The sequence below is a fragment of the Dermacentor albipictus genome, chromosome 1 (assembly GCF_038994185.2).
Source record: "Dermacentor albipictus isolate Rhodes 1998 colony chromosome 1, USDA_Dalb.pri_finalv2, whole genome shotgun sequence".
Taxonomy (NCBI): Eukaryota; Metazoa; Arthropoda; class Arachnida; order Ixodida; family Ixodidae; genus Dermacentor; species Dermacentor albipictus.
The window spans coordinates 134,643,039-134,715,127 of NC_091821.1; the positions used below are offsets into that span (position 1 = coordinate 134,643,039).

At 48.3% G+C, this 72,089-nt stretch overlaps 1 protein-coding gene across 1 annotated transcript; it reads left to right on the forward strand.

The window, feature by feature from the left end:
• Window positions 1-3,071: 3,071 nt before the first annotated feature.
• Window positions 3,072-50,818, forward strand: LOC135896059 (uncharacterized). Its single transcript, XM_070533478.1, has 4 exons — window positions 3,072-3,181; window positions 46,454-46,627; window positions 48,107-48,275; window positions 48,770-50,818. The coding sequence occupies exons 2-4, from the start codon at window positions 46,454-46,456 to the stop codon at window positions 49,258-49,260; spliced, it is 834 nt and encodes a 277-aa protein (XP_070389579.1). The 5' UTR covers window positions 3,072-3,181; the 3' UTR covers window positions 49,261-50,818.
• The last annotated feature ends 21,271 nt before the right edge of the window (window positions 50,819-72,089 follow it).

Consider the following 72,089-nt stretch of genomic DNA (forward strand, 5'->3'; position numbering starts at 1 on the left):
CCCTCCTCATTACATGTCCTGCCCATGCCCATTTCTTTTTCTTGATTTCAACTAAGATGTCATTAACTCGCGTTTGTTCCCTCACCCAATCTGCTCTTTTCTTATCCCTTAACGTTACAACTATCATTCTTCTTTCCATAGCTCGTTGCGTCGTCCTTAATTTGAGTAGAACCCTTTTCGTAAGCCTCCAGGTTTCTGCCCCGTAGGTGAGTACTGGTAAGACACAGCTACTATACACTTTCATCTTGAGGGATAATGGCAACCTGCTGTTCATGATCTCAGAATGCCTGCCAAACGCACCCCAGCCCATTCTTATTCTTCTGATTATTTCTGGCTCATGATCCGGATCTCCCGTCACTACCTGCCCTAAGTAGATGTATTCCCTTACTACTTCCAGTGCCTCGCTGCCTATTGTAAATTGCTGTTCTCTTCCGAGACTGTTAAACATTACTTTAGTTTTCTGCAGATTAATTTTTAAACCCACTCTTCTGCTTTGCCTCTCCAGGTCAGTGAGCATGCATTGCAATTGGTCCCCTGAGTTACTAAGCAAGGCAATATCATCAGCGAATCGCAAGTTACTAAGGTATTCTCCATTAACTTTTATCCCCAATTCTTCCCAATCCAGGTCTCTGAATACCTCCTGTAAACACGCGGTGAATAGCATTGGAGAGATCGTATCTCCCTGTCTGACGCCTTTCTTTATTGGGATTTTGTTGCTTTCTTTATGGAGGACTATGGCGGCTGTGGAGCCGCTATAGATATCTTTCAGTATTTTTACATACGGCTTGTCTACACCCTGATTCCGTAATGCCTCCATGACTGCTGAGGTTTCGACAGAATCAAACGCTTTCTCGTAATCAATGAAAGCTATATATAAGGGTTGGTTATATTCCGCACATTTCTCTATCACCTGATTGATAGTGTGAATATGATCTATTGTTGAGTAGCCTTTACGGAATCCTGCCTGGTCCTTTGCTTGACAGAAGTCTAAGGTGTTCCTGATTCTATTTGCGATTACCTTAGTGAATAGTTTGTAGGCAACGGACAGTAAGCTGATCGGTCTATAATTTTTCAAGTCTTTGGCGTCCCCTTTCTTATGGATTAGGATAATGTTAGCGTTCTTCCAAGATTCCGGTACGCTCGAGGTCATGAGGCATTGCGTATACAGGGTGGCCAGTTTCTCTAGAACAATCTGCCCACCATCCTTCAACAAATCTGCTGTTACCTGATCCTCCCCAGCTGCCTTCCCCCTTTGCATATCTCCTAAGGCTTTCTTTACTTCTTCCGGCGTTACCTTTGGGATTTCGAATTCCTCTAGACTGTTTTCTCTTCCATTATCGTCGTGGGTGCCACTGGTACTGTATAAATCTCTATAGAACTCCTCAGCCACTTGAACTATCTCATCCATATTAGTTATTATATTGCCGGCTTTGTCTCTTAACGCATACATCTGATTCTTGCCAATTCCTAGTTTCTTCTTCACTGTTTTTAGGCTTCCTCCGTTCCTGAGAGCATGTTCAATTCTATCCATATTATACTTCCTGATGTCAGCTGTCTTACGCTTGTTGATTAACTTCGAAAGTTCTGCCAGTTCTATTCTAGCTGTAGGGTTAGAGGCTTTCATACATTGGCGTTTCTTGATCAGATCTTTCGTCTCCTGTGATAGTTTACTGGTATCCTGCCTAATGGAGTTGCCACCGACTTCCATTGCACACTCCTTAATGATGCCCAAGAGATTGTCGTTAATTGCTTCAACACTAACTTCCTCTTCCTGAGTTAAAGCCGAGCACCTGTTCTGTAGCTTGATCTGGAATTCCTCTATTTTCCCTCTTACCGCTAACTCATTGATCGGCTTCTTATGTACCAGTTTCTTCCGTTCCCTTCCCAGGTCTAGGCTAATTCGAGTTCTTACCATCCTGTGGTCACTGCAGCGCACCTTGCCGAGCACGTCCACATCTTGTATGATGCCAGGGTTAGCGCAGAGTATGAAGTCTATTTCATTTGTAGACTCGCCGTTCGGGCTCCTCCACGTCCACTTTCGGCTATCAAAAATCATCAAAAATACCGTATCATCAAAAATACCGTATCCATAAAATAGAACGCACACAAAAATTCGCAGTCAGGTTTGTGTATTCAGATTACAAAAGGCAATCTGTCTCAGGTCAGGTGGCAAGGGCAAACCTAATATCCCTTTCACAAAGAACAATAATTTCTCGACTAAAATTTATTTACCAGCTATACCATGGTCATTTCCAGATAACACATTCTCATTACTTGCATGATCCTCCTAGACGCCCAGCCAGACTAAATCATTCTAAGACAATCCGTCTTCCCCCATGTCGTGTTGACGTTCACAAACACTCCTTATTTCCGTCGGCCACTTCCCAGTGGAACGAGTTAACTAATGATATTGTACGTTGCAATGACATCGACTCTTTTCTGAACCTCATTCAGCGTATTGACTTTTCACCATGATTTTTTTTTCTTTTTTTGACTGTGTACTCGAATTTACCATTTCATTTCTGTACCCCTGCTGCACGGGCCGTGAAGGGCCTGCAGCATATTAAAAAAAAAAAGATAACCTCCAACACTGAACATGGATAAGATTATGCCACTTAAACTCCAGCGTGATTATATTTAAATGCAAGTTAGATTCAGCCGCTAGTAGTTCACGCGGACGGACCTCGCAAGCGGGGACTCCCGCCGAACTGCTTTGCATCAAACCAAAAGCGCAACGCGCTTTTGTGTCACACTATCTCAGAGGCCAAACAATGACACTAGTTTGTTTACATAAAAACCCCTAGGTGGCAGCACACAAAACTTATGACGATGGTGCGAGGAGGGACTTTGCCTCCGAGATCGGACGCGTGAATATTTAGTCCTTTAAGTTATTTCAATTTTCTTGCTTATTTAACTAATATTTGAAGCAATCGTCTAACATAATCTCTAAAATTGAACATCTGAGTAAGATTAGTCACTTAAACTCCAGTTGGGTGATAGTTACATGCAAGTTAGATTCGGGCGCTTTAAAGTTCACGCGGACAGACCTCGCAAGCGGGGACTCCCGCCGAACCGCTTTGCATCGCGCGTTCTACGTTCACTGCATTCGTATTGCTTCGTGCCGGCTGTGGAGGCTGCCGATCGTTCTCTCAGGCGAGGAGCGCCTTTTATTCAGGATACGGTAAGTTGACGTTGTGTATCTATATTGTTTGTTATCTACTATTAACATCATAGTGTAACGGTCATGCATTTTCTCCGCGGTTGCCGAACTTGTTTAAATGTGAAAGTATCTAAATGATAATGTGCCGACGTGTACCGGTATTGTTGTTACCTTTTAATGAAGCACAATTGCACACTTCATTATATATTTTTGAAACTTCATTTTAGCAGCCCGAGTGACAGGAAAGTAGAACTTAACTGTCAATGCTTCAAACATTTGTTAGAATCTAGCTACTGTAGAACTTATTCATTGCCTAACGCTCTCACCACGCGAGCGTTAATTTAGTTCAGTTGGTTCAACATCCGCTAAGTTCACTAAACGATCGCCATGTGAACGTTTAGTGATCTAAGCGTTAGTGCACAACTGCGATGACGTTCAGACTAACGGTTTAGACTTCAGCGATGTATAGCGAGCCCCCGCTTCCTTCAGTGATTCAGTGAACATTTCTTGCAGTCTTTTTTTTTTTCTGCCGAGAGGTTTCGATGCTGACCGTTAGCTCGATCCGCTCCACTTTGCCTCACACTTTTGATCTAGCGACCGGCATGACGACAAATATTATACAATATGTCTGGTATGTTGTTGTGTGTATATACACCATGGTGGCGAGAGAGAGCGAAAACATTTGGTTTTGACCCCTTGTCCGGGTCTTTTCGGTGTTGGGCTTTCGGCTCTTCATTGAGTTCAGGGCTTAAAAGTCTTCAGTTTCAGTGAAGGAGCCCCCCTGATAGGGCGGCGGCCACTACAGTGCGCGCACGCTCACACACACACACACACACACACACACACACACACACACACATCATATATATATATATATATATATATATATATATATATATATATATATATATATATATATATATATATATATATATATATATATATATATATAGCTCTACTGGTAATAAAATAACTTCCAGCGCTTGTCGAATGGGTGCCGCAGTGCTATACAGTTGACCAGCCAAGAAGTAGCCGAGCCCCGCCTTAATACATGGAAGGGGGGCGGGACCACCCTCCACCCCCAACGCCTGACATTAATCCGTGATTGAGTTTGGTCCACTTGTTCTGGTACGGTGAGGCCAAGGGCAGTAATAAGCTCCGTGTGGTGGCGAGCAAGGCGAATAAACGAAGACCAAGTATAAAAAGAAAAGCGACTGAGACCAACTCTAAACTTGAACTTAAAAGCACTTCTGTGGCTTTTGTACGTCATTGAACTACATCTTCGTAAATAATTCTTTTTTGTGTTGCTAATTACGTCTGTTTGGAGCCCCTTTTTTGCATAAGCTCGCAGGGGACGAAAATAAATTTAACAGACGGTCGCTGTTTATTAGCACTGCTGACCACAAAGTATACGTTTGGAACTGGCGTAATTTTTCTATTCTCTTGAGCTGCGCATCCTTTCACGTACAAACTCTTGAACTGTTGTCATTGCACCGGCCGAAGTTCTTGCCTGGCGATTCGCGTACTTTTACGTTTTATGTTGCCCCCGCGTTGCACATTTTTACTGGCGGTGAAGATGCGTACTCCGGTTTCGTGAAAAAAATATATACAGGATACGGTCTCCTTCAACTGCGAGCACAGTTGCACCACAACATATGCTCGAAAGTATAGGCCGCGCTTGTATATTTTTACGCACGTTAGGAATGTGCAACGCGAAAATCCGCCGGTTGTCTTGGACTTGCAACAGTTTTTTTTTTCTTCTATGGCTCCATCTTAAGCTTTCGTCTGCTTCCTCTGACGAAATATCAGTTTGCATTTATTAGAAACTAGTCAAAGAAGGGATTTCAGTGTTATGGGCCCCGCCCTGAAAAATTTCAGGCAGAGGGCGTGACTATGCGCGCCAGAACTAAGCACCTCCCCCAAGACCTGCCCGTACTCCACGCCGAACTCCCTTGTGTCACATGACCGCCGTCTCGACGCGCCGCACTAGCCACGTTGATTTCCGACGGTGCACGTTCACGTTTGACTGAGAGCGGGACACTCCGAACCGCGTCTGACACTCTTCGCAAGGGCCGGAGCCAGTAGCCGCGCTTTACTTATCGCCCAGTGGTTTTGCACAGCCGAGGTAAGAAGTTGCTGCATATGCTACCCCCGCACCTTTTCGCAGCGAATGAAAATTTGCGACCACAATTCGAGTGCCCGTCACTTATTATTGGGCGTTGTTTTTTTTTTCCCCGTTCGGATTTCTGTGCGCGCAATTTTGCCACTTTTAGCGGTTCACAGCTGCACGAACTTGTTTCCATCGTTAAGTTATAATTAAACATGGAGACAGGCTGTCTCCATGTTTTTATTTTCTCATTTTGTTTGTATTTCTCATTTTCACGTATGTTGCTCTAAATTGAGCTGGTGTTCTGCGAACGCATTGTGATTACTATTTGTGTGTGTGTGTGTGAGCCATTGTTAAATGTTCATGAACGTCCCCTTAACTGCTTCTTTTTTTATTTTAAGTGTTTTTCTTTTTATCATACGTGGGAGTAGAGGAGTAGCCCGCGCTTCTTAGGAGGCGATGGCTACACCTCCAAGAGGCGCCAACATCTTGCATACGTTTAATTAAAAAGAATCATGAAGCTAAATGTTTAAACAAGTTAACGCTTTATTTTTTCGCGTACCGAAGTATTATGCCGAGTGGCAATAACCGTTCCCAGCGTTTGGTTCGTTCGTTAATTCGAGTTTTATGGCGCAAAAGCGACTAAGGCCATGCTGCGCCAGTCACAGGACAGTACAAGATCCAATGTTAAGGCAGCAATAGCTGCGTTACCTCAAAGTCGGTGTAAATACCCAGTTTCATCTAAAAACTTGGAACAAGTTATAGTGAATGACACTAGCGGCTCATCGGCGAATATTAAGGCAGGGTGTAAAGGTATGTGCAAGTGATACAAATTGTTGAACTGTTTCCACCTGTGTGCTTCTGTATGTGGACATGACATAGTGATGTGGTTTACTGTAAGCGATTCATGGCATTTCTCGCAAGTTTGTGGGTTTTCTTTTCGAAATAGAAAATTGTGTGTTCAATTCGAAGTCCACATAACATCACCTCATAGAACCTTTTTCGGTGACTGCATGATTTCCACTCGCCAAGCAAGGGTTCAGTGATACATAACTTGTTATTTATGCACGAGTTCCATTCTTGTTGTCATTTTGATGCTAGGGCCTTACTAATCACTCGGATACTGTCTTTATATGGAAGTGTTATATGAGTTATACTTTTGTACGGTGCAGTGGATGCGTTTCTATCTGCTGTTTCATTCCCTGGTATCCCAACATGGCTTGGGACCCAGCAGAATCGTATGGTACCTCCGTATTTCTTATTAAAGATCATGTTTAAGATATCGCCAAGCAGGGGCTCAGACGCGGAGTTCAAGTTTAGAGCTCTCAGGGCACTTAATGAATCGGTATAAATAATAGCATTCTTTTGCTTGTTGGTAGTAATTTTCTTAACTGTCATCCATATTGCATAAACTTTAGCGGTGAAGACTGAAGAAAAATTATTTATCAGAATGCTATTTTCCCGATTTTTCGTTACGATCCCGACACCTACGTATTCTTGTGTTTTAGAGCCGTCAGTGTAAAATTCCGCGTATTTATATTTTTCTTGAACAGCTCGGAACTCTTGTATTACGTGTTCTTGTGGAATGTCTTTTTTCTTCAGATGTGCTAGTGTCCAGTTACATAGCTGTGTAAAATTGCACCACGGGGGCAATTTGGTGACCTTTCAGCAACCTGCAGGACTTCATGAGGAACATCATAAGTCTGACAGTATTCTTCGTGTCGTAAAATAAGTGGCCGAATCATGTTTGGTTTATTTGTGTAGTGTACTCGTGATGTGCACTGTGTTACGATGTTGTAGCACGTATGTTGTGGCGATGACCGAATTCTGAGTACACAGCAAAGTGTAAGTAGTGCTCTGCGGTGCTGTAGGGAAGGCTCACTGCAGTCAACGTATAAACTTTGGACAGGCGATGTTCTGTAGGCACCGCTCTCCAGTCGTAGGCCGAGATTATGAACTGGATGCTGTCGCTTGATGTATGACTGCCTAGCTGCCGCATAAACTACGCTACCGCAGTCGAGGATGCTACATACAAGGAACCGGTATACACGTAGTAGACATGTTCGATCAGTTCACCAGTGCCGAATATATAGAATGCTTGTGATGCATTTATTGCCTGATACTATGATGTGAGTGTGCTGTGTTAGTCCACACTCGTTAGACCGATCATATAAAGTAACAGTGTCAGCTGATTACAAAAGTGAGCGCCTATCATAATTTAAAGGTACTGTTGCGGCTCAAGGTGGCGTTTGGGCCAGGAATACATCAAGTCCACTGACGTGTACGTCCAGTAGCAGAAGTGGAGGAAAAGGGGTTTATTTTACATTATTTACACTGGCTCTAGATACGGAAGCCCACTGTATGTAGAAGCATATTAAATGTCAGTTCACTGTTCACATCAGGACACGTCAGCACCTTCTCTCACTGCACGAAAGGTCTTCGCTTTTAATACCGTCGTCCGATGAGTGAGATCGCAGCCGATCAAAATCGTCGAATCGGTCCAAATATCTCGCTCATGATATCGCATCGTTCCGCCGAACTCTGCCTCCGATATTGCTAAATATCCCCCCCCTCCCCCTATATTTAGCAAGCACGTAGCAATCTGGGAATCGGAGGTCGAAGTCGTTCCCACGGTAGCACTCCACGTTGGCCCTTTTCATCATTAGTTCAGGTGGTCAGGTGCGGGACGGGAGGAGGGGGTCTTTTGTGGACCGGTCAACCGTCGGTGTCAACGCTGCGTTGACCTCTGGATAGGCACTAATGAATGGTTGGGGTTGCCTCGTGGTAAACGTCCAAGTAACCCCCTTGGCCTTGTTGAGACGTGGCAGTACAAACTTTTTGAATGAATTTTGCGAGATGATATTCCCATTGCTATTTGTATGAAGCCGTTTCTTTTACTAAGCTACACTATAATGCTCTATCTTGTGTAATTACTTGCATTTTTTAATATTATTATCTTATTTCTGAGAAATGTATTAATCTCTGATTGAATAGTCTATTAGCATTTCTAGTGCTCATTAGTGTATGGGGCTTCCTTCAGGGCCAACATTTTTTTGCTTTCACTTGGACACGCAGTATACCTATCTCTGTGCACGCAATTTGTACCCATTCTTATAACTAATAGGATGTTAGTGTGTGTAATTATTTGAATTTCTTTCTTATTTTTCCCTGTCTATAGCTTGTAAGATAAACCGGTTGCTTTTTTATATGTCGCTTCCATGTAGAGATTTCTAGGACCTGTCACGCTGTGGAAAAGCAGCTTTTTAATGAGAACACTAGAGTGGATCTAAGGTAGCATCAAATGGCAAGGAAAGGGGTGGGGGTGTTAATTGGCTAATCGACACAAGTAGAAAAACGAAAGGCATGCTCAATTTCACCAGAGTACGAGATTTGTGTGCAGACAAGTTTATTAGCACTCTTGAAGATACATAAGGGTTAGGTATACGACTAAAAAGGAAAAACAAAGAAAGAACATAGAGAATGTCAGATACGGTTGCGAAAGATGATCAATCACACGGCAGTTGGGCAGGTTACACGGTGGCGACTTGGTTGGAAAGAATGTCTCATTCTGAGGCTGCACCTCGAATGAAGCGACACAGAATGCGTGTGTGCAGGCAACAAACGCGGAATAGGACCGACCGATGGAAAATAGAGTCGAGCGGACGAAAAGCATGTTATTTCCATCCTGGCTAAGCCCCGCGAGCCATCTTTCTCATTTCTAAGCGCAACTAGTGTTCTTGGACCGTAGACTTTCTCGTGGCTGCGCCTAGCCATTTTGCGACCATGGCAGCTGCAGCGTTACTGTGGACAGGTACGGATTTTATTTCACATAATCTGTGCGACTTCCTACACGGGACCTCGCCTTTCTCTGAAACGGCTCGAGGCAGACGTGCATGCGCAAGAGAACAAATGACAAACACGAACGCTCCCTGGATGCTCGTATTCACAAAAATCTCTTACAGTACACAAATTCCACCAATCCCGATGCTGAACCTTTTATTAGCTAAGGCGGCCAGCCAATGACGAAAAGCGCTTACGAACGCTCAGCTTTATGAATTCGCTCTCGGTTTACTCGCGTACATTCGAAAGAAAGCGCTGCAAACCAACGTGCTAAAAACAAGGGGCCGAATTCACAGATATTTTCTTTGGTAAGTGTGCTTCGTCACCGGCTAGCCGCCTTCGCTAATGATATGCCCAACATCAGGACTGGCCCAAATTCTAGTCCAAGAGTCCAAGCCGAATTCATAAGCCTTTTTGTCTGTAAGTGCTGTTGTCCATTGGTCGACCGCCTTCGAAAATATGTCCGTCATCACCACTTGCTGGCGTTTGCTCTTATGAACAGTTCTAACGTAAAACTTATTGTTTACGGGTCTGTATTCACAATTGTTCGTAGGCACCAGCCAATCATTCATGGCATCGAATCTGCTATTAGCGAATGCGCTTGGCTGGCGAAAAACTATCCTTACGAACGAAAATTTTCGTGATCTTGGTCCCACTAGTTTTGCAGGTCCACGTGACAGCTCATATCAAGGGATTGACCATAACGCTTAAAGGTGCAGAGGCTCTTTTTTACGAAATGTGGAGCATTATGAAGGGTTGCCTTAGAAATTGCAATTTCATTTTTGCGAGCCATTTGGAAATAGAAGTCGGCACCCTCAGTTGGCACTGAATAACGTCACACTATCAGACTGACCACTTGGGCGTAAACTCATCCATATTAGAAATATTAGGAGTATGTATACTGCATAGTGAGTTGACGGCAGGATGCCAAACAGCACTGGAATTGAGCCGAAAAACAGAGCTTTTCTTTTCGGCCGCCCCGGAACTTTTTGAGGAAGCGTTCCGAACGTAGGCCCGTATTCACAAAGGGCTCCTACGCCAAGAATTGTTCGTAAGAGGAGATTTCAGCCAATCCTGATGCTGGACATGTTATTAGCGAAAGCGGCCAACCTGCAGCAGAGTACTTACGAACGAAGAACTTTGTGAATTCGGCCTCATGGGGCCCGTAGTGACAAAAACGTTCTTGAGCTAAATGTGATCGTTAGACGCCAGACAATCACGACGTTGGACATATTATTAGCGAAAGTGGACAGAAAATGGCAAACAGCACTTACTAGCGAAACGTTTTGTGGTTTCTGCCCTGTTTTATGCTATACAGGTTCAACCCAGAGTCATCGTTGCTCAAATCCTACGAGCGCGCATACCTCTACGCAGTAAACGCTGATTACGTCCATTAATTTGGCGCAGCGCTCGGAGCGTTAATTGCCTCGAAAACAGTCACAGTGATTTCAGTGATTAATCCCCATCCTTCACGGTTGGCCGTGCTCGGACTGTTTGATCGCAATCTTTCCTACGTCTATGATTCCGATATCGTTTGAGTTGATCTAGAGTTGCGTCACGCCGGCCATGCGCCATCTGGTCGGCTTCAATTCATGATGGGCTCCACGGAGGAAGGAAAAGACTAGGTGTGTCAGCGTAACGTGACAATCGTGAACCATAGTCATGAAAAAATTAGAGCATAAATAGGCCCTCACGTGGGCAAGCGGTAGATTCAGTCGGCTCGTTTTCGTCATACAGGGTGATTCAGCTAACGTTAGCCAGAGTTTGCCGATGCACTCTGCGACAACGCGACCAAGTACATGTTTCTCACTTTTGTATCTAATCTGTCACGCTGTTTTTTTTTTGTATATTGCTTAATTAGATAAAAAGTAATAGAAAATAATAATAGAAGCTAATAGAAAGTTGTTGAGCGCTTTACAAAACACCCGTTTAGCGAGTTTCTAACTTTCTATCTATTAAGTATTAGTGTTTTCCAGCTTACTGCAGATGTCCGCGAAATAAAAAAAAATACCACGTGACATAACCGCTTGCGCGCCATGATTGCAGCGCTCCCAAACTGTCCGGTACAAACGAACCTAGCATCTAGCAGGGTGTGCTTCCGACAGGGCAGTGACGTAGGCGTTGGCTGTGTGATTTACGCCAGTGATGTGCTTCGCTGGCGGTGGCTCATGGTAGCGATAAGCAGACGCAGCGGCACCATACCCGGCTAAATGCTATGTTCGTTAGTGCGCGGAACGTTTTGGAGCAGTGCAATCGCGACGCGCAAGCGGGCTTGTCACGTCGTGTTTTCTTGTATTTCGCGGGCATCCGCAGTACGCTGAAAAACACTAATACTTTATATGTAGAAAGACAGGAACGGTTTATTCAGACGTCTTGCAAACCGCTTTGCAACTTTGTAATTGGAATTTTTTTCCTAGCTTCGTTGCGTCAGAAGTTGGTTAATTAAAGTTGAATAATTATTTAGCTAAGCAAAATAGGAAAGAATAGCTTTGCAGACTACATACAAAAATGAGAAACATGCATTTGATCCAGTTGTCTTAGAATGCATCTGCATATTTTTAAACTCTCGCTAAAGTTAGCTGAAACACCCTGTATGTGGGCACATAGTAGGCGTGGCAAAGCGGCCCAGTCTGTGTTGTTTCAGTCAGGTAACGCAGCGAACCACTACACATTACGTTGATGTGGAGAGAGAGGTTCTTGTTGGGGAAGGAAATAATTGGGGTAAAGTGCAGTGCAGTAACTGTCTCTCGGATGAGGACACCTCAACCGCACTGCACAAGAGGGATAGGGAATAGAAAGAAGGGTGAGATAGACGCGGCGGCGGCTGCCCAGACAGCGCGCGGGCAGGTTGTTTGCATTCGCTTGTAAGGCGCGGTGACGCTCCTAGTCGTGGTGAGGCAGCAAAGCTTCCTGTGCCGCGATAGCCGCGTCGCACATCTGTCGGATGTTGCTGTCGATGGCTGGGCACTGGTCTAGTACGGCACGGAGTGCAGCCGCGAGTGCGGCTATGAGTGCGTCCCTGGGGTCGCTGCTTGGTGCGGTTTGTGGGCCGCGTGACGACTCGGGAGCGGCCGTCTGGGTGTTGCGGCCACGCAGGGCGTCACTGTAGGATCGGCCCTGCGGGGCGCGAGCATTCTTCGAAGGGGTGGCTAGATGCGGCTCGTGCGATGTGGCGCCGGCCAGCTGAAGCGCCTTCTTCCTCGAGAGGGGCCGCTCGGACGAAGACAACAGCACGGCCGCCTTCCTTTCGCGTTGCCACTCCGGACAGCTCGGCTCTGTCGAGGGATGTCGACCACCGCAATTTACACAGCGTGCCTTCTCCGCGGGGCAGCCTCCTGTAGGATGCGACTCACCGCAGCGGAGGCAGCGGGCGTCGCGGAAACAGGTGGCGCCGGCGTGTCCGAAAACGCCGCAGCGGTCGCACTGTAGCGGTCGAGGAAGTCGGGCACGAACGGCACGCAGCTGCTTGAAAAGCCGCACGCTTGGAGGCACGACACTCCCGACGAAAGTGACGGTGACGCTCGCGCCACTCCGCGAGCATGATAGCACCGCGACGGGCGCTTCCAGGTTCTCGCGCACTGTGCGGGCGTCGAAAGAAGGGTCGACCCCATGGATGACACCCACACAGGAGTTGCTGTGTAGAGCCTTGGGGCGCACCGTCACGCCGCCGAGGTCGCACACCTCGAGGAGGGGCGCCAAGTCGGCGCCGCGCATCACGTCTGCAGCCACCACATTCCGGCGGAAGTTGACGCGAACGCGTCTCACGCCTGGCACAGAGGAGAGCTGGGCAGCGATACCGTCCCGTGTGAGTGCGAGGAAAGTCGCTTTGCGCCCGGTGGGACGGTAGAGTACCGTGACGTCGGTATCGCGGGCGACGCCGTCGTCAACGGGTGGGGCGAGCGGCTCAAAGTCGACGAGCCGTCGGCGACGGCGTCTCCTTCGTGCGGCTTGTTTTTGCTGTGCCGCTGCCGGCTGGCAGGCTTGGGCATCCTCGGCGGCCGCAGGCAGCAGCGGAGGATTTTCCTGATTGAGCTCCCTTGATCCCCCAGCAGCTGGAGCAGGGGTGGGCGCACTCGGCCGGCTCTCGTTGGGCGAGGGGCCGTCAGCTTGGTCATCGTCCGTGACGGTGGCAGGCACCGTCGCCGAGCGGGAGCACTCCCCCGCCGCAGGAGCGGTGGGCTCGATGTTGGTGAGTGGGGGCGACGCGCAGGCCGCCGGCGACGACAGTGATGCGGAATCCGGCCGGGCAGGACTTGCCTCGGGCGAGGTCGTCGCGTCCATACGGGAGGACGAAGTGTCGGTACCAATCATACTTGCGGTTGGCAAGAAGAAGCTGCCGGCACTCTCGTCGGTGTCGCCGATCGACGCGCAGCTAGCACCGTCGTCGGTGAAGGCAGCCGAAGTGGGGGCCTCTGTGGTGGTGTCCGTTGAGGCGGACGGTGCGGCGTCGTGGCCGCTGGGAGTCGTCTTCTGCACATCAAACGGAAATGCGCGGAAGGGAGTGTCCGTGGATGATGGGGCGCGCGCGGTCGGCGTCCCACTCTCGCGCGAAGGCTGGCATGACGGCGAGGAGTCCGTCGAATCAGCCGACAGCGCACGCAGCGCGCGAGCCTTCAGCCCGCGCTTCCATCGTAACGCGGGAGGCGATCCGCCGGTGCGTGGTTGTTGTCCTCGCGGCTGGTGCTGCCGGGCCCGTCGGTGCTCCGAGTCGTTGAAGCCAGGAGCTGACTTCTTCGGCCTCTTCCGTTGCTGCTGCTTCGGAGCGTCACCCATGAGATGGGGCCTCCGTGTAGCAGCGTGGCTCAGGAGATCGAGCCAGCTGCCGCGCGAGCCCTGAAAAGGGCTGCGCTCGTAAGCGCGGTCAAAGGCGGAGACGTACGCGCGCGAGAAGTGGCGGGCGAGCCGTAGCCGCTTAAGCAGCTGACAGGCGCCAAGGCTGTAGCGAATGAAGCAGTCGGGTATACCAGCATTGTGCCCAACAACCCACGAGGATCACCTCAATGACGATTGGTCGCGTTTCGGGGTGGTTTGAGGGAGTCGAGGAAACCTTTCACCCTGCAAACGTGTGAAAGCAACCAAGCCGCCCTTCCGACGGCGATTCGTCGAGTTTGGGGGCATCTTCTTGGATACTATGACGCCTTTCGCCCCTGCAGACAAGCGGGGGCGACCAAGCGAGCGTCCATGCGAGGTCCGTACTGACTGCTTTCCCGTGAGAAAAAAAAATTCATTTCTTCTGCGCAAGGATGGACTGGCGAGCCGGGGACGACTTGGGTGCAAACTTTTAACTCTCTTTCCTTGTCGTATTACAGATCTACATTCGCTTCTGTTGAAGGCAGCTAATGCTGCAACGGGTAGCAGGAAATAGCATCATTTTCTCCTTCCTCCGGATCACTATATATATATAGTGCTAAAATATGCGAGTTCAAGAGCTGACACTTAACGTTCTTCAGCACGTGAGCAGCACCTGCATTGAAGAACAACTCCTTCCTTTCAAGGCAAGGATGGAGAATGGAGTATATATACCGTGCAGGAACTTCTGTGGCTTGAGAAACCAAGCTCACGCCACATTGCTCTGTTCGCAGCTCCTATGTCTGACATCACTACACGAATTCCCAGAAAGATGTCTGTACATACGTGCGCGATCTCTATAACAAATATAGTCTTTGAGGAGGCTGCTATCTACATGGCTTCCAGTGAAGTGATGCGCAATCATTTCTTTCCAACGTCGGTTTAGGCCTCCTATCGTGAAAACTAGCGCATGCTCGGTGGTCTCATCTGGCTTCGGTGGCATTGTCACTCCTCCTGGAACAACATCTACAGCCCTATCAAGCTCAGAACGTTGAGCGACTTCCATTTTGTTAAAAAATAACACGCAATATCTCTTAGTGTCCTCCATTGCTTCTGCTTTCACCTTTAGGATGTCAACGACGTCGGCAAGAATAGCTGGCAAAAACTTCAGCCCTTGAAGGCGACGAGCCAGGGCTCTCTCCGAAGGCAGTGGATAGCCTAGACGTCTTAGAGCTCTGTAGTCAGATGTTCCACTAGAAAACTTTATTTGGAGCCCATTCTTTATAGTCTGAGGTGACCAAGTGCTGCCTTGATTGCTGTTCCGTGAGACTGCTAGCAGCTGGTCCTAATTTAGAAATTGTGCTCGCTTCTCGAAGTTCTCTATAATGTTTTCTAGGTTCTGAAACTTCTTTTTCAAAGCTCTGATAGTACAGTTGGCCTTCTTGTGAAGGAGGAGGATGAAAAGGGAGGAAGGAAAGGTAGGGAGGTCAACCAGACGCACGTCCGGTTTGCTACCCTACACAGGGGAAGGGGTGTAAGGGAGGAAAAGAAAGGAGAGGAGGGAAGAGGGCACTATCGGTGTGAGTAGATGCGGATGCCCATAACTTCACACCTATAATCGGTCACTGAGGCCAGTCGCTCTCATGAAATGTAGCAGTGCCCGCGTCGCTTTGTAAGCCTGCGACGCACGGGGCAATGGTCTGAGAATCTTATCGCGTTTTTCACTGGTCGATTTGGAGCAGGATTTTTTGCTCCGCGGCAACGAATCACTGGTCGATCTGGAGCGGGTTCGCGCATTCCACTGGACGTTTCGGACCAACTCGCTCCGCGCCGGATCGCTCTCACTTGCTCCGCCGCCGAGACGCGGATTCGGGCGGAAATAGAACGCGTCACATGGCGTCACTTCCGTCTTCAAGCGAAATCGGTACCCGGTCGGTACGCACAACATATTGTTGGGCATAGATTGCGGAACCGGTTTGTGTGACGTGCACGCAGACTTCCTGTGTGATCTCCCGCGGAGCGTTCGTGCGCTCCACTGGCAGACTGGGATTGGTGAAAGCCGAGCGCTCGCTCGAGGATTCAGGCGGCTGCTCCAGATCAACCAGTGAAAAACGCCATTAGTCTCTGAAAATTATCTGTTATCTAATCGGTTCAACACCCTCTGGAGAACGCCGCGTTCGTTGTCATAGAGATCAGAAATACACAACACGTGCTCAATCGTCTCTTCACAGTTGCATGAGTCGCAGATCGGTGAACTTCTTGGAGCTGCATGGAGGGTTCTTTTTTTTTTGTTTACATCTGCAAGCTGTCCTTTCAGCTCAGCGCATGGAGTGCTAGCTGAATGGAGCTCGCATTCACTACTGTTCGTCGAGGCAGGGGATGCACCTCGATTATTTGCTATTATTGGTGCAGTTTGCGCTTGGTCCCTTGCAGACGGTATTTGTTGCTCACAGTTCTTGGATCACTTTATTGATGTTGTCTAATGGTGGATGCATACATAGACTGCTCTGCCGCACATGCTAAACCAACAGTCGGGGAAGCGCCAAGCTGCCGCTGCGCCATGTTCATCTCCGATGCTACAGGTGGCACATCAGGTCCAGCTCTTTCATTTGGAGGTTTTGTGCGGCGGGGCGGAGCTGAAAAGCAAAGTATAAAGTGCATAAGACCATCATCCTAGTAGTTACAGCTGTCTGGAAAGCGTACTTGATCAGAATGAATCAAAGCCGGAGCTGCCTTGGCATCTGCACATTCGGCGTACGACATATTTAAATTATCGTGTTTATAATTCCATTGTTTTGTCCTTTCCGTGCTCTTGCATTTTCGTCGCGAGGAAAATCAGACTCACCCAACTCAACAACCTCCTGAACATTTTTAAATAAAGCCAGGCATCAGCTGATATTCAGAATCACTGTAAATGATGTAACTGGAAACATAACGCCTTACCACCCATCGGCACGCTGCGGCTCGAAGCTAGTTTCTTAAAAATAAGCCTGCATTTTAATGAAATGTTGCGAGCTGGAGCGCTTAATGCGTAGCGAGCGAATGAAGTGGTCATTAATGCAGCACTGTAATGTGTTGTAAATAGAGCAAACATGCATTTTCGGATTGTAGTTTGATGGGTGTTTACTGATCCCTGTGGGTGCAGTACCAACAGTCGGGCCTCAACCTATGTACACACTGCTGGCGTTGGTGCTTGCTTCATTAAAGCTCACTTGGAAGTAGCATATGCCCAGCATTCCTCGCCATCGACGAGTGAAGCCATCGATCACCAGCCATAAATATACTGATGTGAAAACCGTAAAGTTTTGTTCGTTCTCCGTCCTCGCTTCACCGTTTGAACTTGAAGCTTCTCGGACGATGATCGGCAGTTGTTGATCAAACGCAGGCAGGAAACGATGAGATCAGATGTACAAGAAATATTTATACGTAAACTTTTCTGTATACATGGCAGGTAAAACAAGTACATTACACATTTGAACAATTGAGAAACAAAGTCTCACTCTTCGACTGTCTCAATGACTGCTAGAGCCCAGACTCGTTTTAACGTACATAGTACGGAGGCTCACTGATCTATCAGCAATCCTGATTTCAGCCAAGTCTGAGGGACAGCATGTCGTCCCGATTTTTATAGCCCAAATACACAAAGAAAAAGAAGGCGGTAGGGCCGTTGGCCCGTCCCACAGGTTCAGTTGCGAATCAGAGTCAACCGTTTGTTAAGCCACAACCCACAGGGATGGGCTTACTCTTAAAAATAAACATATTGGAAAACAAAGCCCTTTTCATTCTTCCCTAAAACTCCGTTGCCCTCTCATTTCTCCGTAGTTAGTGACGGGCTCAGCAAAACACGCCAGGCCCGAACAAGTTATCACTAGACCGCCTCAAATCCCAACGGCGTCTAGGCCGCAAATGTCTCGGAAGCAGGGGCATCGACACCACGTAGTGCCGCTGTACTCAAAGTTTGGCCGTGTGGGAGACGGATGGCCCTCCTTGCCCTTCAAACTTATTGTCTACAAGACAAAGTTCTCCGAGTGCGTGTTTCCAAGACGCCGTCGTCCGAATGCACTCTTTACGTGTGCACCGCATTCCTACAGCGTGCACTGTAAGCTGGCCCTCGACACCACACAGGCAGTTGCACCCAACAACAAGGCTGGCGATTGCGTTCCGGACGCGTAGAAGATCAGGTCCATGCTCAGTACATGCGGCACGGGGTCAGAGTTGCTAAGTCCTTCTTAACCTCGGCGGCGCCTCCAATTAGTCAGGCACTCGGGCGCCAGACCCACAATACCTTGTACAGCGGTCCCTTTCAAGGCTGGTCTGTGTGACCGTCGGCGGACTGCCAACACCGTGCGCACAATACCGACTTCCCAGAATCGGCACTCGCCCTCCTGGCGCTTCCGCGACGCGTCACCCAACACAGCGCGGTGCCTGTGACCCCACATAACACAGCAACTGTCGCCCCGCTGACATGGGGAGAAGTGAACCCCCTCTCTATACACAAAGCACACGGCCGATTCGTGACACTTAAGAATACGAACAATCAGAGCGACCTTACACGTAAGATCTACACGGTTATTTCCAAAATCTTGAAGCATGAGAAGCCGTAGGCAGGTTCCCAGGCGGTTGTTGTATGCAGACAAATTGCTGCGCGTGCTTGTCGTTGTCTCCCGTTATTAGGCGACTATTTCAACCATTGGTTTTTTCCCATATCAAGAAAATACAAGCGAAAATGCGGCAAGCATAAAAATGACATTTATAAAATCGCAGCAAAAACGACCGTACTTATGTGGTGTTTCAAAATTCCTTTCAGTGCCTCAAATGACGCTTTGAAATTGAAGGCAGCGAATGAGAATGTAGACACGAAATTTTTGCTCAAGGAAAGTAGTTCTGCGAAATCACTCCACTGAATAACGCTAAATAATGTTTTCTGCGCGGATTTGGTGCTGGGCAAAAAAACACTATTTGGAGCGAATGCTCAAAGCTCAGTAATAACGCGATAATATCTATAATCATGCCTTCGTGCAGGAAAGAAGCATGAAGACACTGGCGAAAAAGAAAACATGTTTCCCGAGCTGACCCCCTAAACAATGCCAAACTCCTCTAAACGGTTCGAACGCGACGAAACGATTCGGCATTCCGAGTTCGTGAAACGTTCGTGTTCAGCCGCGATAGGCGCACGGTAAGGAGGCATCCAATAATTCAATCCACGCCTGCGTTACTCGTAATATACACGTTTCAAAAATGACGCTAAAGTACGAGGCGTAGCAGAGGAAACGTGATAGGAAGCAGCAACAGAGCTTGCAACACACGCTGCACACAGGCGATGCGTTCGTCGGCTGCCCCTTATCACGCTTGATCTTCGCCGTCCACAGGAGTCTTCATACAGGATCCCTTGGAAAAGAAAGCCACTTCCAGCCATTCCCAGAGTTGTTCGTGCTCTGCGGCACACTACACCCAGGCATCTTGCGGAACTCGCGACGGAGAACACCGAGAACGCGGCCGGCGTAGCTTGCACGCATGGAGGAAGGAAACTGAGGAGGGGCCCTACCCCCTCCGCGCGCTAGGAAAAAAAGTGTGGAGGAAATGACGTAGTAGGTTCTCCTTTGTTTTACTGTTTTTTTTTATTTCTTTGCTGTAGTGGCCCCGCCTTTCGGGCCACAATGGCGGCTTTGTTATTGTTCTGCACGCTCATACGTGTTGCTCCGTAGGTTTCGTACCGTGGCAAAGGCGCCGTGCGGGCAGGTTTGCGTTGGTCTCCGTGATTCGTTGCGCTGCGTTATCTGGACCGTGCTGTACCGGATGTTGCTGTGGCCAGGTGGGACAGGAGGAACTAACGTTCGTGAAATGAACGCACATGCAACGCTGTACGCAATGTATCGCGCCACGGCAATGGCTACAGACGAAGGAATATCCGCGGGAAATGTTGCCCTCTTTCGCGGAATCATGCTAACGTGCTAACGATTGCTTAGTATTGCTGCGGAGCGCGCGGGTCCGGGCAGCACGGTTCCGCGCAGCGCGGCTTGGTTTCGCGAGAAATGTAAACAAGAGAGGAGAGCTGGCCCGATAGGCGGAGCAACGCCATGAGCAACGCCAACTTCCGGCTTCACTTTAGCTTCACAAAGAGTGACGTCAGGGCCTCTCCTTAGTTTCCTTCCTCCGTGCTTGCACGCTTAACCCAAGCGCGGGCCCAAACATGGCGGACGCTCCGACGACGGCGAGGCGAGGCTACAGGACAGAACACCAATAAGAACACCTACAGTGCACTGGCGAGGCGGTAGTGACCCTTACCAAGAATGGCAGCCCTCTGAGCGGGGGTGCGCGCATCGAGGCACTCTATTGGATAGCGGCACATGCAGGACGCCACGAAGCCCACTGAATGTACAAGGACGTGAAGTTTCCATTCACATTTCTAACTAGACACACACGAACAAAACATGATCGCACAAGCAACATGATGCGCAATGTGTGCGACCACGTTTCGTTAAAAATATGCAGCTCAACTTCGGACCCGCAACCAAAAAGTGACTAGGCTACACGCAGCAGCTTGTTTAATGTATGAATTCAGACACCCCTAAGTACAACAGTGCATGACGCCTCATTTTACAGCGGATCCTTTAGCGCGACTAATAGATGCACTCGAAAACGTCATAGGCGTGTTTCCATGGTATCCTCGGATAAAAAGTCCATTTACCAAGTTTCTATTTAAATTAAGTGGACATCTTAGGAGTGATGTGCACCCAAATTTTTGAGAATGTGGGTTAATTAGGCGCTAAATGAAAATTTCTAAACCCTGGATTTCTGCCTGTTAGAGGCGTTATGAGAAACGCGTACAAAGCTTCCCCGCTGCCATCAGGGAACCAAAGGCTGAAACACTTTTATATTTTGAAAAAATGGGGGTCATGGTTTTGGTGATGTGTACGAACAATTAAAGTGTGTAGGTTAATTATTATACAGCTTTCAAAATACTTCTTGAATGTTCATTGTTTCCGCATTTTCATGCGTTATACGAGGCGCTAGCCCGCTGTTTTTCTGGTCTCCTCGGTTAACCGTAGATGAGGCACGTTGTTTATATTTGGTTGTAATACGAAGCATGTTGCGAGTCATTTACGATCCAACTTTATATACGTAGCGTAATTACAGCTTTTTCTAGAAAATTACTCATACGAGCGTTCCAGAGAATTAAAAGCGTATTCTACGAATCGAGTAGAAAGTTTTCCCAATGTCCTGATGGAGTGGACGTACTACAAAGCTGGCACTTTGAGAGAATATAGGTGGCATCTTGTGAGTGCTGTGTGAGCGTCAGCTTGTGGTGGGTTTTGCAAATAATTTCTTAATAAGGAAGTGCTCGAAGGTGTTATGTGGTCGTTGTCCGCAATGCTTCCCGGCGTCTTAAAATCACGTGACACCAGAGCACGCATTGGAAATACAACCCGCCCGCGGTAGCTCAGGGTCGATGGCGTTGCGATGTTGAGCTCGAGCTCGCGGGTTCGATCCCCCGACAGCGGCGGCCGCGGCTGCGATGGGGACGCAATGCAAAAGCGCTCGTGTGCCGTGCATTGCGTGCACGTAAAAAAAAAAAAGGCCTAGAGGTTGTCAAAAGTTAGAGCCACCCAGGCAGCGTGATGTGCCTTATGGTTTTGGCACGTCAACCCACTTTTTTTTTTTATTCAGTGAAAGTACAGGCCATGTTAGAAACTAATGTGTGGAGGAAATTTAACATTTCTAGCTTTATTTTGGGCGTTGCAAATACTAACTAATACTCGTTTTCTCTCTATTTTCAAGCGTTATTCGAAGCACGCAGAGGTCTCGATCCCCGGTGCCCTCGGCCAAATGAACGGGGCACCCTGTTTATATATTTGGTGAAAATAAGGATCCCATTATGGGTGCATTGTGTGTAGGGAAAGTTCAAAGTGTGTGGGTTAATTATTGCTTTTGCAGGTGGTTATGCAAGCGCCCCGCAGCGTTATCAGTGTTTTCTTTTTTTGCGAACGGTGTAGAATTTAGCCCTCTGTCTTCGGATAAACTATAAGGGCCAACCAATGAAATCTTCCTTACCTCAGTAAGGAAGCCTTCATTGCGGTGAGGCTACTTTGTCACTCTGAAAGCTTCCTTACTGAGGGGCCCTCGGTGAAGGCTTCCTTCCTCAGCATAAGGTAGCTCCAAAGCTACTTTCATGCGTCTTTACGCCGCTCCTGGCCCTGAACGAGCGCTTCACCTCACTGCTTAACCACGTGACCTTGGCTTGCGCATGCGCGCTGTCCCCCACCTGCGAAGAAGCGCGAGCACTGTACAGTCGCGGACAGAATAAAATGGACCACGGGATCTCCGAAAACGTTAAATTCCCGAGCAGCCTGTAGCAGTAACCAGTAAAACTGCCCACGACAACGTTGTTAGCATATTCTACTCGAGGTCCAAAATGGAAATAACAGATTGCGTTGTGAGGTTGCGGAGATATTCAGCTTTTTCTTGATTTCATGGTCCATAATATTCTGTCCGCGACTGTACGTCTTGCCAGGCATGTTCGTTTCAGTCACGCGTGCGGCATGAAAGCGTTGCTAGGCGTTGCACGACGCCGTGCGTGCCAGCGTTGATGGAGCACATCAAGTTTTGCAGTGTAATGCGCTACTTCTTTTAAGTTCAGTAAACAAAACTAGAAGAAAGCGTACACGCTTCTCTATATTTGCTCTTCAATTTAAAGATTGTGCGATGACATAACATTTTTTTTTATTGAATAATGGTGGCCGCGTAAAGCTTTTAAGAGAAAATCTCGAACCCAGGCATGCGGCAACCGCTCCTTACATGAGGAGGGGTGAAGGGAGCTTTCAGAGTACGCTTGCTTCCTCCATCGGTCCTTCGCTGTAAGGAGGCCTCACGTAAGGTTAGGAAGCGCTCGAAGGAAAGGAACGTTTCATTGTTTGGGCCTAAGTGCCACCGAGATCAAATACGGTGAAAATGAGAGCAAACATTATGGCTGATATACGTGCGAAAGTAAATATCTGGATAAATTAAGAAGGTTGTAAAAAAATACTTAGAAAACATGCTAGAAAGCGCTAAACGACCGTTATCCGCAATGTTTTCCAGTGTCCTCAGAGTACCGTACGAAACACAAGAGTTCCCATTTGAAACTTTAACATTTCTGACCTAATTATGAGCTTTGCGCTCGTTTTGTCCCTATTTCCATGGGTTGCACGATGCGCCGGTGAAATAAACGAGTCGCCGTTGTTTATATTTCGTGCAAATAGGGGGCAATTTGTGGGTTATGTATAGGCAAAGTTAAAAGTATGTGGGTTATTTACCGTTCTTACAATGCGGTGCATGCGTAAGAACTCGAGGGCATTATGAGTGTGTTTTACAAACGCCATAGGATATACCCCGTTCTCCTGCAAGAACTATAACAGTCACCAGATTCAAATTTGCTGAAAATGTGGAGACCATTATGCCTGATGTATAAAGTTTGTCGATGAAGTGCGGCCTTCGAACATAAATTCCACAAACAAGTGCCGGAAAGTGTAACTTATATGCGGGCAGCGTTTTAAACCGGCGACGGTCAACGGTTGAGTCATCTGCGGACAAAGTTTTGAAGCGTGTAGTTTAATTATAATTACAGGCAACTGAAATTCCTAATGTACTCGTTAGCTGCTTGAATGAAACAACTTCGCTGGAAAGTGGGCTATGATATTGCGAGGTCGCACAAGTCTACTCTCTTTGTTTCTCTATTGTTGAGAAACAAGACAACCCGCAGGACTTATATACAGTACCCGAACGAATTTGTAGGATTCTTCCAAATCACCATGGGTTTTTCCTGAAAGCAAAGGCAAGCTTTTCCTTTCTTTTTTGGCAGACCTACATTTGAAGCCACATGAACCATTTCAGAAAGCTCCGAACCGGTTCGAGTCGTTATAATTTTCGCTCTGGAGCTGAACCTGGGGCCCTATAACGTAAACCTATTCCAATATGTTTTTATTTCAATCTCCTGACGTCTAGATTGCGTAACTGCCGACGCAAGCATCGGGCGGGGAGCCGCAGCGTTGTCTGGACAGACCAACCAAACGCTCTCTTCGTTTATAGGAGGTCACTTTTGTTTGCTTTAAAAATGAATAGCATTGCCTACAGTGAGCGGCTTGTCTTATCTAATTGGTTCACAAGAGGCGAGCATAGGCGAGCATCACGCTCAAGTGGAGAGGGATACGACAGGGCCGAGCCAGTGCACTGAAAATCGATAACCGGATGAAGAGGGTGGTGCCGGTGTCTACAATTGGTCCGCTTTCCCTTACTTAGCTTGAGGTGGCTGGTCGAAAATGGCGGCGGCATGCAACAGAAGGTTAAGAATGCCGGTAAAACGGATCCTCGGAAAAGAAGAGTTCGCAGACCGAGGACGTAAACGTGCCAAAAGTGCTCAAAAGCGTTACACGGCCACGCAAAAAGTTTTATTGTACGTAAATAAACCCATGCTCTCCGTCATGTGCGAGTAGCCAGTGCCTGAGCGATCGGCGGCAGCCATCTTTCATTCCTTTCGGAACGGGGCAGCCTGCGGCTATTCAGAAAAAAATTCAGTTTTGTTCGGCATATTAATGCATCTTTAACGCGTACACGTCACTTTGACGCGGTGACTTTTGGCTGTTTTGTGACGTGGCGTGCGAGGCAGGTGAATTGGGTGCAACCCGAAAACTTTTGACCCATGGCCGAGGGGTAATGGCGAAAATGCGTCGAATCAAAAATAACAATTTTTTCTTTTGTTCAGTCCAATGATGCATAATCACTGTGTACGGGTCATATCAGATGAGGAGCCGTAGCGGTTTTCGTGACGTCGCCTGACAAACAGGCGAAGGGTGCGTGTTTCAAAAAAGTTTTTGACCTATCGCGGATGTCTGATTGCAGAATTGGAATATACAAGTTTGGAATAGCTTTACGTTATAGCGCCCCTGATCCGAACAGAATAGAGTGAAACCGAAACCAAACGGCGAAAGATGGCAGTTCGACACCCTTGTTGACGGATTCTCTCGAAAAATTCCGAGCAGTGGATGGGGAAGGGCCTATAACTTCAGCTTGTAGGCCTCAGACTCTGCCCAGGCGGCGCTGCGGAAAAACCCGTCACCGCATCGTCACCGTCATCGCAGCCTTGGCGCGAACTGAGTAGTGCAAAAAGAGCTGTCCGCAAGCGAAGGTGCATAGGCCACAACGGACCCTCCTCTTTCAGTTGTGTTGAGGCATGGTTTCCTAAAAATCAAGGACCTGGAAAGCTTCTTCCGCCCATCCACGCTTCGGAAAGGGAGGAAGCTCAGCAGGGCGAAGTACGTGTACAATATAAAAGAAGTATCGGGTGTTATTTCGGCGTGCTGCAACTCGCAAGTACAGAGAGCATCAGGCTTGTTTATAGGCATATCAGCATAAAAATCTAAGCATTTCAAATTGGTTCATACTGAAAATGCCGTGAACACAAGACTTAAGTATCTCATATTTTTATGCATTTTATCGTAATGTTTTTTCTCGCAATTATTTACAGAGGGTAAATCCTTCCATAGCTTTTTTCATGGCAGCAAAGAGAAAACGTTTTCCAAGGCAGCAAACAGCGTGCGAACATAACGAAAGTAAGCTTCCTACAGTGCCTACGCGCTGCATCTTTCTTTCTCGCAGGAGCTACAGCATCGCTCAGTACCTTAATTTGAACTTTTTGCAGACGCTTCGAGCAACAAGCGCGCAAAACTAAATGTGAATAAATGCGACATTTTTTTTTCTTTACACATGCGCGTTATTTCGCAACTACTCATCCATACAGCATCTTTATTGCTCACATTTGAAAAACGCAGTCGAGCAGGCTCAGCACATTGCGAAGCGTGCTTGTTGTATCGGCACAGGACATACAAAATAGCGAAAGTAGAAATGAGCTCGCGATGCAACGATGCTCTAGAACAGTATTTTGAATTCATAAACGAACCAAAATGTTTGGTTAAGCTGACCTGCCAGATCTCTCCGTTCCACTTGTTGAGTCAAGCGGAGACGGACGTCTGTTAAAAGGCGGAGATATCGATGGCACATAAGCAAGATGGTTCGCAACGTTGTTTTTTCGGTTACCAACGAAGTGGCGGCTGCAGATTCTTGAGTTTTCGCTTAGTTACGGTCCTCCGTCAGGGCTACGCAACACAATTACAGAAGGACAAAACTTGAAGCTAAACATTTCGACAGAATTGCCTGTCTGGTTGGGAAATTGATTAGAACTTGAGACGGACTCCAACCAAATAACTGAATTTTATTAGCCCGACGTTTCGGAGCCCATTCGGCTCCTTCTTCAGGGGGTTGTTCTTCGGGGGTCGCGGTGTGCCGCTTTTAAAGCGTCTTTTGCAAAGAAAGGAAGGGGGAGCACGGGAGGTGGGCAGACACTTCACAGTTCGCTTTAAAAGTGGCACACCGCCACCCCCGAAGAACAACCCCCTGAAGAAGAAGCCGAATGGGCTCCGAAACGTCGGGCTAATAAAATTCAGTTATTTGGTTGGAGTCCGTCTCAAGTTCTAATCAATTTCCCAACCAGACAGGCAATTCTGTCGAAATGTTTAGCTTCAAGTCTTTACGTGCAGACTTCGGGCTAGAGGCAGTGCAACTCGCAAAGAACTATATAAAAGCAGTGAAAGGAATATCCACCTTCAAGACTCACTTAGACTTCACCCGGAAATGCAAGGACAAGAACGTCGTGCCACGAAGTCTCCAGCTACGCCAACCAATCAACACACCAGAAGGCCGGGACATCATCAACAAGGCCCAGCAAAGATTGGTGACAGCACGGATACATGAGTGCCACATGGTGATCCGGAAGAAAGAAGTCGACGCATTCTTCGCCAGAAGACAGCTTGAACACCAGGTACCCCATCTCTTTTCATCAATTGAATCGTTTGCAAAAGCCGTGGCGTCCTCAGAGGAAATGAAACACAGTCAAACGCAGAAGAAGAAATTCTCTTCCCTAATCAACGAAAACAAAAAACAGGAGTGTTAAACAAGCACACAGTAATCAATTTATCATCGAGGAAGCTCACAAGCGAAGAAACTTCAATCCTGGCAAAAGGTCACAAATTCAATGTTACCACAGATAACCCACCCCTCCCCAAGATGATCGCCGCCCTTGAGAGCGGCATCCAGCAACTAGACCCCAAAGTGCGGGAACAGGTCAGACTGAAAGCAATCGGCATAATAAGGTCCAATAACAACCGCAGAAGAGAACGCAACTTAACTTCCGACGAAATAAAAGCAGTGAGAACGCTGAAAGAAGATACCAACATTGTGATCCTACCGGCGGACAAGGGGAACTCAACCGTTGTTTTGAACATAAAGGACTACGAGGAAAAGGCGTCCGCCCTACTTGACAGCCAAGATTACGAGAGACTAAAGAAGGACCCCACTACGAGAACCCAGTCTGTACTGAACAAGACGCTGACTGAAATATTCCGCAGCCATCCAAATTCTCGAAATCTCTACCTAAAATTAATGTGTAGGAACGGATCCGCCCCAGCTTTCTACGGCTTGTCAAAACTCCATAAACCCGGAATCCCCTTACGACCAATCGTAGACTTTTCGTGTTCCACACTACGATCACTATCCACTTACTTGCATCAGATCATTTCACCACTCACCGGAAGGACAGCATCGCACGTGCGCGACTCCGAGAATTTCATCAAACCCACATCAAAAGTACGTATCGAAGATGATGAATGTCTGGTCTCTTTTGATGTAATATCTCTGTTCACAAGAGTACCCATTAAGTTGGCTGTTTCCGCAACTAGGGATGCGCTGGAACGCGACGATATGCTCAGCGGGAGAACTCCTTTGAGTGTAGACGAGATCTGCCGCCTTCTCGAACTGTGCCTGTCCAATACCTATTTCACCTTCCGAGGCAGCTACTACAAACAGGTTAAAGGAACTCCTATGGGGGCCTCAATTTCCGTTGCCATGGCTAACTTAACTATGGAGAGCATCGAGCAGAGAGCTTTAAATACCTTTTCCCCGAAACCAAAAGTCTTCCTCAGGTACGTGGATGATTGTTTTTGCATCGTGAAGACGAGCCAAGTCGAAAACTTGCAGAAACGCTTAAACTCCATAGACCCGGATATACAGTTCACATATGAGCGCGAACAGAACGGATCACTCCCATTCTTAGACGTAAAAGTTGCACGAAAAGACGGCATTCTAACATTTTTAGTCTACCGAAAACCAACCCACACAGGCCGCTATCTTCATTTCCACTCCGACCATCCGGCAAACCACAAGGCGTCTGTTGTAAATTCTTTATTCAAACGAGCCGAAACTCATTCCTCATCGGAATCGGATCAAAAGAAAGAAAAGAGAACTGTTCTCAACGAACTTAAGAGGAACGGCTACACAGATGACTTAATTCGAAAAACAACCAGAAAACGAAAAAGAAGAAGCAAAATGCGGGGCCTTCAGCCGTTAACTTCTCCCCAATCCCAGAAGCGAGTGTCCATCCCGTACGTCAGAGGTACCAGCGAAGCGCTCAGCCGAATATTAAAAAAAGAAGGCCTCAAAGTGGCGCACAAACCAATAAACACTATCAATATCCTCCTCCCTAAACCAAAAGATCGTCCACCTAAAAAAAAAGCTCAAGGCGTCGTCTACAAAATCAGTTGTGCCGACTGTCCGGCGTCGTACATCCGGGAAACCAAAAATCTAAAAGAAAGGATCAGACGACACGAGAACGACGTCAGGACATTCTTCAACCGTATGAAGACGCCGACCACAAAATTGCTTTCCAGGAAACTGAAATCCTTCAAACAGAGACGAACTGGCGAAAGAGACTACTACTGGAGTCATGGCACATTCAGAATACGGGGAATAACATAAACCGCGTGAAGGGCAACCTACCCTCGGTGTATGTCCATGGCCTTGGCGACATGACGAAAAGAAGAAAAGGACGCACAGCCAGGTAGACTCTCGCTTGTTTCACCAACACAAAAACGTCGGCGCGACCCTCTAACCTTCCTCCACCCCACCCCCCCCCCCCCACCCCACGCCTCCTATCAAGGGCACCCTCGCGAGCACACTCCCCAGCACCGGTCATCCCAGCACCACGAAAGCCGTCAACAACGCCCCCCCCTTTCCTTTTGTTTCCTCCCCACCTTTCCGTCTGTGAAGTGTCTTCCCACCTCCCGTGCTCCCCCTTCCTTTCTTTGCAAAAGACGCTTTAAAAGCGGCACACCGGCACCCCCGAAGAACAACCCCCTGAAGAAGGAGCCGAATGGGCTCCGAAACGTCGGGCTAATAAAATTCAGTTATTTGGTTGGAGTCAGTCTCAAGTCCTAAGGACAAAACTGTCGCACTTTCTCATGCGAGCCGCTCTATTGTGGGGAATGCAAGTAATCCGATTACCCAACAGGTTGAACGGCCCGTATCCAGCGCTCTCACCTTTCCCCTTCATACGATCACGATGGAAATCGGTAAAACTGAACGTCGTTATTCCGTCCTTCACATTCATGGCGATTTATAACATAACAGTAGCGTCGATTGCGGCGTTTCTTTGTAGCGCGCAGAGCTATCGCGGTTGCCGTCGTTTCCGCCATCAGTCTGACGATCGGCGGCTGCAGACAAAGTGAACGCGCCTAGCGCGACGCTCCGCTTAGGAGAGCTCACCGTGCTAATATGGACGTGAGCCAGCAAGCGCTTTATGGCAGTTCGGCGGGGCGTCCCACCAGCGGAGAAATTCATAGCTCTCTGTCTGGGTGTTAAATGCGCAAAATCAAGTTAAATCGTTGTTTCGCAGTCGCTAACTACACAGGCAACTTAGCAAGGGAGTCGGGCTTCGCACTACTCTATTACTGCCTCTTCACACCGGCAGGTGGCGCTACGCGTCTTGCAAAACTCCAGAGTCTGACGTCTATTGACCCGCTGTCTGACCTGCAGCAGGCCGTCCACTTTGTGCCTGTATCTGTGCTTTTATTTCTCTCTAAAGCATAACAACTATCCCCTCGAAACCTCGCGCGTTATTTCCAGCTACCGATGCCTACGAGAGCGACGCAGTGGCAAACTGACATGCAGTGCCGGCCTGGGTGCTTGAATCCAGGCTGGACAGCACTGTAGTACTTAGCCTGCTGTTCGTGCACGAGAGAGATATCCTTCGCGTGCTTGAACTGGCACGTCATTACCAGGCCAGTAACGCCAGCCAATAAATCCCTGGTGGTAACTCCGAGCATCCTAAACACCGCATTCGTACCATGCGCCGCGGTGAGTCTTGTGGGTCCGATTCGTCGACGGTGCCTGTTCAGACTATGTCCGCTGCACTATCTTGAGGCCGCTTCTATGACTTTTTTTCTGCGTTAACTATATGCAATAACAATCACGGCATATCGAACGCGCTTGTTAGAATGAACGTTGCGAGGCTTTCTGGAAACGTACAAATTAAATTCTGTGCAAAGAAGCATATGAGGCATGCAAATAATGCAGATCCAACGCACATGTTGAATCTACCTGAAGCGAAACGTTCGTGAGGCGGCCTATTAAACCTATAAAACTTAATTCTTTTTTATATAACAATTCTTTTGTTATATACCGTTTATACCGTTTTTTGTTATATACCATTTTTCATTGTACCAAAGAGTAATGCAATGCTTATACAGGGTGTCGCAACTATCATGCGCCAAGATTTAAAGATACGCAAATGCCACGTAGCTGGACAGAACCGAGGTAATGTTGTTTGCCGTCGATTGGAAATACTCAGATTATTTTTTTGCATTGCGCCTACTTACATAATCAGACTTAATTAATTGATTAACTTCTCAAATATTATAATTAGATGAAAAGTGTCAATGAGAAAATTGTATATAGAGCAACATGATAAACTCTCGATACGGCTTTCTATTGCTCAATACGTGCTACATAAAAGTGTTTTTCCGAGCGTGAAAGAAGCCCGCGAATACAAACAAAATTGCCGCGCGACTGGCCGATCATTTTTCAACCAAGTCTGGGCCAGTGGGGCTATCCCACATTTATGGAAGGTAGCATGGGTGGTACCGGTTTTGAAGCCTGAAAGGAATCCTGCAGCTCTGGACTCATACAGACCGGTATCACTGACCTCGTGTGCAGCGAAGCTAATGGAGAAGATGGCGTGCACAAGACTCACTTGGTATGTCGAGCAGGGTCGAAAACTACCATCGTGCATGACTGGGTTTCGGCAGCGTCTAAGCGCTCAAGACAATGTGCTGGACCTGCTAAGCCACATAGAACATTACAGTGCGGACGGCCTGTCGACACTTGCTGTTTTTATGGATGTCTCTAAAGCTTACGACTACGTGTCTCAAAGAGCCATCATCAGCCAGTTACAAGTTATAGGCGTCACGGGTCATCTCTTGCACTTCATACATACGTTCCTCAATGATCGTCGCATCAGAGTTCGTCTTGGCGACACTTTGAGCGATGAAATACGTATATTTCGTGGTGTGCCACAGGGGAGTGTTTTATCTCCCTTATTATTTAACATTGCCATCAGTAGCCTCCCAACAGTACTAAACCATCGAACACCAGTGAAGATATCTATATACGCCGATGATATCTGCATATGGGTCTCCGGCTACCAGCATCGCCGCCTCGCACGAATAGTCCAGGGAGCAGTAAAAGCAATTCAGGGTCACTTGGCAACGATTGGATTAACACTATCAGCAGAGAAATCATCATTCGTACTATTTCCTGGAGTGAAAAGAAAATCTACACGCTTGACGCTGACTTTGGACGGATACCATATTCGACAAGTCACCAACGTCCGATTTCTGGGCGTTACCTTAGACCACAGGCTACTCTGGCGCCGCGGGGTTGACTACGTTGTGGCGTCATCGTCACCCAGGCTACATGTGCTCAAGCGAGTCGCTGGCATACGCTGGGGCAACCACCCGACGTCAATGCTACGGCTACATACAGCGTTGGTTACCAGTCGAGTCCTGTATCAGCTACCTCTGATGTCACCCTCAGACAGCCAATATGAGCGCTTAGAAGCCATCCACAGAAAAGGTATCCGACTTTGCCTTGGAGTCCCTCAGCCAGCGTCAAACAAGAAAGTGCTCTACGAAGCTGAGTCACGCCCTCTACGACTTCAGGCTTCCGAGGCTCTGATGATCCAGCTACTACGATTGAGTGAGTCTACGCCCGGTAGAGCCCTCTTACGACGTATAGGTAACAGGCCGCGCTCACATTTTTATGCAGCATTGAACACGCTTCGCGTATTAGGATTGCGCTGCTCGAGACCGAGGGAAAGGATAGAACCACCCTGGACATTCGAGGACATCACATGCAACTTAAGTGTACCACGACTGCAATCAAAGAGCTGCATTCCATCTGCAGAAGCCAAGTCATTAGTCCTGGAACACCTGAACACGACTTACCCGAATCACCTACAAGTATACACAGATGGCTCTGTCAAGGCAGACGAAGACCGCTGTGCAGCTGCATACTACATTCCCTCTCTAAGATATACGTGGTCTGGGCGTCTGGACTGTATAGCCTCGTCGACAGTTGTGGAAAGCGTAGCGATAGCTTCTGCTCTGCGCAAATTAAAGACTTTGCCTCCGCATAATGTGGTTGTCCTTAAGGACTCAAAGGCCGCATTACAACAAGTATACCGTGGTTTGCCATCCCTCAAGTTCCCACGCAAATCCCTAGCCATCGTGAAAGAACTCAACAACAAAGGCTTCACAGTAAAGTTTCAGTGGATTCCCTCCCACATTGGTATCTCAGGAAACGAAAAAGCTGATGCGCTTGCATACGCAGCGCTCTATCATCCTCCCAAAATCAAGGCTCCAAAGAGTAACCAAGTGCAAAAATCTGAAATTCGAAATCACTTTGCGTCGCTTTGGGTTCCACCGCATATGCCCTGCGTAACCAAGAGATTGCACCGAGAGGAAGCCTCACTTCTATATCGTATAAGGACAGGATCTGCTAACACACCGGCCTGGTTATTTAAAGCGGGGCGAATCAATTCTCCGAACTGTACGGCATGCAACGAGACAGGAGACATTGAGCACTTTTTGTGGTCCTGCCAGCAATTCCAAGATGAAAGAGACACTCTCCTGAAGAATTTGCAAAGCAAGGACCTTCCACATGCGCGCCTGCAACACCTTATATTTCCCGAGGGATCAGTGATGGCCCGCAAAGAAACTTCACGTCTCCTGGTCGAATTCTTAAGAGAGACTGGGTTGATGGACATATGGTGAAACCCATCAGCGGTATTGTGCGAGACGCTCGGGCGGAGCAATTGCCGGCCTTGTTCGCCAGGCTAAACCCGCCTGTTGCTACAATTCACCACCACCACCACCACCACCACCACCACCGATCGAGGCACTTTCCGTGTATTCGCGGGCTTCTTTCATGCTCGGAAAAACACTATTATCATAGCACGTTTGATCAACAGCAATCTGTATCAGGAGTTTATCATGTTGCTCTACAATTTTATCACCGACACTTTTAATCTAACTATAATTGAGGAGTTGATTAAATAATTAAGGCTCATTATCTAGTTAGGCGGAATGAAAAATGTTTCCAAGCGACGGAAAAGAACATCACATTTATTCTGTCCAGCTACAGTTGAGTGATTTGCAGATTTTTTAATGTTAGGCTCAAGTTACGACGGGGTTGTCGTAACTGTCGCTTTGATGGCACACCTACGAAGTGTTTCTGGGCAGTTTTCTGGGTCAAATTATGGACTTCACTTAGCTGCTTTGGACGCGCATGACAGTTCACATATGCCCCCCCCCCAAAAAAAAGAAAACAAAAACAGCCGGACTGGTACAGGGAAGAAAAACAAAATTGGAAACATTTACTTTAACACTGACAATAAATAAATAAATAAATAAATAAATAGAAACTAAGTCCGCTTTGCGAAACCGGGCGAGGAATAAAGGGCGCGCGGCGAGCCTTGCGTCCTCTCTGGCTTGGGCGATCCGGCGCGGCGCTGCTTGAAAGTATTGCTGTCGTGTGTTGCGGAACGATTTCGAGATGTTTTAGATTGTACGTTGTAACATTTACGCAATGTCCGTTCATAGATGTTTTAGATTGTACGTTGTAAAATTTACGCAATGTCCGTTCATATAAGTTCGTCAGGGAAGCCTTTCGGTGCATTGGTAACTACAGTACGCGGAAATATCTCTTGGGGGCGCAAACATGTGACGCGCATAATCAGCCGCGGTGTGTGCGTTTGTTGAGAACTATTTTGTTTATATCGGTTTTAATTCAATAACCGGTGTCTCTGCATTACCAGCATGAAATGGTTGATCTGCTCACTATCTGATCGCTTGGCGCAGGGGCTAAAACATAACAGCGCATGCTCGTGTACGGCCAACCTAAGGCAACCACGAAACATCTAAGCGGCAGGCGCTATCAAATATTTGGGATACACTGGCATCATTCTCACGCATTTCAAGTCTAATAGGCTTGAAATCACTATATGTCTATACGCTAGCCTCCTGCATGAGGCCAATGGCGCTGCTCAACACGGCGATTACTGCGGTTGGTGAACCAGCATGATACATATATAAGCTATGTGATTCGGCATTCCCTTTTTGCCCTGTAAAACATAATATATGAGAGGGATCACATAAAAAGAATGCGATGGCTATTTTGAGGACAAAATTTCCGTAATATGTGTGAGTGCGTCGTAGAGAACGGAACGAAGTCAACCGAAAAAAGAAAATTCGGATTTCATCCTCTTTCTCGAAAAAGGAGAAGAAAACGGGCTAACGCGCGTCGCAGTACGACCTCGCATTGTCACGCCGCACAACGTTTATAGATCTGTAAACGTTGATGCCGTATGCTTGTACCATGCGCTATATAGAAGATATCTGTGGAAGATATATAAGATATCTGTAATCCAGCACCTACCACTGCTTAGGACGCTAGCGCAGTTCGTAAACGGTCGCTTTGCTGGACAAGTATAGTTCACACTGTAAGGTATGCTGTTATTACTAACCAAAACTATCTTATTCATGGGTGGAAACCTCGTCCACCGAACCAAGTGGCCACGCAATGTAAGCTGCAGCTAACAGTTTGAACGCTTGTCAAAGTATAACAGCACAGCTTCTATCGTAGCAGAATGTTATCCACGTCGTTACCATCGTCGCGTATGTCTTATTGTTCCTAAACCGCAGCTTACAACTAGAGGGTAATATTGCAGTAAGGTCACATTAGTGAATGGAACATTCAGAAATACACAATTGATCTCAGAGGCTAATTGTAGTCTATATTATGCGCGCACACAACGCGCTGCGTGCTCTGTCCGCCTCAACGCCGGCAGAAACTCCGGCCATCCCGACTTAAACCACTTCAGTACTTCTCACAGAACCGTTTACCACGTACAAGGTGCACGTCATACAAAACAGACCGCACGAGCGCGGAAACAAACGGAGCGCTCGCCCAAGCCAGCATGCCGACTGCCTATAGATGGTGCCACTGCGAAACACTATGGTGGCGCCCAAGAAAAAAAACGGTCTATACATATTTATATTATATAGGCTGTTTCAGCGAACAATTACAAAGTTTTTTTAAAAAAGAGAGAGAATAGAATTTATTGATAGGAAAGACAGAGAGGTCGACCTGAGCTAGTGCGCTCTAGTCTGCTACTCTGCACTGGGGAAGAGGGAAGGGGAGTGAAAGTATTGGGATGGATGATGATGATAAGAGAAGTGGTGAGTGCTTATGTACATGAGACAGTTGCCTCGCTAGAGCCGCTCGTCGAGCTTGGTGTCCTGCAGGAACTTCAACAATACTTTTGTTGCACGCATTGAAATTGCAGTGTCAGGTCATGGGCCGAGGATAGCTTCCTCCGACAGTAGTTGTCTGCTTTTTAAAAGATCGCCTGTGGCAGATAGCTCAATTCCAGTCCATGAGCTGATTTACTCGAAGAGTCGGACATTACTTACACAGACAATTGAAGTGCATAATCTACTAACTGAAAGATTCACTAATTAAGCTTTTAACTAATTACCTTATGTCACATATTGCAATTCGCAAATTCTAGCTCCCGAGACTGCAAGGTACAAGAATTGCGTGGATGAGACCATTTACGAGATATGCGCCGTCAAACTTGCGGTAAAAATGCAGTGTCGTTTCATTTTCTTTGCAAAACGTCGTTTTAAGCATCTAAGCCCAAAAGTAACCGGAAGGCCACTGCATTTTTTCACAAAGTTCGGGAATTAATATCTCGAAACTGGTATCATCCTGACAATTCGTTCCAAGTGGATCCGCCTTGCGAACTCACCGGCTAGAATGTGTAAATTACAATATGTGCCATTAGGTAATTCGTAATACACTTAATTAGTTATTTTCTGTTAATTAGTAGATTATGCATTTCATTGTGTGTGTGTGTGTGTGTGTGTGTGTGTGTGTGTGTGTGTGTGTGTGTGTGTGTGTGTGTGTGTGTGTGTGTGTGTGTGTGTGTGTGTGCAAGTAATGTCCGCCTCTTCGAGTACACTGCAGCTCATACGCCACAGTCAATTTTTCCACAAGTGTTTTTGCTTCGTAAAAGGTTTTGCTGAGCGTCTTTCGTTGTGAGAGAGATAAGTAGCCTTAGCCTGCACTGTGAGCACCGAAGTCGTCGCCTTTCCTTCGTATTTACGGGTGCTGTTTTGAAAGATTGTGTGGTGCGACGTCGTTACGCTGTTGAGACGCCTCTGTTGAGTTCTCGCCGGTCTGCTAAGAGGCCGCAGACTTTGAGCAGAAGAATAGCGTCGACTGGCACCGCCTGCCTTAGCAATGGGGCCGGCACGGCCTTCAATTTTGTTCGGGCTCCCCGGCTCGCCAGTCCATCCTTGTGCACAAGAAACGGCGAATTTTTTTCCCACGGGAAAGCAGTCGCTGCGGACAGCTGGGCGCTCGCTTGATCGCCTGCACATGATTGCGGGGGCGAAAGGCGTCATTGTTTCGCAGAAGACGCCCGCAAACGCGACGAATCGCAATCGGAAGGGCGGCTTGGTTGCCTGCACACAGGGCGAAAGGATTCCTCGTTTCCCTGCTCCTAAACGCGGCCAGTCGTCCTTGAGGTGGTCCCCCGCGGGTTGTTGGGCACAATGTCGGTTCCTCGATGTCAGCGCCCCCTCCCGCCGTACAGTGTGGTCGCAGCCATTGAGCAGGCACGCGCCGCACCGCCGCCATATTGTGACCGAGCTGTTGAGGCGGCCGCACATGGGCGTGCATAATTCGGCGCGGCGCTTTCGTGTTGCGCCTGGTGTTTGCAAACTACACGGTGCGGCGAACGTGTTCGCTAAGTTTACTTTTCGGTCCGATTTTATGGTTGAAAACACTCCGGCATGCCCGTTTGCGGCACGTCTTTGTGCACCAGGTAAACGGGAAAACGACACATTTGACTTGATTTCCCAGCGACCGAGAAGGCAGAAAAACGTCTGCAAGAACCTAGTTCTACTAAGCTATTGTGCTTAAATTTGTGTCTCCTTGCAAAACGGTCTTCAGAAAATCTTCCGAAGCATAGGCGTTCGCCGTCGCAGTCATTTAATCAAGTCGATGAGAAGCCTGCTCTAACCCTATGTTTAATTTTCAACAATCGCATGCCCTGAGCATCGAAATTTTAGGAAAATGTTCTTGGAGAGTTTTGTCATGTTGCGGCTCAGCACTGATTGTACCAATCAGATGCAACGAGGGGGATGGAATATAGAAGTAAAACCGCCGCAGGTGCAATCTTTGAATGATCGGTTTTCATGTTTGTAAGGAGCATATAACATTAACTTTGTTTTGTCAATGCTCTCAACTTTATGTGCGTGGCCTCCTGTGGCTTCAGGCAGGTGAATGTGTTGGCGAGCTGCCTTGAACCACATATTAGTGATTTCGAGGCTGTTTTTATTTTTTTTTTCACTCGAGTGACAGCCATATACTTTGGCAATAAGCTTTCCCTTTCGTTTGGTGAGATGTGTCACTATATGCTGCCCTTTCTCACATTGCTGTACTCATTTATGGGCTGTATTACAAAGCGTAGGACAAATGTGTTTTTCAGCAAACCTCTGAGGCATTATACTTCTGCAGGAAGGAAATATTACGCTATACCACAGGCAGGAAATATTCACAAGCCGAACGCATGGACTTATATCCTTTATGCCAGATTCTTGCAAAGATGGCGTTCATTTATGAGTGTTTATAAAGGTTATACGACTGAGATCGCGTACCTTGCTTTTGCTTTTCACTTAGTAAAATACTAAATTCTGTGGTTTTACGACCCAAAACCCGGATCTGATTATTGAGCGTTGTGCGGGACTCCGAAATCATTTTGATCCACTGGGGTTCTTTAATGTGCACCTAAATCTACGTGCACGAGCGCTTTTGCATTTTGCTCTCACTAAATTTCGGCAGCTGCGACCGTGATCGAAACCGCGACCTGGGGCTTGGTTTTGACGCTTTGCTAACTTTAGGCTGTTATTCAGCCGCATGCTGTTTATCATTATAACCTTTCAGACGCGCATTTGTATGTCAATAACTACAGTACCTTCAGTTATTGGCAACGCTGCCGAACGTATTCATCTAGTTTTCACCTTTACCTTATCTTGGCATCACTCAACTATAGTTCTTGCGTAAGTTGCGCCAGCCTTCTTGAAGGACAACCTTTAAGTATAGACCATATGCGTCAACGTTGTTTTCGAAACAGATTTGTGAGCGAAAGCGCGGCAAAAATGAATGGTTATCTGCTGGTTCGAAACGTTCTAGTATTTATTTATTGTAGGCTTTCCAGCTCTGCCTTTTTGTTTTTCTTTCAATACTGCCAGTCTCGAACGAGACCATAGCAGGTAGGCATTCATACAATTCCAGCAGGAGAACAGCAATTAACAGCCTAACACTGGCCAAGAAAACAAAGCAAAAGGAAATCGGCACAACAGAAGGGTGCCATACATTTACAAATCACATGCACTTCCGTTAAACTCACTGTACACAAATCAGCGCAATCAGTTTATTGTGTTGATTACAGAAATTACCTCACTAAACGTGTTTAAGGTTCGCCAATATGATTGGTTTACGCATTATCTAGTAGGTTACAAAAAGTTGAAAAACAAACTGTGTCACTTTATTCCACGCTTTCACTGCAAGCGGAAAAAGCGAGTATTCATATGTGTCATTATAGAACGAATGCTCTGTTAGTGTCTACGAGTGTTTGTGGCGTGAGAGGCGAGATTTGGAACGTGATAAGTACTTGGAAGAATCTATTTTCAGCCGCTTGTGGAGTACCTGGTGCAGGAATTTCAAGCGCGCTAGCTTTGCTCTGGCAAATGGTGTTGGAACTAACAAGTTAGTGGGCGGCGAGTCGTGACAAGTGCATTTGTTTTAGATGAATCTGGTGGCTTTTCTTTGGAACCTTTCCAGTTTACTTACGTTAGACATAGTGTGTGGAAACCAAACAAGATGACATGTAAATATTTCAATGCACGTAAGCGCTCAAACTGCGAAAATTACAAATTTTTGCTCTGTCAGCGAGCGAAGAACCCGAATTCCCACCGACCGTCACAGCGCGCCGTTACGTGTTCCGATACAAATATGACTGCGCAAGCGGACGTGCCCCACCACCCCTTGCGGCGAAGCGCACTCTACCCGACGCCTTCGTTCGCTACGACCTTGGCGCCTGTCTGCTGCTTAAAGCCGCGTCAACGTAATGTGTGGTGGTTCGGTGCGTTACCTCACTAATATAACACAGATTCGACTGCTTCACACGCTTGAATTCCTTCTCTAACCTCAGCGTCCGTTTTCCACACCTGCTTTGCGTCCATATTCCGAAACCCCCGCAGCTGATGCAACCAAAGCGAGCCTACCCAATCTGCCCCTTACCTATCACGTGTGGGCCCTTTTCTCCTCTAAATTTTTTTACTAGGCTTTAAGATTGGCACGTGGCATTTCCTCCTAGTTTTTTCCTTCCTCCATGCAAAAGCACACACACACTCGCACACACACACACAACGTCCGCTCGATGGCAGTGTGACTAGCTAGCTTGCATTCAGTATATCTTTAAAACTAAGAATCGGTTTCATTGTTGATTTTGAGTCGAATTAGTTGCGATTTTAATGTGCACGCAAACTTGTACTCACTTTTTATCCAAAAAAGGTGCGCGTTAGAACCGTGCAAATGGGGTACGTAGCGTTTCGGCCTTTCTGGGGCCGCATTCACAAAACTTTTCGTTCTATTGCAGAACCCTGGTACACAACGTAACAACTTCACATAAGATATAAAACTACATATCAAATTTGTCCGCTTTCAATGATCTAGTGGATGCCGTTTATAGAAACGCGATATCTGTTGTTGATGCAGAACTATTAATTTGTAAACTTCGTGCTTCTATATATTCAAGCTTCCGAATATTTGAAAATCTTTTTAACAATATTGAGGCCTTAAATCGAAATTTCGTTTCCAATAGTCGCTAGAATTCAACTTTCTTTCTCAAATGCAACCAATTTCATTAAAATCGGTCCACTGGTTATCTCAGAGAAACTTTTTGCCTTTTACACGTATTCGAATAGGCCGCGTCGGAGTTGGGCCTGACCTAAAGCTTCCTCTTAATACTCGTATGCTCCTACATGGAGTGGGCTTCCGCGTCTGGAGCCAGTGTAAATAACGTAAAATAAACACCTTTTCTTCATTCCTACTACCGGACGTACTCATCCCTGTGCCGGGTGGATTCCTGGCCTAAACGCCTCCCCAAGCCGCAACAAGCGTTGCATTGATGAGCTCGAGGTCGCGAGTTGGATCCCGGCCGCGGCGGCCGCATTCCGACGGCTGCGATATGTGAAAACGGCCGTGTACTTAGATTTAGGTGCACGTTAAAGAACCATAGGTGATCAAAATTAGTCCGGAGTCGCCCACTACGGCGAGCCTCAAAATCAGATCGTGGTTTTGGCACGTAAAACGTAACAGACATAACAGAACTTATACACACGTTGCTCTTCTGCGTCCGCTATCGCACAAGCGGCGACAGAGGCCCAAAGGAAAGCAATGCTGACGGAACTTTACACAAGGACACTGCTTGGCACATGGCGGTGGTAGCTACCCTTCAGCTTCAGTAAAAACATTCTCGTTACTTCTGTGTAACGTGAATGCACACGATTCGTATTCACACGATTCTGCGGAAGAATTTCTAACATTTCAAGATTCCAGAGCGAAATTCCTTGCCTCTGTCTTTTAGCGTCATGTGGGCCTCTAGTACTGACATTTTGGTTAAAACCGAATTAAAGGGTGCAAGTTCGGCGTACTAATTCGATTTATTGCTGTTTTAACCAAAAACGTAAGAAACGTTTATATGGGCGATTGTTCGAAGTGACGTGCAAGGGAAGAAATCGAAGTCCTTATGTGTCGAATCGGTCGAAATATCATCACAAGCGATAGCAGCAGCTGTAGCAGTAGTATTAGTAATAGTAGTAGTAGTAGTAAATGAAGAAAACGGACATATAGTCGTTGGGTGGTGAGTTGGTTAGGATTCAGGAAGAGAATTCGGCTCAGAAACAGATCCCCGCCGTAGCGCTATTATTAACTTCTTGAATAAAATGGTTCTACCACCACCACCACCGTAGCGCACATCTTTTTATCCCGCCTCTTCTCTTGCTCGACCGCTTTCCCTTTCTGTGAGCGGGAACGCGAGGAGCGACGACGCCGCGTCGACGTTGACGCTCTGAGTCTCCCGCGAGTGTGAGCGGTCGTGCCCAGGAAGGAAGAGAAGCGCGCCCACTCAGACGCGTTGCGAAATCTCGGAGACCGTAATTTTGTTTACAAAAGAAACCACCAGATGGCGGCACATACTCTCTCCGGTCAACCGCCGGTGGCTCGCGAAGGGGATTTCCCTCCGAGATTGAACGCGTGAATTGTCCAGAACGTATTTCGGTTTGCATTGTTATGTGACGTACACTTCATGCACTTGTCTTAAAAAAAAACTTCAGAATTAGCTTACAATAAGGCTATGACAATTTAAGTCGAGCTCTCGCGCTTTTAAGGGCAAATTATTTTCAGAGTTCTACAGTTCACGCGGACGGGCCTCGCAAGCGGGGACTCCCGTTTGCTCGGCAGTGCTGCGCCGAGCAAACGCCTCGCCTTCTGCTGTCAGTAGAGCGTTGCGTCGCGTCGAGTACGGCCGCGTTTGAAGTCGGCGTGCGTCCGCCATAAAGCTAAAGTAAGTTGGCATGACGTTTATTTCTTACATTCATGTTGTTTAATACGATCTGGTGCCTTTCGTCTCAGTTTGAAATGAGCCGCGTGCGTAAAATTAAGCGCACACAACGTTTGTTACATACATGACCATTGCAATAACAGCGGGGTACCCTAGAATCACGATAGCAGTGCATTTTCTGTTGCATATCGCACCTGTTGGGAGTTTTAAATGATCAAATCAAGGCGCGCATTTAAGAACTACATCGCAATTTTTCTTTGTATGCTATTGAATGTTGTCTGGAACTCTCAATGCACTGATGTATATATAGCCTTCTGGTCCGAAAGCTAAATCACGGTTGAGATTTTCGTCACGAACTGTTTAGACACTGCTGGTGAAACGCCTGGCAGTAACCATCTTCAATCTACTTCGCGCCGCTGAGTGAATTGAAACGCGCGCGACAAACACGGTGCTCATGAAGAGCGGAGTAGGTCGCACGCGTTGTCGTCTGCTTTTCTCCACTGTCGTGCGAATGCCGGCTGCGTAGTGATCCGACGTACGTCACATGTCAGGTGACTTATTTGTTCGCGATCGCGGCCGTCGTGTAAATCCATTTTTAACGGCAATTATCTACATGTTCTCTAATGCAAACGTAGATGCACAAGTCACGCTCGTGCAGTGCTACTCGCGGACAACTTTCTGTGGCAATGAAGGGAAAGCTACGGAGGCAAAGCGCGCCCAAGTGAAAGCGCTTCTGAAAAGAGTCCCGTGTTTTCATCCACGTTTGTTTAAGCTGGGGAAGAGAAAACATAAACACCTTATTAGCAACAGTTAAATAAGATAAAATACACTACTGAATGTACAAGTTTACTTATTTTGCGGCTTTTCCCTTCCGCGTCTGGGGAAAGCGTCGATTCAGCGTCTGTTCCGAGCAACCAAAAGCACTGTCAAACGCTGCCGGACTACTTGGCGCGGTAACGCATGTGCAGCAGCCAAGCGCCCGTAGCTTTTCTTTCACTGCCGCAGAAAGTGGTTCGTTAGTATAGATTACTTGCCAATATCCTTTAATGGGGGCACCGCGCTGTGCCTTCTGGTGACTTTTCGCTTAGCAAAACTTCATGCTTCGTTCATGCTACGATAATTTGTTAAAATCGAGCTATAATATAACTTTATTACCATTGCTTTTCATCCATCGTACTTGGTGTTAGTGCACCGATGCACTAACGCAGAGGCATACCGGTGATGTAGCGTACCGAACATTCGCGTCTTGCACAGTGTGATGCAATAATTAAGTTGAAGGAAATCGGTTCGATCAATATGCCTCCTTGCCTCGCACTTTAGGCTCGCGATTCGGCATGACCGCAAATATCCAACATTTCTGTCACGCTGACGTGGCTACATCTCTTGGTTGTAAGCAGTGCTATTGAAGGAAGGCCATGAAGCGGATGGATGAAGATAGCGTCTTGCTCTCGCTTTTATTCATTCTTTCTTATCGTCCTTGTTTTTGTCCGTCATTCACCGTTCTCGGTTAGCAAAATTGGCTATTGCTGCTTTTTTCTCTCTTTGCTTTTTTGTCAGACTACATATCTGCCAAAAATAGGTTTACTTGGGTCTTTGTTTATTGGCGTTGTTCACCATGAACGAATCGTTACAAACCAAGGAGCTTAAAGAAAAACTGCAGTTTTTCTTTAACCTCCTTGTTACAAACTGGCCCAATTTCGCTGCTCTCTTCAGCTGGTAGTCAAATATGTTTGAACTTACATCACTAGTTCGAGCGAAGTCTCTTCATTTCATTATTGGCCTACTTTACGGCTCATGTTATTTATGCGTTGCACATTTACTAAAGGTGAGGTTACATACTCAGATTTCCTCGCATTAAATATTTGAATAATGCGATATTCCTCAAACCGCGAGCATGATCGTGCGCATAACATTGGCGCATAAAGCGCATGAATTGTGGCTTGATATGCGGGAAAAAAGTGCGTGACGCGAAAATCCACTCATGTACAAATGTTATCGCGACATTTTTTTTCTTTCTTTAAGCCTTCGTTATTTAAAAAGAATGAGATTTTAGTGTCAAAACCACTTTCTGATTATGAGGTACGCCGCAGTGGAGGACAACGGAAATTTCGACCACCTGGGGTTCTTTAACGTGCACCTAAATCTAAGTACATGGGCGTTTTCGCATTTCGCCCCCATCGAAATGCAGCCGCCGTGGCCGGGATTCGATGCCGCGACCTCGTGCTCAGCAGCCTACCTTCGTTATTTGCCTGTGATTGTCTGATTAAGAGGAGAAGGATGACTTTGCATGCTGGTGTGGACATCGCAGATGGATGTAGGTGTTCTGGCCCCCGCTATTAATATTTTCTTAATGAATGAAGAGTTCAGGCCGAGGGCGTGGGTCGCTTCTCACCCGGCGCTCTTCGAAGACCGTGGCCAGTAGCCGCGCTTGAGTTACCCCTTTGTTTTTTCACATTCGGGGCAAGTCCTTCCCGCACATGCTACCCATTAGTTTCTGACAATGCGTTGTTTATATAGTGTGCCCTGTTCCGTAGCGATGAAAAATAAAGAAGAAAAAAAGAAATTGCGGCTACAAATCGTGTGGTAGTCACAAATGGGCAGGCAGCCTTTGAGGCCAAAAGGAGCCGAGCCCTGTTTAGCGCTTCGGTTATTGAACTATATGCTCCTCGTTGTGCGCAAAAATTAAGTTAATTTTCAAATAACACGAGAAGAGCGCCGTAACGGCAAACTGCAATTACCAGTGGCCAAAGCCACCAAAGAGGTGGCAAGACAGCTTTGAGGAAGACCCGAATATAAGCTGAGAAAACAAGTATATACCCACGTGCTAGCACAGAAACTGAGGAACTCTCTGGTAAGGGTGAAAGACAAGCTCTTAAAAGTTTCCAGGCGTGTTATACACTATTCCTTGGGTCGAATACGATTGCGTATGTGGGCGAAACAGGCAATATTGCATAAATATTAAAACCGCACCGTTACGATGCCAGGAAAACGAACGTTGCGTCCAACTAACTGGCGGAGCACACAAAAGCGACCAACCAGGTAATCAATTGGGACGACGCAAGAATCATTGACAAGGAAAGGAATTTGGCTTCGTGACTTCATCATGAATCTCTGATCATTAGGACAACGGAGCGCACCCTTACACGTGTATGCACGGTGTTTACGCCACGTTTTGCAACATAACTCCCCCCCCCCCCCCCCCATAGCTGCACTTTTTTCTTTTTCATCTTTCTATTATTTTAATTTTTGGCGTCTGCGTCCAATTTCCACTACTTACCCAAAGTATGTAGGTGATTGATGTGGGTAACAGCGAGGAAACTCGTGAAGATGAAAATGGGACACAGCTGATGGAAAGAGAGAGAGAGAGAGAGAAAATGATATACGGGAGATTAAGAGAAGTGAAGCAGGAGACAAGCAAAACGCGCCACAGTTCGGGACCGAACCCACAACCACCACATGTCGGATGTGCTAGTCTACCAATTAAACTACCACGGACGAAGGAAGGGAAATATGTGCGTTGGCTAACCTTTTGTCTAGCCCTTGCTCGCGGTCTGGTGATTACTTTCCCTTTCACTCCAATATTGCCACATCCAACATGCGGCATGCTGAGAAAGAGGAAGAACTCGCGCATTGCAGGAGACGAGGTCCACGCCTAATCGTTTTTCTATTTATTCATCGACATTATAGATGTATAAGTTTATTACCTGAGCACCTATGTGAAGTATGCCCTACTCTTGGCCAATCCAAGTGAGTGGGCATGCGCCAAACACATCAAGGTCATCATACTCATCATAAATTTACTTAATTAAGGTGACCTGCCCTGTTATCGCAGTTCCTGCTGTTTGTGCATCGCGGCAATCTTATACGAAACATTAACGCCCCTTCCCCCTCCCCTTGCAAGGGTCTCCTTTCAACGGACCCTGCCTTCCCCACGCAGTCGTCGAGCTAAATGGCTGGTTTGCAGGATTTGCCGATGTAATGGTGGCACGGTCAATGCGTCAGTCAGCCCGTATGCGTGAAGCCGATGTGTTTATGAAGCGAACGACGTCGCTCGCACCGCCGTTACATTTAGACAAATGCGGGTGCGATGTGGTGAAGCGGGCTTACGAAGTAGGAACATAATAGGCAGAATACCTTACTCCAGCGTCGTTAGGGAGGTCTAGAAGTAGCGTACCCAAGCGTGTTAGCGTGCCCAAAAAACTCCGCTTGTGTTGTTTTGTATTCCTTATGCGCTAGGTCGCATGCCCGGCAGATAGCGTATACCCTAACTTCGGGTCGCCCATTTCCCAAACTGCCAATTATATAGTTGTTACATGCATGCCTCTACAGCGTTGAGAAATCCTGCCCCATCCGTAATGAATAATATAATGCGACCGTCGTAAGAACAGAAGGACTGAAGGATCCGCACGATCTCTGACGTATGAGTCTCGCTGCTGTCTTGCAGATGCCAAAGCGCTTTACAGGGAAGCTTTGCGGCTTTCTGTTCAACCACTTGGAGCGCTGTACGTTCGGCGACCGGCTCTGCTGGATCCATCGGACGTCGGGAGTCTTCCAGATCTTATGGCGGCACGGCAACGGAGCGTCAGCCACGCCGGAGGAGGACTGCGCGGTCTTCATGGTATTACGACACCCGTCACAATACCGTCATGGTGCAGTGCGTAAATATATGCTAATGGTGATGGCTTAGGCTGATAGCTATATTTTATAATTTCCTGTTCGCGTTCATTTGTCCACGATATTGCGTATCTTCTTAAATACATTCTCTGCCGTAACCGTGATACTCGTGCACCACCATCCAGGTTTCAACGGCGCATTTCTCGTCGCAGCATATCTAGAAAATGGTGAAAATCTGGGCGTGTTGGTGCATGATATTCGATGCTTGTAACACTGGTTGAACACAACGTCAAAAGAAATACGATACGCAGAACCAAGCGTAATTACCAACAAGTACACGTTTATACATTCACTAAGCAACCACGTTACATACGGAATACCACAATCTGAGATACGCCATATATTCCTTGTCTGTGAGCTGCGCAGAGGAAGTCTTGACACAATCTCTAGGCGCGATGTCGTTTCATCTTCGGTTATTTACCCGGCGAGCTTACATGTATATTACTGGTAACAATACATGCGTTAGCAATGGTTAATAAATTTCTAACAATCTGATGGAGATTGGAGAGAGTTCAAAGGCGAAGGCAGTTTTCTCGGCCCCCTCGAAAGACGGTCAGGCTCTGCAGGCTAAGTGCGATAACTGCGGTAATGCGCACAAAGGCATATTTGTTTCCTCCACGAGCAGCGTCGCTTATCAAATTCCTCTTCTGAGAAGAAGTACTCGCATATAGGGCAGGCGGGACGTTGCATATCGACGATAGGTTAAGTAAAGAAATACGTGTGATGGGCGGCTCGCCTTTCATTGCAAATCCCGTGGTTGTGAACCATTGTTTAATGCATGTACCGCATGTTTTCACCAAAATGCCTGTAAGCTCGCTACGGCAACAATCGAAGCTGAAACTATAGACTGTGTTAGCACTTCCTATGCGGACCTTACGGAAAAGGAACTAGTGTTTTTTCGGACGATGATGGTATTTGTGCATCTCATGAGGTTGCTTAGTGAATGTATAAATGTGTGCTTGTTATTGGTACTTTCGCCTTGCGTTGTGTTTCGTCTTTGTTTTGTCGTTGTGTTCATCCTGCTCTGTAAACATCGAAAGCATTTCTTGGTTTTGGCAACTAAGTTAAACTTCAATTTCTCATATACATTCTGCAAACATGAACCGAGAAATTAAACAGGCATTGGCAAAATTTTCCCGAAGCTCTTTTTTTTCTCTTTTCTTTTATTTCTAGGCAGCAATGAGGTATAATCCGTATTGTCCGCGATGCAGGATAACAGGAGGTGGTTAAGCTAATCATGGTCAGTTATATATAATTGGCCAGCTAGCGCTCATTAATTCGCGCGTACCCCGCTAAAAACAGGCGCGCGCTCATTTTGAATTCGGCGCAGCGGCTGCCAGCAAATTGTGTGTATACGATCAGTTGCACGGATGCCGAGTTTGCTTAGTCTCCATATTTTGACATTCAGCCTTCTCCTTTACAGGAATGGCATCGGTACAAGAACCGCCGCTCCGTAGAGTGCGCCCCACTGGATGCGAAGCAACGGTTTCGCGCAGCCTTGAACAAGATGAAGCTGGATGTCGTGAAGGGCTGGGAGAATAAAGTTCCTGAAAAGAACTTTCAGTATCGAAAGTTTCCCAAAGAAGATTTAGGTCAGTATTTCTGCTTTGTTTTGCTGATCATAGCGCCACTGTTCAAGCATGGTGCCCTGCAGGGTGACAGGTTTCAGTTGCGCTTAAACTATTCTCATAGTTAAAAAAACGTATTTTTAAGGCCCTAGCATATGTGGTATAGCTGATGGCAGTCCACGAGCGCTGTGCTTATGTGCACCTCTCTTATTTGTCTCCGTTCATATGTTGAGCCAGGTAAGAGGGCCACGCTTCCGAAAAATATGAAGTCAAACTAAACTGAAAGGTTGGCGCCTTCAAGCCACTGAAAGAGACCGCCCACGCAGGTCGTGCGGAAAGCATGCGCCCAGCTGTCTGTACAGTTTTCGCCTTTTACTCTCCTTACCCTGCTTATCTTTCGCTCGTACGACCCCGTCCATTTTTCGCCAATGCCGGCGACAGCAGGGCTACCTTCTCTTTTCGACATAAGCCACTAACTGTGAGCTTCGTTCTTCTTCTTTCTTTGCCGCTTCTCCCAGAGTACCTGCTCAAGAAAGGAGACCAGCGTGTTCCCGCTTCGCCCGCAGTCTCTGGTGAGGACGTGTCCGAGACTGAATCTCAACCGACCTCGCCCCACGACCTATCGAGCCCTGACGCGGACTCTGAGCCAACCTCGCCCGACAGCTTTCACAGCGCGGGATCCGAGCCGGTGAAGTCGCCGGAGGAGTGGTCGCAGCCGCAGACGGGTACCCGCTATTCCTACATGACTCCGCTGGGCTCCGAGGCGCCTTACAGATCCCTGACCAGTGACGAGCAGTTGTTTCCTGAAGAGGTAGAAGATATGTTCTACAGCTACGACAATAACGAGAGCGCTGTCAAAAGGCCGCTCGAGCCTACGGACGAAACCCTTCCCCGTGACGAGAACATTGATGAGGAACTTTTTGTCGATACATACCTTGGTGAGCTACTGCTCATGGACGAAGACACTCTCGTTTCTTCATTCGGTAACTCTTTCTCTTCAAAGCTATAGCAGTGTCACTTGGTGATTCGTCGGATGTGCACTTACCATACATGTATGCTTGTCCACCTGCAGGGCTTCTTGTTGATATGTTTGCCTTTGCTTTCATCGCTTTGTTTTACTCTCACTTATGGTTTGAGCGTCTGAAGTCGCGGGTTATATTTCAGTGGCCGAATTTCCATAAATGTAGAAAGCAAAAACATTTGTTTGGGAGATTTTAATCTGCTTTATCGAAACAGTTCCAAACTGTCAAAATTCACCCCGGAGCCATCCACAGTAGTGTACATAAACCATAGTGTCTGTTGTAAGAGCCTCTTCATTACTGATGATGATGTGTGGTGTTTTGTGGCGCAAGGGCCAGGTTTGCCCAAAGAGCGCCAAGACAAGTGCCTCTTCATTATTCCTTTAGCTATTGTGATAAGGCGGCATACAATGAAGTGGTCACATTTGTGCGAAGCCGCAGCGCGTGTCCTCAATTATGTTGAGGTTACGACTTACTAGTCGTACGGGAGAAGGTAAACTGTTGTGCCTTATACTACAAGATAACGTTTAATGCCGATAAACTTACTCTTCTATGAAAAGACGCGGAATTGAAAATTGCGTTGATTTAGCAAAGGAACAAAGGCGTGCACTTTGCTTGGTTATTTTTTACTTCAGTGACAGATTTTTTTTTTTTACTGTGCGGTTCACCATCAGCCTATTTTATGAGCACTATACAAGACGAAGGTCTCTCCTAGCGATCTCCAAGTTACCGTGTGTATACCGCTCTCAAAGAGACAACTTCTTTGCGCGGTTTATCTTAGCCAGTAATTCGTAATTGTTGTTTCCCATGTGACGTTGCACCGACTCCATGCACACTGGCGCTCAACTAGGAGGGATCCAATACATGTGGGTATCCCGTCTGTGCCCTTTGGATGAGATGAATTTTAGTATCTGTTCTTATGAGTACGTTCTGCCGTGTCATTTCTTCTTTCTTTTCATATTGCTTTTAAAGGGAGAATGCTGGTGTCTGTACAAAGCTCGGGTACAGCGAAGGAATTGCGCCGAATATGTTGAACGTGTTTGCAAAGTCTTAATGCGTTTGTAAAGTCTTGGGTACATTTCGGACAGTGGCAAAACAGACCTCCAGGGACTTCTTAAGGGGTGTGGGAACTTTCTTTTCGCTGTCTTTGATGTAACAGTAGATCGGATTGGCAAACATCTGCAAGTTCTTTTTTTTCCTCACTGTAAACCCAACAAACTGTCTCGATGATTGCGGTCTTTAAAGAAAATAAAACCCACGCATCCAGGTTTAGCGACTTTCTGCTGGTTGCTGTTATTTTGTACGGCAACGATCTCGGGCATCTAGCCGGCCCTGTGTATATAGTGCTCATGTACTAATTATTTTGTTATTATTGTTATTTCATTATTTTGTTACATGTTATCTGTCTTTGGTGTCTCCCGTCAGGAACAGTGTATATATATGTAGAGTGTTTGCGTGGCAGTTTCACGCACTGTAGTGCGTTTGTTGCAATCGGTGATGTGATTCTAATATAATTTTGTTGAATAAAACATGGTTCATTGCTCAGTACCTATTTGATTGACTTAGTTGCTTTAATTCTTCGAAATTACTTCAAACTTGCAAAACATATCGTCGCCTCTATCGACACACCTCAACCGTGCCGCCTCGGAGGGACACTATGGTGACCGTCATGGATGGTCACCATACTATCACCACTGTAATTTCGCACTCAGGAGCTGGCACGTTGACAGAAGCCCCGTATGTGATGCAGCTGATTGCAGGGCAAAGGGGCTCGGCTTTTAGAGTGGCGCGTTAGATAGGAGATGTGTTCTTGCCTTTTGGATTCCCGCCTGTATCTGAAATAAGCACACGGAGTGTTTTAGAACTTCAAAACCAAATAGACGGGTGTTCCGATATTATTGTCTCCAAGTTTCTAATATATTCATTCATCACGACTTTGGAAACCACGCAGTTAATGAATAAAAGTTGGTCCATTAAGAACCTGCTGACGCTATACCCTCTGTGGGAAAATTGTGTCGGAGAAAGCTCGTACACCCCATTTGTAAACAGCATTTCCATAGGTAGAATAACGCTTTGTTACACCGAGTGGGCCAGAAATGTGCTGCATGTCGTCACTCTTTGAAACGCCTCAACTATTGTTGAAAGATACGGTTTCAGTCGCGCGAATGTACCGATTTGGTTGCATGCGGTGGTTGTGTACCGCGGCAGAAGAATGAGCACGAAAGCGGCAATACTCTGCCATGTCGCTATGCGCGATCACAAAGAAGGAGAGATTGGCATTTCGCTTACGAAGACGCCGAAAAATTATGTCGGCCACATAATTTTGATAAGAAAGAAAATGGAAGTGCGATGAAAATGGGATCCTGGGCGGTGCCCATTTCTTTCTTCTACAGCAGCTGCGTGCGTGAACAAACCAACTATAATAACGTTAAAAACCAGTTCATCGCACTCTGGAAGAACGAATCTGCAAGCGGCACACGAAATAGCTGGGTAGTTTTCTATTTTACGATCGCCTGGTTTACGTGTCACTACTCTTATGGCGTTTTTCACTGGTCGATCTGGAGCGGCCGCCGAAATCCTCGAGCGAGCGCTCGGGTTTCACAAATCCGAATCGGCCAGCGGAGCGCAAGAACGCTCCGCGGCGGATCACACAGGAAGTCTGTGTACACGTCGCACGAACCGGTTCCGAAAACCATGCCCGACTTCCGTTCTGTATGTTTCCACGGCAACCAAACTCGCCGTCCCTCGTGTGTAATTTGACCGTGGCAGTCGCATAGTCCGTCATTTCCATGTCGCGCCCGCAAAGATTGTGCATGGACAACGTGCATAGAAGGCTTCGTACAGCACCTGCGTCACTTCGTAATCGCTGTCCTCCGAGCACTCATCGCTAAACGCGAGCGCTGCAGTACCACCGAAGGCAGCCATCTTGCGAAGCAACACAATGTTGTGCGTACCAACCGGGTACCGATTTCGCTTGAAGACGGAAGTGACGCGAGCTATTTCCGCCCGAATCCGCGCCTCGGCGGCGGAGCAAGTGAGAGCGATCCGGCGCGGAGCGAGTTGATACGAAACGACCAGTGGAACGCGCGAACCCGCTCCAGATAGACCAGTGAAATTCGGACTCGTTGCCGCGGAGCAAGAAATCCTGCTCCGAATCGACCAGTGAAAAACGCCATTATACTACGTCTGGACGTAGCTCTACCATACGAACTGTTTCTGAATACCGATAACCGCATTCACAGAATGTTATTCTTTACGTATTTAATAATTGCGCATAATAATAATCAGTTTTGCCTGGCGAACTTGGTAAGCCAGCGCATGGGTTTTTAGCTGTTACGGCCATTTTCTGTTAATGACATGCTAAGTTGCGGGCAGACCATACCGCAGCAAGTTTGACACATGGAAGAGTTGACACAGATCCACGAAGAATTAAGGCTATAGCGCGACTGGCGAGGACGAAGAACACTCATCTAAGCTTCCCCAAAGTGATCCTTCATTATAAAATTTTATTCGAAGTGGAGGGGAAAAAAACGCATGTTATGAAGGCAGCACTAATCGCGCAAGGGCCAAAACTGAGCCGAAGGGTATCATTTCGAACTGGTGAATGTCAGAGAAAGAAAGTGACACAAAGCGAGAAAAAAAACTTTTGGGAATTCTCAACTCACTGCGCCGATAATACCACAGCCTATATACCACGTGTCCCACGTCTCTTGTGTAAAAATTTTAAAAAATATGCAGGTGCCACGTAGCTGCACAGAAACAAGGCAATGCTGTTTGACGTCGATTGCAACAAGTCAGACTACCTTTCATTTTATTTCGCCTAGTTACATTATCAGTTATTAATTAATGAACTTCTCAAATGTTATATTCAGAGCAAAAGTGCCAATGCAAATGAAATTCCCGATCCAGCTTTTTGTTGCTCAATACGTGCCACATAGAAGTTTTTTCCAAGCCTGAAAAAAAGTCGGTTCTTTCTTTCTCCCCCTCCCCCCCCCCCTTTTTTTTTCAGATCGCGTCGATCATTGCGTACGTACGGTGAGGCGATTCGCTTAGGAACTTGGAAATATGTTCAAATAAAAAAAAAATGACGCGCCATCGCGGCCCTGCGGAAGTGGATGTCCAGCGAAGCTGTTGAAAACCACCACTACAACAGCTGAGGAGTTGTGCAATGCTTTATGGCTTTAGAGTAGTGGTAGTAACGCTATTTTAGAGCATTCGTAATAGTAGGAGTAATCGTAATTTTGACAGAACGCCGCCACCTATAGTGGTGCTGCAACAACATTGAAATCAGTTGATAGGCTGGTTATTTTATATACGAAAGGGACGCAACTCCCCACGTCGCAAGCTGCCGTTGCCGCGGCAGCCTGCGCGACAGTAATCTTTACCGGGAAACGCATGCAGGGAGCGCTTCGCATTGCATGTAGGCGCAGGAGCGCCTTATCATCAATTATGTGGTTCGCATGCTTTTTTTGAGCCTGTTCTTCATTGAAACGTATGCTGTTTTGTATGTTGTATGTATGAATACAAAGAATGCATGTGCTGCTCGCTTCACTTCGCTGAGTGCCTCTGCCATTGAACTTCGGGGTATCATGAGCCATACATGATGATAGTTTTCTGTCGACGTTACGCCACGAAGGAATACCGGGATCCTAGCCATAGACAGCTTTGCTGTAAAACGTGGCACCTCATTAGGTGATTAATTTTCAGTGAAACTGGATAATTTTCAATCTACCGTTTGGCACGCATGATCAGAGGGCCAAAGGGAAAACGCAGTATAAATTTCGCTCGGATGCGTTGATAGTGACAAACTGTTGGACCGACCTTAATTTATCCAATGTTCTCGCAATAGACGCGAGGAAAGCGAGACGAAACTCGGTCCCGTTTCGAAAACCGGCGAATACGGAAAGCGACACCGATTTCGTGGTTCGCTGACATCGCATAATAGATAAGTCGGATGTTAAGTTGCCTTCGCGCCGTATACCTAATTTGCGCCTATTGGAGATTCTGTGCAGCGCTCGTGTGCGCAGGCTTGTGTGCGCAGTCTCGCGTGTGTCCTTATTTATTTATTTATTTATTTATTTATTATTTCTTTCGTTTCTGTGACACGGATGCGAAATTGTGCAAGCCCTCTCCGACAAGCGCCTCCATGACCAAATGCTGTCGCTGCTCACGGTGGTGCCAGTGACACAAGTTGCACTGGCAGTGTCTTCAATACGAAGAAATAAATAAATCTTCATCATAGACCATTCGTTCGTAGCATGATTGACGACACTAATATCGCTGCACGTAAGCGCCTTCTCACGTGGCACTTATTTAAATCTCGCGCACGTTCTTTGCAAACCTGGCAAATTCAAACCCCAGCAGCTATCCCCGTGGAAATAAGTTGTTTGGTTATTTGTCCGGTGGCTCTTCAACTCATCGGTTGGTTATTCATAACTCACGCACATAGTAAAAAAAAAAAGGAAATACTCCATGTTGCTCAACAGTGAACAATACTAAGTTGGTTGCATTCTCGAAACGCACATGTGGGTTTTTTTTTAGCTTGGCACGAGTTAGCTGGAACAGCCTGTATATAAAGTAATGTTGTCTGGTACATATGGAATAGGAGTAGAACTTTCATTTACTGTGACACTTGTGCCTCTCCCGGATTTTCTCTAGCTCGGTAATATTTAAATGTTATTTCGTAAATGCTCTCGAAACACCGACCAACATACCTAACCTGCTCGTCTCAAGGCAGGCTATACATATAGGCAATACAGATTACTTCTTTTGCAATTCCCGCTGTTCAAGCAACGCCTCGGGCTGATTTGAATTCCGCACGTGAGTCTAGACTTGCAGCGTGGCCATATGTGTTGGTGAATTATACTCTCAAGGCGAGGTTAGGCATCGTGAAAAGGAATGCCCAAACATGCAGAGAGAGAAACAGCCGCTGTCGTTCTGAGGACCACATTTGAGGAACTGCAAGAATATCTGCAGAATTTCTGTGGAAGATACTGTGGCGACGAGCGACCACGTAGACCGGTAAGGTATCGGGCTCTCGCAGTAGAGGAAGAACCGAACTCAATCGCTTAGCGTAGCATTATTTAATAATCTTCGGAACGCTAGCCCGTGCCGGAGCGTGCCAGCCGCTAGTGCCTCGTGTAGACGCGAGCGTCTACGTCATCCCTCGTGCGACAGAGGGCTCCTGCCCTAGAGAGGAGGAAAGTTCGACGAACGATGGAAAGTGCACGTGACGCGGCGCGGCTTGGCGTTGGTCTTGGGTATCACGTGCGCAGGCGGCGGCGAAGGATGCAGCAGGGTCGCGTCGCATATTGGTGGAGCTGATGGCGCGGGTGCTTCGATGTAGGCGGGTTTGAGACGTTCCAGGGCAATTGTGTCTGATCGGCCGTTGACATTGACAACAAACGTCGTCGTACGACGCTCTAGAACACAATATGGCCCGGAGTAGCGTGGTTGCAAAGGCTTCCGCATGGCACAGTTACGTACGAAAACGTGGGTAGCAGAGCTGAGTGCGGGAGAAACGTACGGGGACCTTGCTTCTTGTGAACGTGTAGTAGGCACGGGGCGCATTTGGCTGAAGAAAGCTTGCAGTTCGACAACGTAGTCGGCAGGTGATTGCAGAGGCGTTTGGGGGGTGGCGACAAAGAAATCGCACGGAAGGCGTAGGTGAGTGCCGTAAACTAGCTCAGCACAGGAGCAACCAAGGTCGCTCTTGAGTGCGGCTCTGATGCCAAGTAAGACGAGGGGCAAATGCAGGACCTACTGCTCCGGTGATTCATGGGCCATAATTTTTTTTTTTAATTATGGGGTTTTACGTGCCAAAACCACTTTCTGATTATGAGGCACGCCGTAGTGGAGGACTCCGGAAATTTCGACCACCTGGGGTTCTTTAACGTGCACCTAAAGCTAAGCACACGGGTGTTTTCGCATTTCGCCCCCATCGAAATGCGGCCGCCATGGCCGGGATTCGATCCCGCGACCTCGTGCTCAGCAGCCCAACACCATAGCCACTGAGCAACCACGGCGGGTAATTCATGTGCCATAAGGGAGGCCTTGAGATGCCGGTGAAAACGTTCAACTAGTCCATTGGACTGCGGGTGGTAAGCAGTTGTGCGAAAACGTGTCGTTCCGAGTAGTTTGAGTAGCTCGTTGAAAAGTGCTGAGTCACCTGCGATCTGTGATGATTGTGGATGGGCAGCCGAACCTTGCGATCCAGGTAGACACGAAAGCTACTGCAACAGCGGGCGCTGAGATATCAGATATGGGTGTAGCTTCTGGCCACCGTGTATAACGGTCGATGCATGTCAGTATGTAGCAGTAACCTTTCGAAGGTGGAAGAGGGCCGACGAGGTCCAGGTGTACGGTGTCAAAACGAGCATCCGGTGGAAGAAAAGACTTGGCAGGCGGAACGGGGTGACGCTGGATCTTCGAACGTTGACACGACAAACAGCAGCGAACCCAATCGCGAACTTGCGCGTTTAGCCGAGGCCAAACGAAACGACTGGAAAGAAGGTTCTGTGTCGCGCGTATGCCAGGTTGCGACAGGTTGTGCACGGTTTCGAATAGACGTCTGCGAAGGGATGCCGGAATGTATGGTCTGGGTGTGTCGTTAGAAGTGGCGCATACGATGGACGTACCATCTGGGGTCACAACGACGTCTTCCAATTTCAGGGACGTTGACGAATTCCGGAGTGTACGAAGTTCAGTGTCGTCACGCTGTTGACTGGCGAGTAAGTCGGCCTCGATGATGAAAGGTTCCGATGTCAACGTGGAAACGACATTGACACGACTGAGGACGTCGGCTGGAACGTTGTCGGTGCCCTTGATGTGGCGGAACGTTGCTGTAAACTCGGAGATGTAGGAAAGGTGTCGAATCTCGCGGGGCGAGTAACAGGACGCCGAACGATTCGTTGCGTGCACAAGGGGCTTGTGGTCCGTCAAGACAGTGAATGCACGTCTTTCGAGGAAATGGCGAAAATGCTTGATGGCCAGGTAAACAGCGAGTAATTCACGGCCGAACACGCTGTAGCGGGACTGCGCAGGCTTCAGTTTCTTGGAGAAAAAAGCGAGTGGATGCCACGCATTGTCGATGAATCGTTGCAGAACGGCACCAAAGGCGGTGTTTGAAGCGTCGGTCATGAAGGCAGTGGGTGCGTCTGGCTTTGGGTGTCTAAGCAGCGTGGCGTCGGCGAGGGCAGACTTGACTCTTGTGAAAGCGTCGGTGGCCTCTTCAGTCCACTGAAGCACTTGTTTGCGTTTGTTTACCAGGAGAGCATCTAGCGGAGCCATAAGTCGTGCGCACTCGGGAATGAATCGGCGGTAGAAATTGACGAATCCGAGAAATTGGCGAAGCTTGGTGAGTGTGGTCGGTCGGGGAAGGTTTTCGATGACGCGAATCTTGGACGGCAGAGGTCGAATGCCGTTAGCGTCGACGATATGACCGAGGAACTCGAGTTCGGGTTGACCGAATTTACTCTTGGCGGCGTTGATGACAATTCCTTTACTGGCAAGGCGTGAAATCAACAACCGCAAGTGGTGAAGATGTTTTTCTGCCATAGAGCTTGCGACGAGAAGGTCGTCAATGTATGCAAAAACGAAAGGCAAACCTCGGGTGACGGAATCGATGAAACGCTGAAAGGATTGGCCCGCGTTCCGTAAGCCAAAAGGCATGCGGAGAAATTCGAAAAGACCGAAGGGTGTGGTGATGGCGGTCTTAGGAATGTCTTCTTCAGCGACCGGTAGTTGATGGTAGGCGCGAACGAGATCGGTCTTATGGTACGCCCACACTAGCGACAAAAACGCGCGCGACACGCCGCACGCGGCAAGCGACCGCGCGGCAGACGCGTGCGGGCAAGTCCACAGTCGCGTTTTGCGGCACGCGGCAGCGGCCCGTGGAGTCCCGCGTTGTCTCGTTCCATTCGATACTTCTCCCGACAACGCGCTCTCCGTTCTGCCCATTTCGTCTTCCATCGGAAGTGTCTGCGTTTTTTTGCGCCACTGCCGGCCACACTCAGGCATGTCGGATACGGACGAGGAGCTACTGGTGACTGTGAACACTATAATACTTGTTTGTTCTTTACTTGTGCGACGCCGACGTGCCAGACAGCGGACGAGAAAGTTTTGGGTGCGGTACAGGGACACTGAGGGCCAGGCGCGCACTCTGCTTCCCCACCTTCACCAATTACTCACCTGTCATGCCAAACTGCTGTCCATAATGTGCCAGCGGTTGGCGCGCAGCTCCTTGTCCGACGCTCGATTTATCATAGAGGTACGCATATCCGCGAACGGTTTCCAAAAACGCCTCCATTGCGAGGCGAATTCTTCGTCGACGCCTGAGTGGCGGTGTGGTAAGGCTTAACAAAAACAGCCCCCTTGACTGGAAATGGCCTCTGAGATTTTACGGCGCGCGTGTCACTGTTCAGTCTCAGAGCCCATAGATTATGATTCTTTGCTTATACGACAGGTGGCGCCACAACAGCGCGGCTCGTAAAGCGGCTCGCTTCTGATTGGTGGACGTTTCGCGTCTGCCGCGAAAAATGGGTCTCGCACCCATTCGCGCGTTTGCCGCGCGTTGCTGCCGCTTTTCGTGAATCTTGCCGCGCGCGACAGCACCGCTCGCCGCGCGCGTTGTGTCGCGCGCGTTTTTGTCGCTAGTGTGGACGTACCATTAGAAAAGATTGTCGCACCGTGCAACGCTACCGTGAAGTCCTGAATGTTCGGTAGAGGGTAGCGATCAGGAACTGTGACATTGTTTAGTGACCGGTAATCGCCGCATGGGCGCCAGTCTCCCGTCTTCTTAGGCACCATGTGAAGTGGTGATGCCCAGTTACTGGAGGAAGGGCGGATGATGCCAAGTTGCAGCATGTGCTCGAACTCCGCGCGAGCGATATTGAGTTTCTCCGGGGACAAACGCCGGGGTCGGAAATAGACCGGTGGGCCGGAGGTGACGATGTGATGGCACACGTCATGTTGTACCGGTTGCGTCCAGTCCGGCAGGCGCGTCAAAGTGGGAAACTCGCGTAGGAGCGCGGCGAAAAGTTCGTCCAACATGGCAGAAATAGGTGCTGTGGGCGATGTGCCTGATGATGGGACGCCGGGAACGGATAGCTGGGTTACGGAGTCGATGAGACGGCGTCGTTGGATGTCCACAAGGAGTCCGAAGTTATGCAAGAAGTCTGCTCCAATGACTGCATGACGGACGTCTGCAACCAGGAAAATCCAGCGGAACGCTCGTCGAAGGCCATGGTTTAGCATGGCGGAGCGTGACGAGAAAACTGGAATCCTGGTGCCGTTGACGGCTTGCAAAAACGAGACAGGTGTCGCTTTTCGGTCGGAGTGCTGGGCGGGTAGAATGCTGACGTCAGCACCAGTGTCGACTAAGAATCGTTGTCCCGTAACTCTGTCCGTCACGTAGAAAAGGCGACTTGTGTGCTGGGCCGGACCACTCGTCGCCGTTAGAAGTCGGCCGGCCTGTTTCCCTGCCAAGCACAGGGACGCCGACAGTGACGAGCGTCGTTTCCAAAACGGCGATGGTAGTAGCAAACGCCAGGCGTTGTAGTTGAGGTTTCATTTTGGGTGCCCGTGCGTCTTGATCTGCTGGAACTACGGCTGCGTGGGCGACGAGATGTACGGCGATGTTCCGCTCCACAGATGATGCGTTCCAGGCGCTCACACAAGGAGTCGAGCGGAGATTGCACTGCGGAAGTGGAGGGATGAGTTTGCAGAGCGGTTGTATTGTCACCCGGAGACGGTGACGTGGCTGCGATGGTTGGGGTGGCTACTTCCATGACTTTGTCGGCCAAAGCGGCAAGTCCGGTAAGGTCCATGGTAGAGGCTGTCGCCATGACCATCTGCACGTTAGCCAGGAGTCGTTGCAAAAACAATTCGCGCAACAGCGTGTCGTCGATGGATCTCGCGTTGTTTCCGAGCAGCTGGCTCATTCGGCGAAGAAGTTGACTAGGGCGTCGGTCGCCGAGTTCTTCAGCGGACAGAAGCTGCTGGATGCGAGAACGCTGTGAAGCTGCTGTGTGCTGTAGCAGTGCTGCCTTGAGGTCGTCATAGGCGGCGGCAGACAATGGGGAGTTCAACAAATCTGCTACCTCGTCAATGGCGGCTGGAGAGAGCGCATGTGACGGCGTAATGGAACTTCGAGGCTTGAGAGTGGATACCAGCGACTTGAATTTGCGCTTCGGCCTGAAGAAACCACGCCGAAGAATGCTGGTCCCAGTACTGGGGGAGGCGGACAGTGATGGCGGAACAGGAGGGCTCGCCGCGTTCCTCGGAAGCGTTCTGGCGTTGAGCTCTCGTAGCGTTGGTCTGGTCCATGGTCGTCTCTACCACAGGAGCGTATGGCAGTATCACGTCCGGGTCACCAAACTGTGGCGACGAGCGACCACGTAGACCGGTAAGGTATCGGGCTCTCGCAGGAGAGGAAGAACCGAACTCAATCGCTTAGCGTAGCATTATTTAATAACCTTCGGAACGCTAGCCCGTGCCGGAGCGTGCCAGCCGCTCGTGCCTCGTGTAGACGCGAGCGTCTACGTCATCCCTCGTGCGACGCCGATGCTGCTGCCGCTACAATACAAATATACATGGACATTTTGTAATCGTCTGACGTGTGTGTGTGTGTGTGTGTGTGTGTGTGTGTGTGTGTGTGTGTGTGTGTGCGTGCGTGTGCGTGTGCGTGTGCGTGTGCGTGTGTGTGTGTGTGTGTGTGTGGTCATTGTTTTTCGGATAAGTGACGATATTGTGCTCCCTTTTCTTGAGCAGGCATATCTTAAATCGATGGTGTCTCTATTAATTGCGCGTAAGTCGCGTGCCGGGATCATCTATTTCACGTCAGCATGATCAGAGCTTGCCGCCCTTCATACCGCTGTTGATCATGTTGAAGAAGAGTCACCGTGTAAGTTAGCTATGCCCCGCAATTTCAAAGCAGCCCTTCAAAACCTGCAAGCGGCACTGCGCCATGACAATTACGAGTAGTTGGTAGTCGACTTCAAGTTTAATAGAAATATACCATCGCGATGTCGAAAAAAATTACATTATATTTTATTTTCCAGTGTCTGACTGGTAAGCGCGGCCATTTTCGCCAACCATCTCGCCGTTGAAGCTTCCCGATTCGCCCATGACAACGCACAGTCCATGCTCATCCCATTATCAAGAGCGAACGCAGCTAAGGAGCTTCGCCGAATTGCTCGCGACGTCACCCTTACGAAAATGGTTTTTGAATTTCTGCTGGGCTCTTTATTCGCTCCTTATGAGTAATCCTAAATCCACAAGGAAAGCAATACAGGCTGTGTTACAGCATTAGCTTGTCAAGAGGCATTCATATGCAAAGTACTTCCACTTAGAAGTGACAGGGAAGAACACAGTAGCAATACTGTGAATGACGAAATCAACTTTTATTGAGCGAACCTGTGCCCACAAAAAACAAGCTACACTTCAAGGACAACGATAGCGGCGAACATAGTCGGTGATCGTGGGAACAGCCGGTCGAGCGCGGCGGCTTTAATACATGAGTCGTCGAAGCTTCCAGAGTAATCGCTGGTGCACGCGTGTCTTCCAGAAAGTACTACACAATTCGCGTCGCGCATACAATCAGACTGCACAATGTTCGGTGACGACAGCCAACGGCTAGCACCATCAACAATCAAGAAAGTTCCGATACATGCAGGCGCGTCTTGCGCTCAGCGATAACGTTTAACATTTGTTAGTTGGTGAAAAGCGGACTACCGAGAAATATAAACAAGTACACGTGTCAATAAATGCAAGGCTTTCCTTGTGGAGAACTAAGCAGGCTTTACGTGTGGCGCCTTATGGCCAAAGTCAAGGCGTGTTTAAGGCATTCCTTATAGTGGAGCTTTATTGGTGGAGAACTAAGCTGACTTGTGTGTGTATAGTACCTTATGGGTAAAGTGAAGGTGTGTTTTAGTAGCATTGGCATCACAACCGGCAATTATATAAGAATACTCAAACGGTTTTTTTTGTTGTTGTTGTTGGAGGATTAAGCAAACTTGGTGCATAGTGCTTTATGGGCAAAGTCGCGACGTGCTTCAGCATTAGCGTCAGAACAGGCTTTCACTTTAAAATACACATAAGGTTTTCCTGGTGAAGAACAAAGGAGACTTTACATGTGGTTCCTTATTAGCAATGCCACGACGAGTTTCAGCATTAGCTTGTGGTGGTGGTGGTGGTGGTGGTGAATTGTAGCAACAGGCGGGTTTAGCCTGGCGAACAAGGCCGGTAATTGCTCCGCCCGAGCGTCTCGCGCGATACCGCTGATGGGTTTCACCATATGTCCATCAACCCAGTCTCTCTTGAGAATTCGATCAGGAGACGTGAAGTTTCTTTGCGGGCCATCACTATCCCTCGGGAAATATAAGGTGTTGCAGGCGCGCATGCGGAAGGTCCTTGTTTTGCAAATTCTTCAGGAGAGTGTCTCTTGCATCTTGGAATTGCTGGCAGAACCACAAAAAGTGCTCAATGTCTCCTGTATCGTTGCATGCCGTACAATTCAGAGAATTTATTCGCCCCGTTTTAAACAACCAGGCCGGTGTGTTAGCAGATCCTGTCCTTATACGATGTAGAAGTGAGGCTTCCTCTCGGTGCAATCTCTTGGTTACGCAGGGCATATGCGGTGGAACTCAAAGCGACGCGAAGTGATTTCGAATTTCAGATTTTTACACTTGGTTACTCTTTGGAGCCTTGATTTTGGGAGGATGATATAGCGCTGCGTATGCAAGCGCATCAGCTTTTTCGTTTCCTGAGATACCAATGTGGGAGGGAATCCACTGAAACTTTACTGTGAAGCCTTTGTTGTTGAGGTCTCACGATGGCTAGGGATTTGCGTGGGAACTTGAGGGATGGCAAACCACGGTATACTTGTTGTAATGCGGCCTTTTAGTCCGTAAGGACAACCACATTCTGCGGAGGCAAAGTCTTTAATTTGCGCAGAGCAGAAGCTATCGCTACGCCTTCCACAACTGTCGACGAGGCTATACAGTCCAGACGCCCAGACCACGCATATCTTAGAGAGGGAATGTAGTATGCAGCTGCACAACGGTCTTCGTCTGCCTTGACAGAGCCATCTGTGTATACTTGTAGGTGATTCGGGTAAGTCGTGTTCAGGTGTTCCAGGACTAATGACTTGGCTTCTGCAGATGGAATGCAGCTCTTTGATTGCAATCGTGGTACACTTAAGTTGCATGTGATGTCCTCGAATGTCCAGGGTGGTTCTATCCTTTCTCTCGGTCTCGAGCTGCGCAATCCTAATACGCGAAGCGTGTTCAATGCTTCATAAAAATGTGAGCGCGGTCCGTTACCTATACGTCGTAAGAGGGCTCTACCGGGCGTAGACTCACTCAATCGTAGAAGCTGGATCATCAGAGCCTCGGAAGCCTGAAGTCGTAGAGGGCGTGACTCAGCTTCGTAGAGCACTTTCTTGTTTGACGCTGGCTGAGGGACTCCAAGGCAAAGTCGGATACCTTTTCTGTGGATGGCTTCTAAGCGCTCGTATTGGCTGTCTGAGGGTGACATCAGAGGTAGCTGATACAGGACTCGACTGGTAACCAACGCAGTATGTAGCCGTAGCATTGACGTCGGGTGGTTGCCCCAGCGTATGCCAGCGACTCGCTTGAGCACATGTAGCCTGGGTGACGATGACGCCACAACGTGGTCAACACCGCGGCACCAGAGTAGCCTGTGGTCTAAGGTAACGCCCAGAAATCGGACGTTGGTGACCTGTCGAATCTGGTATCCGTCCAAAGTCAGCATCAAGCGTGTAGATTTTCTTTTCACTCCAGGAAATAGTACGAATGATGATTTCTCTGCTGATAGTGTTAATCCAAGCGTTGCCAAGTGACCCTGAATTGCTTTTACTGCTCCCTGGGCTATTCGTGCGAGGCGGCGATGCTGGTAGCCGGAGACCCATATGCAGATATCATCGGCATATATAGATATCTTCACTGGTGTTCGATGGTTTAGTACTGTTGGGAGGCTACTCATGGCAATGTTAAATAATAAGGGAGATAAAACACTCCCCTGTGGCACATCACGAAATATACGTATTTCATCGCTCAAAGTGTCGCCAAGACGAACTCTGATGCGACGATCATTAAGGAACGTATGTATGAAGTGCAAGAGATGACCCGTGACGCCTATAACTTGTAACTGGCTGATGATGGCTCTTTGAGACACGTAGTCGTAAGCCTTAGAGACATCCATAAAAACAGCAAGTGTCGACAGGCCGTCCGCACTGTAATGTTCTATGTGGCTTAGCAGGTCCAGCACATTGTCTCGAGCGCTTAGACGCTGCCGAAACCCAGTCATGCACGATGGTAGTTTTCGACCCTGCTCGACATACCAAGTGAGTCTTGTGCATGCCATCTTCTCCATTAGCTTCGCTGCACACGAGGTCAGTGATACCGGTCTGTATGAGTCCAGAGCTGCAGGATTCTTTCCAGGCTTCAGAACCGGTACCACCCATGCTACCTTCCATAAATGTGGGATAGCCCCACTGGCCCAGACGTGGTCAAAAAATGCCAGCAAATCACGTCGTCTTTCAACCAGTAAGTTAGTCAGTATCTGATTACTGATAACGTCAGGTCCCACCGCACAGCGACGTCGGAGGCTGCTCATGGCTAGTTCCAGCTCTCTGAGTGTAAAAGGAGCATCCATTAGGGACGAGGATAGCGGCGGAGGCGGGTCGGTTGTGCTGGCTGACCTGCCAGAAGAGTATAATTCAGCGAACGCATTCGCAAGACAAGCGAGTGTCTTGCCTAACTTCAATGCTAGGGCTTCAAATGGCTTGTGTGGTCGAAGTTTCCAGCAAGGTTATTAACGACCCACCATATCCTTGGAACTGGTGTGAAGACCGATAGGCTTGCACAAAATGATGCCCATTGATCTCTTCTTAGTTTCCTTGTATACCGCCGAATCACTGCGTTAATCCTGTTGTATATAGTCTTCATTGGTGGCATTAGCTTCACACCAGCCACTCACTGTACAGTACACAGAAGGGTTGCTTCATCGACAAACTATACCAATCGTATTTTAGTAACCTAACAGTGCCACGAGGTCTCGTTGCATATTGTAACTACACGAAAGCTTGAATTTAGTTTTATAAACAACTGTGACTCAAATTGACGCATCTAGAGTGACATTTAGAGACAACTAATCTTCTAAACACACTTTTAATTGAGAAATGGTGATGATGTAATCGTTCAAGCATGATCAAAATTATCCCGACATAACCGCAGCTACGGCAATGTCACAGCTCCTATTTGTTTGAATTGTGCTTAAAATGAATTGAAAAAGGCTCCTGAAGATAATTGCCCGAACTTCTACCGTCGGCAGGCGCTAGTGCCGCGTCGCTACAGTGCTGAGAGCAACAACGCGTTGTTCGGCCGCTCTGGTAGTACTCCCACCCTTTCCCCCGTGTCTGCATTTTTTATACCAGTTTCTAAGTTCGGGTATTTGTGCAATACAGGCCTTAAGTTTTTTTCTGCACGCAGCACCTTGCATGAGCTACAGCAGCCTCCCATTATAAAAAGCGCATTGGGTAAGGATTGGTACGTTACCAACCACAGGTTGACTTTGGACATTGACATGGTAATAAAAAGTATCTTCTTTTTCTCCTATTTCCGTTACATATTCGCAAATATCACGAGAAATAAAATGTAATATCGCTATACGGGATGCGTTACGGTACAGCGACGGTGCACAGCCAGCAACACTACAGAGGCGATAATATAATTGAGAAGAACAGAACTGCTTAATGCGCGAACCTGTGCTCAAGAAAGAAAGCAAAGAGCATGACAACATTTCGGAGAGCGCGCCATCTTTCGTGCTTGAACTCGACGTATGCGTAGTACCACACGGAGAGCACCGTCGGCGATCGTCGAATCGAAAACGACTGCTCCAGTTCGTCCACTGTTCATAAATCCAACACCTATACGTTCCTGCGACGCCTGTTTCTTCAACCTCGACCGGCATTACTATTGGGTAGCGTGACGTTATCGGCGGGCTGCAGGCGTCCGGTAGACCATGGCGACCAGGTAGGGACGAGACGATTTCTGGTGCGAAAGTTGCACTGTTTATTCAATGGATGGTGAAAGATGTAAAAGAGAATGGATGAATGAATTGAAGAAAAGTACATTCTGTGGCCCCTTAAATAGGCCCACTAAAATTGTAGACGGGATCTTGCTCACGTTAACGTCACGTGACACGCACTGAGTCTGGTCGGGGATAGGCGTCTGATCCCTGCTCCCAGGTGAGTTTGCACAGGCTTGCATCCTATGGCGGTAACCCACAGAGTCTGGTCGGGGATAGGCGGCGGATCGCTTCTCCCAGGTGAGTTTTCACGGGCGTGCCTCCTCTGGCGGCAACCTGCGGGTCCTGTTTGGTTCGCGGAAAGCGTTCTCCCCTTGGTCGCACACACAAAGGGGCCTATCATCACTGCGGGGCACCTGCCAGACCGGCAACCACTCGAGACAACCATAGGAAATTAGGAATCGATCCTCCGTTTTGATTAGACATGGTCTTTGAGCATCCCTTTTGACCGGGGTGTGACACGTCAAGCGTAACAGCATCTCCGGCGGGGGAGGAAGATCCCGACGCGTAAGGGCCAGCATCCACTGGGCGAGGGATCTGCGTTTCAGCAGCAGAATTTCCCTCCGGGGTGACGCACCCTTGGTTCGTAGCTGGTAGATTCCTGGGAGTCGTTCAGTCCTCGTGGTGCTCTTGTGTGCTGTTTGATCCGCACCGATGGCACCGGCTGTTGGAATCTCAGCGCTGCCACCAGCTGTTGGAACCTCAGTGCTGACACCCGTTGTTGCAACCGGACCGTTGGCGCCCGTTGTTGCAAATGGGTCGCAAGCCCCAAGGGTAGCGTTGGCCTGGCGGCCTGGGGCACACTGGAAGCATCCGAAGGTCCCAGCAAAGCATGAGGCGACTGCTAACAGAACAACTCGTTTATTCTAGCATCGCAAAGAGCGGGCGGTCAGGTCGACCGAAGTAGAGAGACGGGAGAGCACGTTACTCAACAGAAGAAATCGGAGCCTCTCTCCTGGCGTCCGGGGGCAGCTGCTCTTATACTCTTGGCGTCGCGGGCAAGAAGGAAGGTCACGAGATGACACCACGTGACAGCGAGCTACGGACGGACTGAGAGACATGTAGAGACAAGGAGGTGACGCATCAGCCGGGCCGACGCCGGTCAGACCTCCTCGCTTCACACTGGGGGAGCTCCTCTCCCCGGCTGCCACGCTTTGACAAGCGTGGGCACACACACACACACGCACACACAAAGACACGTGGCACTGAACATGCCGGGACGCGCTCTGCGGGGATGCGTCGCGGCCGCTCCGAACGGGCCAAAATGTCCGCCGCTTTGAACGAAGCCCCGGCGTCCGTTGAATCCGCGCCGGCTACAGCGCGCGTCATAGGCGAAACGTAACAGTGCCTTTTCTCCCTGGTCCGGTCAGGTGAAACTGGACTTGCAAAGCGGTCTCGCAGCTTTTCGTCTCCTGTTTGGGCAAGCAATCACTCCAGAACAATGCCGGACCCACAACTACAAAGTAGGCGAGCACAAGGCCACCCTTCCCCCAGTCACACCAGGCTTTAAAAAAAAAGAAAGAAAACCCGCTACTGCTTTTCCATCTCCTTCGCGCGTCCTCTCCCCCTAAACGCTAAAAACAGCCATTTCTTGAAAGCGTTAAGATGTGGTTAATAAAATCAGCTAACAATCAACTGCGTAGAAGACCGCAGCTCGAAAGCTGCGGCCTTCTACGCAACGTGAATACCGCTTAGAACGACAGAAAGCTGAGCTAGTTGGTAAGGATTCACTATGCAAAAAAGGTGAGGCGTGCAGACAGGACACGGAGCTTGCGCAGATGAGTTTTGTGTCTTTCTTTTTTCGCCTCAGTGCTCCCTTCAGTTGATAGTCGGCGTTCGTGCCGTCCACTTCTCTGTGTCCTGTCTGCACGCCTCACCTTTTTTGCATAGTAAATACCGCAGCGGCTGCGGGGTGCCGCCATGAGTCCACTGGCTAAGTGCACTGCGGCTGGTAGAGGACAACCGCGTTTGGCTCGCGTTTAGCGCGTCGCGCGCACGGGTGCGTGTCTGTCTGTCTGTCTGTCTGTGCGTGTGTCTGTCAGTCTGTGCGTGTGTCTGTCTGTCTGTGCGTGTGTCTGTCTGTCTGTGCGTGTGTCTGTGCGTGTCTGTCTGTGCGTGTGTCTGTCTGTGCGTGTGTCTGTCTGTGCGTGTGTCTGTCTGTCTGTGCGTGTGTCTGTCTGTCTGTGCGTGTGTCTGTCTGCGGTGTGTGTCTGTCTGTGCATGTGTCCGTGCGTCTGTCTGTGTGTCTGTGCGTGTGTCTTACCGTGCGTGTGTCTGTGCGTGTGTCTGTCTGTCTGTCAGTGCGTCTGTCTGTCTGTGCGTCTGTCTGTCTGTGCGTGTGTCTGTCTGCCTGTGCGTGTGTCTGTCTGTCTGTGCGTGTGTCTGTCTGTCTGTGCGCGTGTCTGTCTGTCTGTGCGCGTGTCTGTCTGTCTGTGCGTGTGTCTGTCTGTCTGTGCGTGTGTCTGTCTGTGCCTTTGTCTGTCTGTCTGTGTCTTTCTGTCTGTGCATGTCTGTCTGTCTGTGCGTGCGTCTGTCTGTGTGTGTGCATGTGTCTGTCTGTCTGTCTGTGCGTGTGTCTGTCCGTGCCTGTCTGTCTGTGCGTGTCTGTGCCTGTGTCTGTCTGTGCGTGTGTCTGTCTGAGCGTGTGTCTGTCTGTGCGTGTGTCTGTCTGTGCGTGTGTCTGTCTGAACTGAACTCTGGGGTTTTACTCTGCCAAAACCACTTTCTGATTATGAGGCACGCCGTAGTGGAGGACTCCGGAAATTTCGACCACCTGGGGTGCTTTAACGTGCACCTAAATCTAAGTACACCGGTGTTTTCGCATTTCGCCCCCATCGAAATGCGGCCGCCGTGGCCGGGATTCGATCCCGCGACCTCGTGCTCAGCAGCCTAACACCATATCCACTGAGCAACCGCGGCGGGTGTGTGTCTGTCTGTGCGTGTGTCTGTCTGTCTGTCAGTGCGTGTGTCTGTCTGTCTGTCAGTGCGTGTGTCTGTCTGTCTGTGCGTCTGTCTGTCTGTGCGTCTGTCTGTCTGTGCATCTACGTGTCTGTGCGTCTGTCTGTCTGTGCGTGTGTCTGTCTGTCTTTCCGTGCGTGTGTCTGTCTGTCTGTCTGTCTGTCTGTGCGTGTGTCTGTCTGTCTTTCCGTGCGTGTGTCTGTCTGTCTTTCCGTGCGTGTGTCTGTCTGTCTGTGCGTCTGTCTGTCTGTGCGTCTGTCTGTCTGTGCGTCTGTCTGTCTGTGCGTGTGTCTGTCTGCGCGTGTGTCTGTCTGCGCGTGTGTCTGTCTGTCTGTGTGTGCGTGTGTCTGTCTGTCTGTGCATGTGTCTGTGTGTGCGTGTGTCTGTGCATGTGTCTGTCTGTGCGTGTGTCTGCGCATCTGTCTGTCTGTGCGTGTGTCTGTCTGTCTGTCCGTGTGTCTGTCTGTCTGTCTGTCTGAACTGAACTCTGGGGTTTTACGTGCCAAAACCACTTTCTCATTATGAGGCACGCCGTAGTGGAGGACTCCGGAAATTTCGACCACCTGGGGTGCTTTAACGTGCACCTAAATCTAAGTACACGGGTGTTTTCGCACGCGGACATCATACTCATCCCGAAGCCAGGCAAACTCTCCAGCTTAGAAAATATGAGACCAATTTCACTGACTTCATGCCTAGGCAAGCTTCTGGAACATGTCATTCTCAATCGGCTTCAACCTTACCTAGAATCCAGCGACCTCTTTCCCGAAACAATGTTCGGATTCCGGCCCCACCTTTCTACCCACGACATACTTCTTCAGCTGAAGGAACAAGTCCTTGAACACGTCTCACCGCACAACACCGGAGCGATTTTAGCACTCGATCTCAAAGGCGCTTTTGACAATGTGGCTCACCATACCATCCTTACAAACCTAAGCCTCACGAACTGTGGTCGTAATACTTACAATTATATACGCGCCTTTCTAAGCAACCGCACAGCCACAATAGGCATTGGCTCACTCAGAACCCCGACGTTACCTACCCGCAACACAGGAATCCCACAAGGTGCTGTTCTATCACCCACCCTTTTCAATATTGCTATGATGAAATTACCTGACAAACTCAACGCAATACCAGGAATCAGGCATGCAATATACGCCGATGACATCACTATCTGGACCACCGCTGGTTCCGAAGGAGAGAAACAAGACGCCCTTCAACAAGCGACCGACGTCGTCCAGCAATATGCAAAATCAAGTGGTCTCCGGTGCTCCCCCGAGAAGTCAGAACTATTAGTCGTTCGACAGAAATCCCGAAGAAAACTCAATGAACTACCAAACATCACACTCATCCTCGACGACAAAGAAATACCCACAGTAAACCGCGTCCGCATTCTCGGACTCCACATACAACAGGACGGCAGAGGCGCATACACCATCCAACGTCTCAAGCAGACCACCTTCCAGATCATGCGAATGGTCAGCCGTATCACCACCAAACAATACGGACTGAAAGAAGACGACATAATACAGCTCGTCCAGGCCCTGATAATCAGCCGCATTGCCTACGCTGCCCCGTACTTGCCCCTCACTCCCAAAGAGATAGATCAATTAGACGTACTTCTTCGGAAAGCCTACAAGCAAGCGCTCGGCCTACCCCCGGGAACAGCGACACTCAAGCTTGAAGCCCTAGGAGTGCATAATACTATAAGAGAAATTATAGACGCCCACCTCACAAGCCAACGAGAACGACTAGCCCTCACACCAACTGGAAGAACAGTTCTAGCGCGCCTAGGCTACCCCACACACAGCAAAGGCCACGAACAAGCAATCCATCTGGCCCCCAACTTGCGAGAGCACATCAAGGTAGCCCCTATCCCCAGAAGCATGCACCCGGAACATCATGCCGATCGTCGCCAAGCTCGCGTAAAAGCTCTACAGACAAGATATGGCAGTCTCCCCACCACACTATACACAGATGCCGCGCAGTACCCCCAAAAAGCAGCCATGACGGCCAGCGTTGTCGACTATAACCTACAAGAGGTGGTGTCGATGACTGTCCGCACTGCCAGCGCCCTCGTAGCGGAGGAGACAGCCATCGCCTTGGCCATCACCTCTAGTCTGACCAACGAGTACATCACAATTATTACCGACTCCCAGGCAGCTTGCCGTAGCTACGCGAGAGGTCGAATATCTTCAATCGCCCACCGACTCCTCAAACAGGCCCCCGCATTCCCGGACGTTGAAATAGTGTGGACTCCAGGACACGAGTCCCTCCGTGGAAATCAGCGTGCGCACGCTGTAGCCCGAGCTCATGCCACCCGGGCGCCACAAGAGAGGGATACGGACGCATCCATGGAGCCCTTACCTTTACAATACAACGCCATACTACAACAACACAGATTGAACAGACGACAATACCCACCTCCACACAAGACCCTCTCACGTGAAGACGCCGTAACATGGAGACAACTACAAACCAATACATACCCACATTTAAGCAGACTACACGCAATCCACCCTACACTATACTCATACAAATGTCCTTTTAACGCGATAGCGTTAAGGAGCTCGTGTCGCAGAAAAGCCGGTGTCGTCGGCGTCGGCGTTTGCGGCGTTGACCGTGAGCGATAAATCACGGCAGGCGCTTCATAAATAAAAAGCAACTTCCAAGATTGGCCCGGTGGGAATCGAACCAGGGTCTCCGGAGTGTGAGACGGAGACGCTACCACTCAGCCACGAATTCGATGCTTCCA

Coding starts and splice junctions, on each gene's coding strand:
- LOC135896059 (XM_070533478.1), top strand. CDS start 46,454: ATGCCAAAGCGCTTTACAGGGAAGCTTTGCGGCTTTCTGTTCAACCAC. Junction 46,628..48,106: donor AGGACTGCGCGGTCTTCATG/GTATTACGACAC, acceptor TCTCCTTTACAG/GAATGGCATCGGTACAAGAA. Junction 48,276..48,769: donor GTTTCCCAAAGAAGATTTAG/GTCAGTATTTCT, acceptor CGCTTCTCCCAG/AGTACCTGCTCAAGAAAGGA.